General features: G+C 45.7%; 4 protein-coding genes across 10 annotated transcripts in view; all 4 read right to left on the reverse strand.

The window, feature by feature from the left end:
• Positions 1–10,756: 10,756 nt before the first annotated feature.
• LOC100073952 (leukocyte elastase inhibitor-like) lies at positions 10,757–18,436 on the reverse strand. 2 transcript variants are annotated; one of them, XM_029053594.2, is made up of 7 exons: positions 18,334–18,436; positions 15,910–16,086; positions 14,087–14,224; positions 13,440–13,557; positions 12,753–12,895; positions 12,460–12,627; positions 10,876–11,280 (listed from the first exon to the last, which is right to left on the reverse strand). In XM_029053594.2, exons 2-7 carry the CDS (start codon positions 16,075–16,077, stop codon positions 10,876–10,878), a joined length of 1,140 nt encoding a protein of 379 aa, XP_028909427.1. In that variant the 5' UTR covers positions 16,078–16,086; positions 18,334–18,436. The 2 variants fall into 2 exon arrangements, with proteins under 2 accessions (XP_001505473.1, XP_028909427.1); XM_001505423.5 differs by lacking the exon at positions 18,334–18,436 and having other exon boundaries at positions 10,757–11,280; positions 15,910–16,077.
• Positions 18,437–21,142: 2,706 nt separating this feature from the next.
• Positions 21,143–28,396, reverse strand: LOC100073994 (leukocyte elastase inhibitor-like). Of its 2 annotated transcripts, XM_029053647.2 has the most exons (7): positions 28,309–28,396; positions 26,579–26,755; positions 25,616–25,753; positions 24,951–25,068; positions 23,747–23,889; positions 23,469–23,636; positions 21,421–21,819 (listed from the first exon to the last, which is right to left on the reverse strand). In XM_029053647.2, exons 2-7 carry the CDS (start codon positions 26,744–26,746, stop codon positions 21,421–21,423), a joined length of 1,134 nt encoding a protein of 377 aa, XP_028909480.1. In that variant the 5' UTR covers positions 26,747–26,755; positions 28,309–28,396. The 2 variants fall into 2 exon arrangements, with proteins under 2 accessions (XP_039766605.1, XP_028909480.1); XM_039910671.1 differs by lacking the exon at positions 28,309–28,396 and having other exon boundaries at positions 21,143–21,819; positions 26,579–26,746.
• Positions 28,397–33,252: 4,856 nt separating this feature from the next.
• LOC100074025 (serpin B6-like) lies at positions 33,253–45,395 on the reverse strand. 3 transcript variants are annotated; one of them, XM_003429637.5, is made up of 7 exons: positions 45,293–45,395; positions 37,551–37,731; positions 36,594–36,731; positions 36,161–36,278; positions 35,463–35,605; positions 35,068–35,223; positions 33,253–34,250 (listed from the first exon to the last, which is right to left on the reverse strand). In XM_003429637.5, exons 2-7 carry the CDS (start codon positions 37,716–37,718, stop codon positions 33,846–33,848), a joined length of 1,128 nt encoding a protein of 375 aa, XP_003429685.2. In that variant the 5' UTR covers positions 37,719–37,731; positions 45,293–45,395; the 3' UTR covers positions 33,253–33,845. The 3 variants fall into 3 exon arrangements, with proteins under 3 accessions (XP_003429685.2, XP_007659849.2, XP_001505689.2); XM_007661659.3 differs by lacking the exon at positions 45,293–45,395 and adding an exon at positions 44,259–44,395; XM_001505639.5 differs by lacking the exon at positions 45,293–45,395 and adding an exon at positions 44,259–44,368 and having other exon boundaries at positions 37,551–37,728.
• An 8,151-nt stretch (positions 45,396–53,546) lies between these two features.
• MSANTD3 (Myb/SANT DNA binding domain containing 3) overlaps positions 53,547–66,513 on the reverse strand; it is a 13,671-nt gene continuing 704 nt past the window's right edge. The window contains exons 1-3 of one of the 3 annotated variants that reach the window (XM_029054106.2): positions 66,029–66,198; positions 57,821–58,271; positions 53,547–54,301 (exon numbers count right to left, since the gene is read on the reverse strand). In XM_029054106.2, coding sequence (XP_028909939.1) covers positions 53,892–54,301; positions 57,821–58,238 — 828 coding nt within the window. In that variant the 5' untranslated portion in view covers positions 58,239–58,271; positions 66,029–66,198 and the 3' untranslated portion in view covers positions 53,547–53,891. Of the gene's footprint in view, positions 54,302–57,820; positions 58,272–64,481; positions 64,670–66,028; positions 66,199–66,513 lie in introns of those variants that run through there. The other 2 variants (XM_001505718.5, XM_039910643.1) reach the window with 2 other exon arrangements.

Genomic DNA, 66,513 nt, shown 5'->3' on the forward strand with positions numbered 1-66,513 from the left:
AAAATGGTCGGTCACCATACTTGAAAAACTATTGGCCAAAGCAAATAGATTCAGAGCAGGACCCTCATTTGGCCTTATCAAATTACCAAATTCCTCCCTGGGTAGTGGCATGGCATAGTATTTTGGAGAAGACCCAATAACTAGATTCCCAGTAAATTAGTAAAAAAATCAGTGAAGGAAAGGACAGTTCATGGAGTCAGAAGGCCAAGGCAGAGGAAAGAGATGTGATCAATCGAAGGTTTTTATTCATTCATTCAGTCGTATTTATTGAGCGCTTACTGTGTGCAGAGCACTGTACTAAGTACTTGGAAAGTACAATTCGGCAACAGATAGTGACAATCCCTACCTTAATAAGCACTTACTGTGTGGAGAGCACTGTATTAGAGAAGCAGTGTGGGCTCAGTGGAAAGAGCCTGGGCTTGGGAGTCAGAGGTCGTGGGTTCGAATCCTGGCCCTGCCACTTGTCAACTGTGTGACTGTGGGCAAGTCACTTCACTTCTCTGTGCCTCAGTTACCTCATCTGTAAAATGGGGATTAACTGTGAGCCTCACGTGGGACAACCTGATGACCCTGTATCTACCCCAGTGCTTAGAACAGTGCTATGCACATAGTAAGCGCTTAACAAATACCAACATTATTATTATTATTATTATTAAGCACTTTGGCGAGTACAACAGAGTTGAGAGACATCTTCCCTGCCCAAAAGGAGCTTACAGTCTAGACAGGGAGACCAATATTACTTTGGATAAATAACTGTGGTACTTGTTAAGCACCACTATGTATCAGGCACTGTACTAAGCTCTGGAGTGGATAGAAGCAAAGCAGGTTGGACACATCGGGCTCGTAGTCTCAATCCTCATTTTACGGATGAGGTAACTGAGGCCCAGATAAATGAAGTGACTTGTCCAAGGTGACACAGCAGACAAGTGGCAGAGGAGGGATTAGAACCCATGACCTTCTGACTCCCAGGCCTGGGCTGTAGTCAATATGCCACACTGCTTTTCATAAGTCATGGCCGGATAGGGTTCTCATGTTTGCCTGAATTAAAGAAAGATGATAAGATGCATTTGGATCTGTGACCTTTGGACATTTGATATTTGCCCCACCCCAGCGCCACAGCACTTATGTACCTATCTTTATATGTGATAAACTACTTATTTATTCATATTAATGTCTGTCTACCCCTCTAGACTGTAAGCTCATTATGAGCAGAGAATGCTTCTGCTAACTCTGTTGTATCATATTCTCCTGAGCATTTAGTATAGTGCTCTGCACATAGTAAGTGTTCAATAAATACCACTGATTGATTGATTGAAGATGTGGGTTGGTCACTGGAAATGACTGAAAGGGTAACAAACAGTCATCCCAGTTGTTAACTTTGATTCTTTATGCACCCGTCACCTTGGATGATTTTTAATCTTGACTCTTTTCACCCTTTCTATTGCAGCGAACCTTGCCTTTTTCACTAATCATCCACCCTCCCAGAATGAATCCTCCCTAGGGTTCTAGTTCAATTCAGAACAAAGGGTTCAGGGTGTGTGGAGCAGGAAATGGGAAGAGTTAGGGTGAATGTTGCTTACCTCCCCAAATTAGCAAGTTATAAACTGTTCCACCAAACCCTTTTCTATTCTTTCGGGAGACCATTTGCAGACACATTAATCCCTCAACAACAGTGATACATTTGGGATTGTCATTACCAAGAAATGCCATGATTTCTTTAAAAAAGAAATGACTCCTCAGCTGAACTGAAGTTAAATCATCCAGGAAGAATCAAACTCTCCATTGAAATTTTTGTGTCCTTCCTCCCCCAATAGATTACAAACTCCTCTAGGGCAGGGCATGTGTGTTCTGCTCCTATTGTGCTTTACCAAGCACTTAATACAGGGGTTTCCTGCCTACCAACTCTGTTGTATTATATTCTCCCAAGCACTTAGTACAGTCCTCGGCCCCCAGGAGATGTTCAATAAATACCACTGAATGGAGTTGTAATACTTATTCAGGCAAGAAAAGGGTTTTTGTATCAGAGAAAAAGAGAGCTTCTAGGCATTTGGCTTGATGTATACTACACTCTCACAGTCAGGGTAGAGAAGTCATCTTTATGATAGAAATATGTCAGAGAAGCAGCATGCCCTAGTGGATAGAGCATGGTCCTGGGAGTCAGAAGGACCTGGATTCTAGTCCCAGCTCTGCCACTTGTCTGCTGTGTGACCTTGGGCAATTCTATTCATTCTCTGTGACCCAATTACCTCATCTGTAATAGTAATAATAATAATGTTGGTATTTGTTAAGCCCTTACAATGTGCAGAGCACTGTTCTAAGCACTGGGATAGATTCAGGGTAATGAGGTTGTCCCACGTGAGGCTCACAGTCTTCATCCCCATTTTACAGATGAGGGAACTGAAGCACAGAGAAGTTTAAGTGACTTGACCACTGTCACACAGCTGACAAGTGGCAGAGCTGGGATCCAGTGACAATGTATGGATCCGAAAGCTGGACAGTGAAAAAACATGATAGAAAGAACGTTGATTCTTTTGAAATGTGGTGTTGGAAAGGGCTCTGGCGAATACCATGGACAGCTTGAAAAGCAAACAAACAGGTTTTGGAGCAAATTAATCCAAAGTGGTCTCTGGAAGGCCAAATGACTCGGATTAGATTAGCATATTTTGGACACATAATCAGGAGAACTAATTCTCAGGAAAAGACACTAATGCTATGAAAAGTCCAGGACATACATAGAAGAGGCAAACCAGCAAAGCAGAGATCATGGTAATAATGGAAGAACCATTAGAAAGGTTACGGATTACAGCAGAAGACAGGACATTCTGGAGAAAATATATCTATAGAGTTGCTGTGAATTGGAAACGACTCGACGGCACTTGAAAATAATCATAATAAAATGAGGATTAAGCCTGTGAGACCCATGTGGGACAGGCACTGTGTCCAGTCTGATTACCTTGTATCTACTCCAGTGCTTAGAACAGTGTCTGAACATAATAAGTGCTTAAAATAAATACATAAACAAATGTCTCTGTAAATCAAATTGCCTTTGTTTATCATCTTGAAGGTAAACCAAGAAAATGATGACTTCTATCAATTTTCCTTTCATCACTTTGAAGAGGTAAAGGTCATAATTACATCTCTGACCTGAGCACTTAGGCATTTCAGGACTGAGTATATAAGATGCAGGATACAAAGGGGTGTGGACAGGGCAAACACGGAAATATTAATCACCGCAGTTAGCTAACAGGACTGGTTTAGATAGGAATAGACTAATTTCATGAGTTGGAGGCAGCATCCCTTTACTCTCCCACCCTCCTGGGAGGTCACAGTGTGTGTAACCAGGAGAAGCAGATAGCGAAGAGACCAGTGTTTTCAAATTTCAATCCAGTTTATGATTCCAGTTGCCTGGAGATTAACCCAGCAGCCTTTACCTGCTTTATCCCCACCCATTTTGCTCCTTGACCTTCCCTTACATCCTTTTTGCCCCATTCCCTGACGCTCCTTTCTGTCCCCTCCCTTTTTCCTTTTAATATAATCAAGGGCACTCTGTCTTTCTGAGGAAATGTAACCTTTTGGAAAGAGCTTGAGTCTGGCAGTTAGGAGACCAGAGAGGCCTGCAAATCTAGTCTTATCTTTGTTACTGGCCTCCTATGGACCTTAGATAAGTCACTTAACCTCTCTGTGTCTACATTTCTCCTGTAAAATTAAGATAATATACTTATTCTCCATCTTTCTTGGATTGTGAGCTCCATGTGGGACAGAGGTTGTCTGATCTGATTTTCTCATATCTACTCCAGCATCTAGTATATAGTGGCATGCTATTTCTTGGATTAATCCTAGAAGGACATAGCAGTTCCCTAGTTTCTTCACCACTCTCTCACCTTCTCCCCACCCTTCTCCTTTCTAATGTAATCATTCAGTCACAGGAGTCCCTCCCTCCTGCCTCCAAGCTCCCAGGGCATAATTCCCAGCCCCAGTACTGCCTTCTTGCCCAAGACCAGCCCTTTGGCATTCATGCACTGAGCTTTAAACAAACATTGCTTGACATTTATGATCTCAGTTGGTGGATTTGTGGCTGAGGTGTCCATGGCAACACCTACAACAACAGGAAGAGGAAGAACCCATTGTAGCTTGAAGGTGGCAGTTTCACTCAGAAAAAAATATAAGGAAACACTTAGTAGGGCTTAAACCAGCACTTAGTACAGTATGTGGTGCATAGTAAGTGCTTAACAAATGCCATAATTATTATATGGATTTTCTTCCCCCAGCAAATTGTGGAGGGAAGAGGCATCAGGACATTCGAGAGAGTTTAGATAAATTCATGGGTGAGCTTGCCAAAATGGGAGAAAAGATGGAAAGTTGAGAATGTGGGAAAAAGTTGAAACTTCGGGGTATTAGTTTTTCCAACCTTGCACACGAGCTGGAGTGGGTGGCTATCCTAGGTTCTCCAAACATCCTGTTGGATGCAGAATAAAAGCAGGAGGGTCTGACCCGTAAGCGGGTTTTTATGTTCCTATGGGTTTTTTTAGGTTTTAAGATTCTTCTAATATTAACTCAAGTGTGCGTGCACAAACACACACACACACACACACGTAAACACAGAGCGGCCACCATCATAGTAGCAGCTACTGTTCTTCCTCTGCCTCCCACCTCCTAACTGTGGGAGTCCCTCAAGGTTCAGTTCTGGGACCCCTTCTATTCTCCATCTGGATAGTGACTATGTCCAATCTGATTGGCTTGTAACCACCCCAGAGCTTAGTACAGTGCCTGGCACATAGTAAGCCCTTAACAAATGCCATAATAATAATTATTATTATTCTCTACACCCACTCCCCTGGAGAACCCGTTCACTCTCATGGCGTCAGCTACCACCTCTATGCCAGTGATATCCAAAACCATGTCTCTAGCCCTGTTGTCTGCATGGCGCAGTGGAAAGAGCACGGGCTTTGGAGTCAGGGCTCATGAGTTCGAATCCCAGCTCTGCCACTTGTCAGCTGTGTGACTGTGGGCAAGTCACTTAACTTCTCTGGGCCTCAGTTCCCTCATCTGTAAAATGGGGATTAAGACTGTGAGCCCCACGTGGGACAACCTGATTCCCCTGTGTCTACCCCAGCGCTTAGAACAGTGCTCTGCACATAGTAAGCGCTTAACAAATACCAACATTATTATTGTCTCTCCCTCTCTGCAGTCTCGGATTTCCTCCTGCCTTCAAGAATCTCTACTTGGGTGTCCTCCTGTCACCTCAAACTTAACACGTCTAGACCTGAACTTCTTATCTTCCCAACCAAACCCTGTCCTCCCCCGACTTTCCCATCACCGTAGATGGCACCACCATCCTTCCTACCTCATAAATCTGTAACCTTGGCGTTACCCTCAAATAATTTCTCCAACTCAAGACACATATTCAATCTGTCACTAAATCCTTTCAGCTCGACCTTCACAACCTTGCTAAAATCTACCCTTTCCTCTCCAGTCAAACTGCTACCACGTTAATCCACTTATCCTATCCTGTCTTGATTACTCTATCAGCTTCCTGTCTCTCCGCACTCCAGTTCATACTTGGTGGCCCAGATCATTTTTCTACAAAACGTTCAGGCCTTGTTTCTCCATTTCTCAAGAACCTCCAGTGGTTGCCCATCCACCTCCACATCAAACAGAAATTCCTCACCATTAACTTTAAAGCACTCATTCATCTTGCCCCCTCCTACCTCACCACCCTACTCCCCTACTACCATTCAGCCCGCACACTTCACTCCTCTAACACTAACCTTCACCCTGAACCTCCATCTTGTGTATCTCTCTGCTGACCTCTTGGCCACAACCTGTCTCTGACCTGGAACACCCTCCCTCCAAATGTCCAACAGACAATTACTTTCCCAACCTTCGAAGCCTAACTGAGGGCACATCTCCTCAAAGAAGCTTTCCCTGACTAAGCCCTCTTTTCATTTTCTTCCACTCCCTTCTGCATCACCCTGACTTGTTCCCTTTATTCATCCTCCCTCCCAGCCTCACAGCACTTACGTACATATCTGAATGCCCTCCCTCCTCACCTCCGACAATCTAATTCTCTTCCCCTCTTCAAATCCCTACTTAAAGCTCACCTCCTCCAAGAGGCCTTCCCAGACTGAGCTCCCCCCTTTTCCCCTCTGCTCCCTCTACCCCCCCTTCACCTCTCCGCAGCTAAACTCTCTTCTCCCCCCTTTCCCTCTCCTCCTCCCCCCCCGTCCCACCCCCTCAGCACTGTACTTGTCCGCTCATCTTTATATATCTTCATCACCCTATTTATTTTATTTAATGAGGGTGTTGTTTAATAACATCACCCTGATTCTATTTATTGGCCATTGTTTTTATGAGATGTTCTTCCCCTTGACTCTATTTATTGCCATTTTTCTTGTCTGCCTGTCTCCCCCGATTAGACCGTGAGCCCGTCAAAGGGCAGGGACTGTCTCTATCTGTTGCCGATTTGTACATTCCAAGTGCTTAGTACAGTGCTCTACACATAGTAAGCGCTCATAAATACTACTGAATGAATGAATGAATAATTTATTTATTTATATTAATGTCCGTTCCCCCCCCCCCAGACTGTAAGCTCACTGTGGGCAGGGAATGTGTCTGTCATATTGTTACACTGTACTCTCCCAAAAGCTTAGTACAGTGCTCTGCACACATTAAGTGCTCAATAAATATGATTCACTGACTGAGAGTTGATTGGCTAGCAAAAAAGAGGTCACCTACAACTTCAGTTTCACTATCTATCACTGTTCTCCCTACCCCTTAAACTGTGAGCCCCATGTGGGGATGTGACTGTGTCCAACCTGATTATCTTGTATCTACCCCAGTGCTTACTAACTACTGTGTTTACCACAAAGTAAACACCTAAAAAATACCATCATTACTATCACATATATGGTTTCAGAGCTAAAACAAGAAGATAAACCAAGAAACTGAGCACATAAACACTCTTTAGTACTGTCTGAAATCCATTCCTTCTAACTGGAGGTACAGAGAATTTCTTCTCTCTGCTTCTTCCCCTTTCTTGGAAGAGCAAAACTTCCGCACAAGAATGCAGTGTTGCCTAACTGAATAACCAACACTAGACTTCAAACTGGGTGGTCCTGCTACTGGAGTTTCAGCTGGTTTCAACCAACACTAGACTTCAAACTGGGTGGTCCTGCTACTGGAGTTTCAGCTGGTTTCAGCTAGGGTCCTTCAGGCTTGCTGAATTCAGCCACGGTTGACAAAGAGAGTTGGGGCTATTTCCTGGCAGGTGCTCTGGACGTAGAGGCCCTTTCATTGTAATAACAGTGGGGACCTGGAGACTGTTACATGGCAGTGGACACTCAATTAGGTTAAATAAAATGATGTCTGTTTTGCAACATCCTGACTTGCTCTAGAGGGGGAATGTCTAAGAGAAAGTGGGAGAGGCATGCTGGAAGAGATTTGAAATAGTCACTTCCTCTGCTTATTTCAACTTTAGTGTTCTCCAATTCTGATCCTGCAAAGGTTTCCAACGCCCTTAGCTTGGAGCCTATCTGCAGGAATGGAGCCCTGAAACTCCATGTGATGACGGCACTCTGGGAGCAATAATACACTGCTAATTTCAAAACTTGACAGTGATTATTTGCCTTCCCTATTCAAACTCTGAGTCCTTCTAACTTTCACACCCTTTCAGTGTGTGACTATTGTAAAGAGAACCAGAGAACCCTGGTCTTTATGAATTAATCAGTGGGATTTATTGAGTGCTTACTGTGTGCAGAGCCCTGTACTAAGCTCTTGGAAGAGTACGATATAACATGTTTCCTGCCCACAAGGAGCTTACAGTCTAGAAGCAGAGAGAGACATTAAAATAAATTCCAGCTATGTATGTCAGTGTGGTGAAGCTGAGGGCTAGGTGAATAAAGGTACAAAAAACCACTGCTAATTTCTTTCTTCATGTCAAAGTACCTTGAATGCCTCTGTTGCAAAGGTTTTGCTCCACAACATCTTCCACAAAAAGTTATGGTTAATTATTCATTTATATTAATGTCTGTCTCCCCCTCTAAATTGTAAGCTCATTGTGAGCTGGGAATGTGTCTATCAACTCTGTTGTGTTGTACTCTCCCAAAGCCTTAGTACAGTGCTCTGCACAGAGTGAGTGCTTAATAAATACCATTGTTGATGTTGATAGAGAGCACAATATAGTGCTGAATTTAGTCTCTCAAAGTTCTGGCAGGTCAGTGGGAACTGGGGAGGGATATTAGTAGGAATGCATTGATCTTAGTCTCATTAATAACAGGCAATAATGAAAAAGAAATATCAACTTTAAAATAGAGACCTACATATCATGCATTCTCCACACAGGATAAGATAGCTAAATTACTACTGCTCATTAGGGAACTTCCCTCCTGCTCCCACCCCCAGTTCACAGTCTAGAAGGTCTGCCTCTAAATATTAACTATTTACTCTACTATTTCCCATATGCATAATCTACTTAATTGCTTGCCTCCCCCTGTAGACTGTAAGCTGCCTGTGGACAGGAATCAAGTCTACCAAATCTGTTGTATAGTGCTTAATACACTTTGTACACACTAAGTGCTCAATAAAAACCATTGATTGATTGATTACTATATCCTCCCTTTTAATGTTGAAACTACTCTTACTACCAATTTTAATTCATAAATATCAATCGCTTTACTAAAAGTGAGTTAAGTCAAAGAATTGCTAATTATGTACACAGCACAACCCTCAGTATCACTCAGGAGGGAATATCCAAGTTATTTTTTGTGCTCCCAAATTTATCTAATTGAAGTTATTGCAAAATTTTCTCCTTTTCTTTGCTGGGCAGTAACTTCAACTCCTGCAGTCATTTTTTATAACCATTAATGTCCTGACTTAATCTCTGTGGGACTTCAGCAAGTCACCTAACTTCTCTGTGACTCAATTTCCTCATTTGTAAAATGGGGATTTTACAAATCAGTCAATCAATAGTATTTAATGAAGGCCTACTGAGTGCAGAGTACTTGAGAGAGTACAGGAGAATTAGTAAATATGATCTCTGCCTTCAAGGAGCTCTAAAATCTAGCTAGGGAGACAGAACGTAAAATTACTAATAGGGTGAGGACAGAAAAATACAAGAGTGAGTGCTTAAGTAATGTAAGTGTTATTAGTTGTCTTTAAGTAGTGTAAGTTATATATAAAAGTGTCCCAATATTTCCAGGATCTGCCTCTTCCTCTCTTTCCAGTTTGACTCCTGCATGTATTTTTTTCCACTGGTCTCCCAGCCTCCTGTCTCTCCCTGCTCCAGTCTATAAACCATTCTGTTGCCCAGATTATTTTCCTTTATTGATTGTGGTTCTACAGAATAATAATTATTACTGTGGTATTTGTTAAGCACTTACTCTGTGCCAAACACTGTTCTAAGCATTGAGGTAGATACAAGGTAATCCGGTTGGACACAGTCTTTGTCCCTTGTCACATAGCAGTCATGTGGCAGAGCTGGGATTAGAACCCATGATCTCTGACTACCAGGCCCATGCTCTTGCCACTAGGTCATGACACTTCTCAAAAGCCACCTATTACTAGCCATTCCTCTTGCCATCTAGCAGAAACTCCTTAATTAGTACTTTTTCTCCTCTTTTTACATTCTCTTCTCTCATTACACCCCAACTGACAAGTTTGTCAAGTTTACCTAGTCAGTGAGTTTAGTTCTCATCTCTCCTGCCTCCTTCCACTTGCTCAAGGCCATCCTCCTGCCACCTCCTTCAAATCTGCCAAACCACAGTTCTCCCCATCAATCAGTGGTACTTTTTTCATCCTCAGAGATCTTATGAAATTTCACCTCCTCCATGAAGTCTTTCCCAGTTTATTTCCAATAACTCTAGATTATATTCTCCCATTGTCACTTCCACTTTTCGGCACTTTTGTACTCACAACTTCCTATAGCACTTCAGTCCCTAAAATTTAAGCACTGACTTTTCCATCTTCCTCCTAACTGTAAATTATCTTAATGTCCCATCTCCCCAGCTGGATAAACTCCTTGAGGGCAGAGATCATGTCTACTAACTCTATTTTAAGTACATAGTACGGTGCACTGCACCAAATAAATAGGTGCTCGAGAAGTACGATCTATTGATAAATCTATGTGAAATTAACCAGAGTGCAAAGGGTACCATGGGATTGATTTCATCATTTCTCCTGCACATCACGTGCTCCCTCAGCATACACGCAGGCCCTTTAGATAAAGCTATCTTTCTTTTTCACATTCTGACTCACACTAATTGTTGGCCCTTCCCAGTGTGGTCTAGACTGAGGGCCAGCACCTGTGCCTACCTCAATTTTCACGTATCTCTCCCCAGTGCTCGGAACAGGGCTTTGTAAGTCTTGGAAACACTTGATCGATGCCATATTTGGTTGTGCGGTGCCCTACCCTGCTACAAAACTTGATATTCTGTAATCAAAACCCCTGTACTTCAGGCAGTTTGCCCTTGTGGCATTCACCTGATCAGATTAAGTTTCCCATTCTCTGCCAGGCCTAAAATTAGAGTCACCGCCCAGTGTCCATGTGATGTTTTTGTCCTGATATCGTTCCTTTCCTTTAGGCACTTTTGTTTCTGAGAAGCTCGTTATTTCTGTATTAGTTGGACTCAGTTTTGGTTTCGGTTTTAGTCTTTCAAAACCCGCTCCAAGAAAACACTATCCTGCTGTTAGGAATGGAAATTAATGCCAAGCTTCAGAGTTAGGACTGTAAAAGAACAGGAAGTAGGAAGGAAATTAAAAATCTGTTTTCAGGATCAATTTTATTAAAGGAAAAATGCACAAAACAGCATTCTGTGAACATTACTGGACTCATGGAAAGAGCTCTGGGATTTCATTGGAAATATTTTTCTCCACTACTTCCTATGGGGAAGAATATCGACCAAAGAACAGAATGCTTCCAGTAGGGTTGTGCCGAATGAAGAATAGGAATGGATGGTCGGCAGTGAACTTCGGCTCGTGCATTATCATGCAAAACATAGAGATGCCTGCAGTGGCAGCGGCTGCTTCTGTGCCTTCTTCATTCACTTCCACAAAGGATTTATGGATAATTTTGGATATAAAGAGATCCCGAGCTCCTGACATACCGGACAGATCAGCCCTGCCACTGACAAAGAGATCCTTCAACCCCAAGCGAGACAAATGAGAGTTAAGGTTGTAGCTGTCTTCCAACTTAAACTTGGGCAGACGCACGTGAACATCCAAGGACTCCAGGTTTTCGGATCGAGTCCATTCCCTTAGCTTTTCCAAGGTGAGCTGCTTCTCAATCTGGAATTAGACATTCAGAGAAGAGGAAAGCCATGACTGTACTGTCAAAAAGAGGGAGGGGTATCATAAATAGAAACCTATTTTGCTAAAGTACATTTTCAACAGCAACTTATATAAACAAATCCACCAAATTCTCTATATCGAAATTTCACCTCTAAATTTCTGAGATCTACTCAAACAAGCAGGAGATTGGAGAATAATAATAAAATAAAATAATGATGGTATTTGTTAAGCGCTGACTATGTGTGAAGCACTGTTCTAAGCATTGGGTGACATCACCATAGTAATAACAATAATTGTTATATGGCAATGATTAAGCCCTTACTATGTGTCAAGCACCCATTCTAAGTGCTGGGATAAATACAAGTTAATCAGACCGGACATAGCCCCTGGCCCACACGGGGCTCACAGTCTAAGAAGGGAGAACAGGTATTAAATCCCCATTCTACAGTTGAGGAAACTGAGGCCCAGAGAAGTGACTTGCCCAAGGTCACACTGCCGGCAAGTGGCAGGCTAGGGATTAGAACCTGGGATGAGAACTCCTAGGCCCAGATTTTTTCCAATAGGCCACAGATACTTTACTAAAACATAAAGTCCCAGTGTTATACTGCAAGAGACTATGTCTCTGCCCTTCCAGAGCTTAGTGGTGGAGTGCAATTTTTTTCTAAGTTTGAGAACTTCAGCAAATGTTTATTGGATCTCTGCGTTTAAGTATACAAGTCTCCGTTTTTCACAGTTTAAGTGTACAACTCTAATTTAATCATGGAGATTAAATTTAACATACTGAAGGGAAGAGGAGGTGAATAAAATTTCAGAATAAAACCCAAATCTTTGCTTTACAGTGGCGTTTCCCCCTCTCTATAGCAGCCCTTGCCTGACTGCACTTACACAAAGCCAGTTCAAGTATGGATTATCAAGGAAGGGCTATCTAAAGTGAGAGACATGAGATCTGGAGAAGGGGCCCATGTCCGCTCTGAAAAGGGAATCAGCCACTGGATATTTACAGATCATTGCTCAATTTCTTCCAAACCAAAGATTCACCATGGCGGGGGAGAACAGACAGGCATGGGAGAGGAGAGAGGGTGAGAGACAGAAGAGACCCAACCCAAGAGGGAAGGGAAAAGTGAGAAGTTCAAAGGAAGATTTTTTTGAAAAATGTAAAAGCAGTCTAGGGCTTACGTTTTTGAGGCCAGTAGAGTCATCCTCAATATCATCTGGTAACAGGATGATCATGCTAAGTTCTTTGTCTACGTAAGGAAGTTCTAACACGTGACACTTCATTTCTTCCACATAGCCATAAGGTAGTTTCTTCTTCTGGTACATCATTCTCACTGTTTTTTGTTCCTTCTGGAATTTTGGAAAAAAAAAATAACGAAATGAAGAAACAATCACAACACATCTTCTCGCATCCCCCTAAAATGAGGAACACATCCTAGAGAGCTTGTCTTAACAGTCATTAATAATTTTGTTACCTTATTTAGCCTAAATGGCTTATCAGAGGTGGCCTTTTCATCAAATTTCTCGGCCCAGTTTCCTTTGAAATAGATAGCGTTCACCAGGACAAGTTTTGTCAGGCTGTCAACAATTCCCTCAGCCAAAAGTTCTGGGATTTTACCTTCAGGAGAAAAAAAGTTGCATTGGATTTTTAACTTACTTGTTTAAATAAAAATGACAGTTTCATGAATACTGAATTACAATTCAATTAGTCCTGAATTTATGAACTCGTAACCTCTATCCTGCTCACACATTTTGATGGCCATCCAAGGTTAAGGAGCTCTGAGAGGGTGTTTACTCCCTACCTCAGGCCCTCACAGCACCGGGAAAAGAAAAGTCACTGGGCTTGGTCCTGCAGAAGAGAGAGAGAACTTTTGCTAAAAATAAAACCCACTGAATTAATTTTGGGCCTCAAGTAAAAGGCTTCTTTACACGTATGCACTAACCAGTGACATTAAGGCTTTAAAGGAATAGGCCTGTTGAACATGGACTCTGAGCCCATACAGTATTTCTTGGTTGATCTTCAAGAATAAGTTTGACCTGATGGATCTGATCTTCTTGAGTGAAGCTGGCTGAATTTTGAGAGTACATAAAAGTGGGAAAGAAATATACTTGCTGCATACAGTGACTGGATGCTGTTTCTTTTTCAACCAGGATGGCCTTACCTTCCGTCTGCCCCTCTACCCATTGGTTGATCTCCTTTCGGGCCTCTTCCGAAGCTTTAACGAAGTCCGTAGTGGTCAAACTGGCACCATACAATTTCTCAGTGGAAGCCAAGAAGTCCTATAAAAGGGAAAGATAAGAAACGGTTGGTTCCACTCTGATCGTAGAAACAACAGGAGACAAAAAATTTTAAATGCTTCAGTTCCGGCACATCAATGCCATTTTAAAATAAAAACTTTCAGGCTAATGTATTCATTATCACACACACTTCATCTACAGTAGACGTGAAAGCTGTGAGAAAATACTGTCAATGTTCTCTTTCAGTAGAAGATGAAAATATGGAACTAGACAATGGCTTTGCTAATAAATCTAATGGCAAACTTTTCAGTAAAGATATTTAGGATTAGCGACCAGATCAATAAATTGTCAATGGGAGTACTGCCACTGGAATGGTTTTGCCTTCATTTTTTGGGCTGGTAAAATTTATCTGTAGATTCTCAAAGTTGTTAAATGGTAAGATTTCAAAATGGTATTGGGGTAAACTAGAAAAGCTCCAAAACAACTAACACCCTTCTGAAGATAACTGGTGTCTCTATGGTGTTTAGCCGCTCGCTCGAGTTTTAAAATTGGAACTACCGACAGAACTTACTGGAAGGAAGCTGTAGGTCTTCTCTCCATATAGTCGATTGGCAAGTTTCAACACATAGGAAGCTCCTCGTTTGTTAATGTCAGCATTCAGGCTCTGAAACCTTGAATGAACCTCATCAACGGCATCAAAATGAAATGTCTGAATTGTTTGGAAAAGAAGTACAGAGTTAGCATATCTTTATGTATTTTGGCTAATATCAGGAGTTACAATTGATTTTCCTCGCTAAAGACACCTTTTGAAAACCTAGGAAATACTCTCATTACTAAGCAGGGACCTAAATCTTGTAGTCAAGAGTAGAAATACACTCTAAACCTGAGGAAACTACATTTAGCATATGGTGGAGCTACCAGTCAGGAAAGACAGATGAGGCTCGGTCCTTTAACTTTGTGCAGAGGGACAGATGTTAGTAAAGCAACATCTGCAGCGGTAACTGCACGGTACCGCTCACATGCTTTCATCCCTTGCCAGCTGTGTTTCCGCCGGGGCCCTGAGCACTTGAGTTAGTAAGATGGGCAGAGGAGGAGCACGGTACATAGAGTATGTGCGGTTTTCACCCAGGTTAGCCAGCAACAGGCAGAACCCAGATGTTCAGGTTCCCAGACCAGTGGTCTTTCTTTTGGTCCAACAGCAGGGCTACATACAGCAAATAAAGAGAGGGTTCCATGAGAGGCTAGGTGGTTTCTTCCTTTATCTGATCCATTGCATTTCAATCATGCAATGTCCACATTGCTCATGACAAGGTGGAAAGGAGAGGTCTCACCACCCACCTACCTCTGGCCTGAAACACCCTCCCTCTTCATATCTGACAGACACTTGCCTCACCTTCAAAACCCTATTGAAGGGACAACTCCTCCAGGAGGCCTTCCCTGACTAAGCTCTCCTTTCCTCTTCTCCCATCCTCTTCTGTGCCACCTTGACTTGCTCCCTTTTTTCATCCCCCCTCCTGCCTCCACAGCATGTACGTACATATCTGTAATTTTATTTATTTATATAAATGTCTGTCTCCCCCTCTAGACTATATGCTTGTTGTAGGCAGGGAATGTGACTGTTACATTGTTATATTATACTCTTCCCATCTCTTAGTACAGTGCTCTCCACACAGTAAGAGCTCAATAAGTACGATTGGCTGACTGACTGATAATACTTACTTAAAAAAATATAAAAGAAAACCTAACTTTTTTACAAACGTATTTGACCATGTGGAAATCCTTCAAATACAGTCATGCTAATAAAAAATGAAACAATTTTCCCCAAAGGATTAGAATAGATTATTGATTATATTCTCATTTCACTGCCTGGGAACTTCTGGGAAATGGGCATTTGTAAAGACCATTAAATCTATTTGAAAAATCTCGCCTCCTACAGGCTCCTTTCCCTTAAAGTCCAAGCAAATCCTAGAAATCATTACTTTTAATTTTTAATAAAATCTATATTGGCCACTGACATAGAATGACCACATCATCATCTTCTTTCTCTTTACCTTTCCTTTCGCTTCCTCTATCCCCTTGCTCCTTTGATCATCTCTTTAATGACACGCTCTTCGGTTAATAGTATCTGTTGGGTCCCTACTGTATGTTGAGCACTGTTCTAAGCACTAGGGAGGCACAAGAGAAGTCGAAGGTACATCCCTGTCCTGATCCCAGTCATTACGATTGCCGCACTAAGAACAGTCTTGCGTCCGTGGGTCTTTCCGACTCTCACGGCTGACAGTTTGAAAGAGGAAAAGAATGCTATTTCATAACTTTGATTTGCAATAACTGGAAGCAAAATTTCTTTCTTCAGTGACAAGAGGGAAGGAGAAGGGGACCGAATGTTTTCCTGACCTTTGACACCTGGGCTGCAGTGTCTCCTCGGGCCCCTAGATAGATCATGGCCAGAGCGGAGGAAATGCTGATTGGAGAGACGAAGATGTTTCCAGTTGGGTTGGCTTCGTTCAGCGCACCGAACAGATCGATGGTAAAGCGGGTATTTGCGGTGCTCAGTTGCTCCATGGCTAAAGGCTAAGACACAGAACGAGCTTATTTTGACAGAGTTCGTCTCTTCTGGGCCGTGGACTCCCCAGGGAAACCTCTGAGGACCGTCCATCAGTCAGTGGCATTTATGGAGCGCTTACTCTGTGCAGAGCACTGCATTAAGCACCGGGGAAAGGGTGATAAATCAGAGCCGGTAGACGCAAACCTTGCCCACAAGGAGCTTATGGTCTACGGAGGGAAATCGGGGTTTGCAGCTGCCGGGGATGGCACCCGGAGCCTCGCGCTCATTTAACGGCAGAGCATCGGCTTAGGAGTGGCACCGTGGCACAGTGGATACCGTCATTATTATTACAGAGCACGGGCTTGGGCGTCAGAAGGTCATAGGTTCTAATCCCGGATCTGCCGCTTGTCTGCTGTGTGACCCTGGGCAAGCCGCTTTGCTTCTCTGGGCCTCAGTTCCCTCATAATAATAATAATGTTGGTATTTGTTAAGCACTTACTATGTGCAGAGCACTGTTCTAAGCGCTGGGGTAGACACAGGGGAATCAGGTTGTCCCACGTGGGGCTCACAGTCTTAATCCCCATTTTACAGATGAGGTAACTGAGGCACAGAGAAGTTAAGTGACTTGCCCACAGTCACACAGCTGACAAGTGGCAGAGCTGGGATTTGAACTCATGACCCCTGACTCCAAAGCCCATGTTCTTTCCACTGAGCCACGCTGCTTCTCATCTGTAAAATGGGGATTGAGACTGTGAGCCCCACGTGGGACAAGGGCTGTTCATTCATTCATTCATTCATTCAATAGTATTTATTGAGCGCTTACTCTGTGCAGAGCATTGTACTAAGCACTGGGAACGCACAATTCGGCAACAGATAGAGACCATCCCTGCCCAGTGACGGTCTAAACGGGGGAGACGGACGGCAAATCAAAACAGAACAAAACAAAAACAAGGCAACATCATCAAGATAACTAGAATCAAGGGGATATACACCTTATTGACAAAAGAAACAGGGTAATGAATAATATATACAAATGAGCACAGTGCTGAGGGGAGGGGAAGCGGGGAGAGAAGAGGGGGAGGGGCCGTGACCAACCCAACGCTTAGTACATTGCCTGGGACATAGTGAGCGCTTAACACAGTGATTATTGGGGGGCAGGGAGGTGTGGGCACTGGAGTGTTGGGAGGGCTCTCTGCCCGGAGTCGCTCCGTGTTCCGCCACCGGGTGGCGCTGCGCTGGGCTTTCTCTTCCCTCTGGTCACCCCAACCCCCCCCCCCCCCAGCCCCCCATCGCCTTGCCCCTTAACGCGGGTTTGTGCGGGCTCCCCCCTGCTCCCCCCGCACCCCCTCTGCTCCCCCTTCCTCCTCCTCTTCTCTGCTCCCCCTCCCACCCCCTCTGTTCCTCCCCACCCTTCCCTGCTCCCCCTCCCACCCTTCTCTGCTCCCCTTCCCCCTCCTCTCTGCTCCCCCTACCCCTCTGCTCCCCCTCCCACCCCCCCGATCCCTCTCCCCCCCGCTCTCTCCTCCCCCTCCCTGATCCCCCTTTCTCCCCCTTCCCCCTCCCTGCTCCCCCCACCCCTCCCTGCTCTCTCTCCTCCCTCCCTGCTCCCCCCCACTACTCCTTGCTCCCCCTTCCCTGCTCCCCTTCCCCCATCCCTGCTCCCCCTCCCACCCCCTCTGCTCCCTTCCTCCACCCCTGTTCCCCTTCCCCCATCCCTGCTCCCCCTCCTACCCCTCTCAGCTCCCCCTCTCCCTCCTCTCTGCTCCCCTCCCACCCCTCCCTGCTCCCCCTCTCCCTCCTCCCTGCTCCCCCTCCTCCTCCCTGCTCCCCCTCCTTTCTGCCCCCCTCCTCCTCTCTCCTCCCCCTCCCACCCCTCTCTGCTCCTCCTCCCTGCTCCCCCTCCTCTCTGCTCCCCTCCCACCCCTCCCTGCTCCCCCTCTCCCTCCTCCCTGCTCCCCCTCTCCCTCCTCCCTGCTCCCCCTCCTCCTCCCTGCTCCCCCTCCTCTCTGCCCCCCCTCCTCCTCTCTCCTCCCCCTCCCACCCCTCCCTGCTCCCCCTCCTCCTCCCCCTCCTCTCTTCTCCCCCCCACCCCTCTCTGCTCCCCCTCCTCCTCCCCCTCGCTGCTCCCCCTCCTCCTCCCCCTCGCTGCTCCCCCTCCTCCAGCTCCCCCTCCCTGCTCCCCCGTGCTCCCCCCCCATCCTCCTCTCTGCTCCCCCGTCCCAGTCTCCCCCAGCTCGCCCTCCTCCCCCCTGCCATCAGCGCCGGGTCCTTACCGGGCTCGGGAGGACGAGGAGGGGAGTCGCGCCTTGCGTCCAGTACGCTCCCAGCCCAGCCCAGTCTCCTTGTAGAGGGCGGAGGCGGGGCGAGGAGGAGGCGGGCCCGGAGGCCCCGGGCTATGACCTGGACGCTCCCCGCCCCGAGTCCTTCCTTCCGCGGGGCAGTAATCATGTTGGCATTTGTTCAGCTCCTACAATGTGCCGAGCACTGCTCTAAGCGCTGGGGGGAGATACAAGGCGATCAGGTTGTCCCACGTAGGGCTCACAGACCTCATTCCCGTTTTACAGATGAGGGAACTGAGGCCCAGAGGAAGTGAAGTGACTTGCCCAAGGTCACCCAGCTGACAAGTGGCAGAGGCGGGATTCGAACCCATGACCTCTGACTCCCAAGCCCGTGCCCTTTCCACGGAGCCACGGTGCAGAACTAAGCACCTCGGGTGACTAAATTCATCCAATCGTGTCTACTGGGTGCAGAGCACTGCACGAAGCGCTAGGGAGAAGACGATTCATCCAGCCGTACTTACTGAGCACTTACTATGTGCAGAACGCTGTACTAAGCGCTAAATTCATCCAATCGTATCTACTGAGCGGTCACTGGGTGCAGAGCACTGTACGAAGCACTTGGGAGAATACAATTCAATGGTATTGAGCACTTACTATGTGCACAGCACTTTACTAAGCGCTTGAGAGAGTTCAATGTGTGACTGTGGGCAAGTCACTTCATTTCTCTGTGCCTCAGTTCCCTCATCTGTAAAATGGGGATGAAGACTGTGAGCCTCACGTGGGACAACCTCATTCCCCTGTATCTCCCCCAGCGCTTAGAACAGTGCTCTGCTCATAGTAAGCGCTTAACAAATACCAACATTATTATTACTATTATTACAATTCAACCAATCGTATTTATTGAGCGCTTACTGAGTTCAGAGCTCTGTACTAAGCGCTTGAGAGAGTTCAATTCACCCATTTGTATTTATTGAGGCCTTACTGGGTGCGGAGCACTGTACTAAGCACTTGGGAGAGTACAATTCATCCACTCATATTTAATGAGTGCTTACTTGTGTGCAAAGCACTGTATTAAGGGCTTAGGAGAGGACAATATAGCAACAGACACATTCCAGCCCAGAGCAAGTTCACAGTCTAGATGGGGAGACAGAATTTAATATATATAAATGCTCTGCACATAGTAAGCGCTCAATAAATGCGATTGAATGAATAGATAAATAAGTAAATAAAATTCATGTATATATATACATATGTGCGGGGTGGGGGGGGACAGGAGGGAGGATGAATGAAGGATCAAGTCGGAGCAGCGCAGACGGGAGTGCGAAAAGAGGAGAGGAGGGCTCAGTCAGGGAAGGCTTCTTGGAGGAGATGAGCCTTCACTAAGGTTTTGAAGGGGGAGAGCAGGTATGTGTCTGATACAATAATAATGGTATTTGTGAAGCGCTTACTATGTGCCGAGCACTGTTTTAAGCGCTGGCATAGATACAAGGTAATCAGGTTTTCCCATGTGGGGCTCACACTTTTAATCCCCATTTTATAGATGAGGTCACTGAGGCCCAGAGAAGTTAAGCGGCTTGCCCAAGGTCACACAGCAGACAAGTAGCAGAGCCAGAATTAGAACCCGTGTCCTCTGACTCCCAAGCCTGGGCTCTTGCCACTAAGCTATGCTGCTTCTGATATGAGGAGGGAGGGTGTTCCAGGCCAGGGGCGAGATGTGGGCCAGGGTCGGCAGACAGACAGATGGGGTCGATACAGTAAAAGGTTTGGGAGTCAGGGGTCAGGGGTTCGAATCCCAGCTTTGCCCCTTGGCAGCTGTGTGACTGTGGGCAAGTCACTTCACTTCTCTGCCTCAGTTACCTCATCTGTAAAAAGGGGATGAAAACTGTGAGCCTCACGTGGGACAATCTGATTACCCTGTATCTACCCCAGCGCTTAGAAAAGTGCTCTGCACATAGTAAGCACTTTAACAAATACCAACATTATTATTATTATTATTAAAAAAAACTAGGAGATAGATGAGATCGATACAGTAAAAAAGAACCAGCAGGCACTTTCCCTGTTCACAAAGAGCTTCAGGCAAGAGCCCCTCACTACCTTCTTGGAACAATTAGGTATCGATGTCTGCATTCATTCAGTAGTATTTATTGAGCGCTTACTGTGTGCAGAGCACTGTACTAAGAGCTTGGGAGAGGACAAGACAATAATAGACACATTCCCTGCCCACAATAAGTTTACAGTCTAGAGAGGGGGAGACAGACATTCATATAAATAAATAGACAGATATGGACATAAAAACAGTGCTCAGCACACAGTAAGCACTTAAATATAATTATTATTATAAGCGCTGTGGGGCTGGGAGGGGGAGAAAAACAAAGGGAGCAAGGCAGGTATCAGGCAGATTTTGTTTCAAAGACCCGGGAGAAAACCCCATTTTAGCCTGTTCCCGATTAGTACAGTAATATGCACACAATAAGCTCACAATAAATGCGAACTGATTGATTGGGAGTCACTTCATTTGAAATGTACATCCGCTATGGGGTATAATGTCTGCTCTGTGGTCTTGGGCAAGTCACTTTACTTCTCTGTGCCTCAGTTACCTCATCTGTAAAGTGGGGATTGAGACTGTGAGCCCCATGAGGGACGGAGACTGTGTAAAGTGACTTCTTCAAGACTCATAATATCAGTCACCTCTATAACACGGCCTACGATCTGAAAGGGGGGCAAGGGACAGTCGTGCATGGAACACGGGCAGCAGGTTAATGTGGATAAAATGGAGGGGAAGAGAAGCTACAAGACCGAAACATATGATTCAAATATTCATTTTATTGGAGGAAAAGTTCATAAGATAATATTCAAGCATTAGTGTCAGACACAGAAAGGCCTCTAACATTTTGCTCTATGCATTAATGCCAAGCTTCAGAGTGAGGATTAAAAGAGCAGGAAGTAGGAAGGAAATTAAAAATCTGTTTTCAGTATCCATTTTATTAAAGGAAAAATGCGTTAAAAAGTATTCTGCAAATATCACTAGACTCAGAGAAAGGGCTCTAGAATTTTGCTGAAAACTCTTTTGTCCACTACTCTTTATGGGGAAGAATACCGGCCAAGAAACAGAATGCTTTCAGTAGCGTTGTGCCGAATGAAGAATAGGAATGGATGGTCGGCAGTGAATTCTGGTTCTGGTCTTAAACTGCAAAGCATGATCATGACCGCAGTGGCAGCGGCTGCTTCTGTGCCTTCTTCATTCACTTCCACAAAGGATTTGTGGATAATTTGGGATACAAAGAGATCCCGAGCTCCTGACATGCCGGACAGGTCGGCCCTGCCGCTGTCAAACAGATCCTGCAACCCCAAGCGAGACAAATGAGAGTTAAGGTTGTAGCTGTCTTCCAATTTGAACCTGGGTAGACGCACGTGAACATCCAGGGACCTCAGGTTTTTGGTCCATTCCTTGAGCTTTTCCACGGTGAGCTGCTTCTCAATCTGAAATGAGACATTTAGAGAAGAGGAAATCCATGACTGTGCTGTTATACACTCAAGAAATAATAATAATAGTTATGGTATTTGTGAAGCGCTTACTACGTGCCAAGCACTGTTCTAAGCAATGGGGGAGATACAAGGTAAGCAGGTCATCCCATGCGGGGCTCACAGTCTTCATCCCCATTTTACAGATGAGGTCACTGAGGCCCAGAGAAGTGACTTGCCCAAACCCACACAGCAGACAAGTGGGGGAGTTGGGATTAGAACTCACTACCTCTGACTCCCAAGAGAAGCTTATTTTGCAAAAATACATTTTAAGTCAACAGTGGCTTAAACAAATCCACCCAACTATTAGCCCCACTCTCTCTATAAACTTCACATCTAAATTTCTGAGACCCACTTATAAGCCGGCAGGCAGAAGACTAGAGGAGAGCATGATCAAAAGCTACACTGCTGAATCATAATGCCTCAGTGGTGTCCTCCAAAGATGAAGGTAACAAGGGTAATTTTCATCAGAAAATCATTAATTCTGAAATAGTGAGAGCTGCAGAAGAAGTGGAAAACAGTGTCTGAGGACTCTATTAAGAGGTTGCAGCAAACTCTTCAACCTAGATCTGCAGCAGATAGAGCATGGGCCTGGGAGCAGAAGGACCTGGGTTCTAATTCCGGCTCTGCCACTTTTCTGCTGTGTGACCTTGGGTAAGTGTATTCTCTGAACTTCAGTTTCCTCATCTGTAAGAAGGGGGTTAAGACTGTGAGTCCCATGTGTCCAACCTGATTAACTTGTATTACTACAGTGCCTGATGCATAATAAACGCTTAACAAATATCATAAAAAAAAAGGTTTAATGGTGCCATCATCCTGAGGTGAACTGCTTTCCTATGACAGGGTCTAATATTTAACAGTGACACTTCACTGTCTTCATTTAGTGCTTTCCCTTATTAATGTTAATTTGAATGATATGATTAATCTACTACTTCTGACTTCTTCCCTAAATGAGTCAATCATTCAGAGGCATTTATTGAGCATCTATGGGTGTGCACAGCCCTGTATTATGTGCTTCGGAGAGTACAATAGAAGAAAAACAAAAGGCCCCGCCCTTATGGAGCTTAATGGTGGAGGGTATTTTTTTTTTAAACTTTGGTGACTGGTAAATGTTTATTGGACTTCATGTGTTTAAGAGGATAAGTCTAAGTTTTTCACTGCTCATAAAGACTAAATTTAATGTGCTGAAGGGAAAGGGAGGTGTATAAAGCTTCAGAACAAAATGCAAATTCCTGCTTTACCGTGGCATTTTTTCTATATCAGTCCTTACCTTGCTGCACTTACAGAAAGCTGATTCGAATATGGATCGTCATGAAAGAATTATCCAAAATGGAAGGCACGATAAGCTAGATAAAGGGCCCATGCCCACTCTAAAAAGGGCATCAAACACTGGGTACTTAGAGATAATTGCTCATTTTCTTCCAAATGTGGAGATTCACCATAGCTGTGCAGTAGTGGGGAGAGCACAGACAGGAATGGGAGAGGAGAGAAGATGAGAAAGGCAAGAGATCCAACCCGGGATGGGGAGGGAGAAGTGAGACACTCATTTGAAGATATTTTGGAAAATGTAACTAAAGCAAAAACTGACCAAGCAGTCTAGGACTTACGTTTTGGAGACCAGTAGAGTCGTCCTCAATATCATGTGGTAAAAGGATGAACATGCTAAGTTCTTTGTCCTCATACGGAAGTTCTAACACGTGGCATTTCAAGTCTGTTACATAGCCATATGGTAGTTTCTTCTGCTGGTACATCATTCTCACTGTTTTTTGTTGCTTCTGGAATTTTGGAAAAAAAATTGAAAACACAAACAAATCTTCTTGTGAGAAGCACATGAGGAACACAACTTAGAGAATTCGCCTTAACGGTCATTCGAGGAGTCCCTTACCTTATTCAGCCTAAATGGCATGTCGGAGGTGTCTTTTTCATCAAATTTCTCGGCCCAGTTTCCTTTGAAATAGACAGCATTCACCAAGACAAGTTTTGTCAGGCTGTCAACAGCTCCTGCAGCCAAAAGGTCTGGGATTTTACCTTCAGAAAAAAAATAGTTGCATTGGATTTTCAACTTACTTGTTTGAATGAAAATGACAATTTCATGAATATTGAATTGCAATCCAACTAGTCCTGAATTTATGAACTTGTATCCTCTGTCCTGTTCACATTTATGCTGATGGCCATCCAAGGTAAAGGAGCTCTGAAAGGGTGTTACAGCAGACCCCCACATCGCTGGGAAAGGAAAAGCCACTGGGCTTGGTAATGGCAGAAGGGAGAGAGAACTCTTGCCAAAAATAAAACCCACTGAACTAACTTTAGGCCCGAGTAAAAGGCTTCTTTACACATAAGCACAAACCAATAACTTTAGGATTTGACGGAAATATGCCTGTTCAACCTGGACTCAGAATCCATATAGTATTTCTTGGTAGATCTGCAAGAATAAATTTGATCTAATAATAATAACAATATTTGTAAAGCGCTTACTATGTGCCAAGCACTGTTCTAAGTGCTGGGGTAGATACAAGGTAATCAGGTTGTCCCACATGGGGCTCGCAGTTCTTAATCCCTATTTTAAAGATGAGGAAACTGAGGCACAGAGAAGTTAAGTGACTTGCCCAAAGTCACACAGCTGACAAGTGGTGGAGTCGTCATTAGAACCCACATCCTCCGACTGCCAAGCCTATGCTCTTGCCGCTAGGCCACACTGCTTCTCTAATGGGTCTGATCCTCTTAGCGGGAAACAGACTGACCGAAGGGAAAGAACACAGGCCTGGGAATCAAAGAACCTGGGTTCTAATCCTGACTCTGCCTCTTGCCTACTGTGTGAATTTAGCCAAGTCCCTTAATTTCTCTGCGCCTCATTTTCCTTGTCTGTAAATGGGGAGTAATATCTGTTTTCCCAACTAGTTTGACTGTGAGCCCCATATGGGACATGGGCTGTGTCCAACTTGGATTATCTTATATCCACTTCAGTGTTTAGTACAGAGGTTAGCACTTGGTAAAAGTTTAACAAATTCCACAAATGTTATTATTAGGAAAATATACTTGCTGTTTACAGTGACAGGATGTTGCTTATTATTCAGCCAGGATGCCCTTACCTTCCGTCTGCCCTGCTACCCACTGGTTGATCTCCTTTCGGGCCTCTTCTGAAGCTTGGATGAAGTCCACGGCGGTCAAACCGGCACCATACAATTTCTCAGTGGAAGCCAAGAAGTCCTATAAAAGGGAAAGATAAGAAACGGTTGGTTCCACTCTGATCATAGAAGCAAAACCAGGAGATAAATTTTTTAAAAATGCTTTAGCTCTGGCAGATCATTGCCATTTTAAACAATGGCTTTTAGGCTAATGCTCATCTCCGATAAACGAAACGCTTTTAGGCTAATGCGCATCTCCGATAAACACGAAACCAGTGACAAAATACTAACAGTTCTTTCTTTCAGTAAAAGACGAAAATATGGAATCAGACACTGGCCTTGCTAATAAATCTAGTGCCAGACTTTTCAGTAAAGAGAGTTTAGATGAGTGAACAGGTCAATTAATTGCTAATGGGAGTAATGGCACTGGAATGGTTTTGCCTTTTTTGGGGCTGCTAAAACTTACCTGTGGATTCTCAAAATTGTTAAATAATAAGATTTCAAAATGATATTGGAGTGAACTACATACGTTTTAAACCAACTAATGACCTTTTGAAGATAACTGGTGTCTCTACGGTGTTTAGCCACCTTGCTCGAGTTTCAAAATTGGAACCATCGACAGAACTTACTGGAAGGAAACTGTAGGTCTTCTCTCCATATAACCGATTGGCAAGTTTCAACATATAGGAAGTTCCTCGTTTGTTAATGTCAGCATTCAGGCTCTGAAATCTTGAATGAACTTCATCAACAGCATCAAAGTGAAAAGTCTGAATTGGTAAAAAAAATAACACACTTAGCAAATCTTTATGTATTTTTGCTAGAATCAGGAGTAACATTTTTTTTTCTTTCAGCCTAATAAATCAAACAATTTTCCCCAGAAGAATAGGAGAAATTACTGATTTTATTCTTATTTTACTACCTGGGAAATTCTGAAAACGATGCGCCAGAGGAAAAAAAGAATTTATGCATAGAGCAGTGGTTGTTCTTGTATATAACGCTGAACTAAATCTTTTTGATGATTAAATCTTTGTGAAAAATCTCTACCTCTCCCCTTGGCTTCTTCCCCTCGAAATCCGAACAAATTCTACAAATCATTGCATTTCACTTTTAATAAAATATATTTTGGCCACCAACATACAATACTGCAACCTCCTTTCTCTTTTTCCTATTATTTTGCTTCCTCTCTCACCTTGCTCTCTTGATTACCTCTTCAATGACGCACTCTCCAGTTATAATTTACTGAGAATTTGCTGGATGAAGAGCAATGTGCTAAGCACTTTGGAGAAGACAGTATGTGGGATGTGGACTGAATTCAATCTGATTAACCTGTAGGTATCCCAGTACTTAGTACAGTGGTTGGCACAGAGTAAGTGCTTAACAAATACCATAAAAAAAAAAGACTGAAGACATATCCCCTGTCTTGCCATAGTCACTACTGACTCAACTTTAAGTATGCCCACCCAGTTCTTGCCAGCACAGGCCTTACTGACTTTCCTCATTTGCATTTTAAAGGAGGAAAAGAATGCTGTTTTATAAATTGTTTTAATTTTTTAAAAAGAGGGTAGGACAAGGGGGAACATACGTTTTCTAACCTTTGACAACTGGGCTGCGGTGTTCCCTCGGGCTCCGAGAGACACCATGGCCAGAGCGGTGGAAATGCTGATGGGAGAGACGAAGATGTTTCCAGTTGGGTTGGCTTCATTCAGCGCACCGAAAAGATCGATGGTAAAATGGGTATTTGCGATGCTCAGTTGCTCCATGGCTGAAGGCTAAAAAACAAAATAAGCCCAATGAGGTCTGTCGTGGTGAGAATATAAATCTTTCCAACCTGGCATTTCTAATGAGCAGAATTCATGGCACCTGGATGCCGGGAAAATTTTCCCATCACGTAGCTTCTTCCTTGTGGAAAGCGAAAGCCCAGAGGCAACTTTGGAAAAATGCCCATGCATACCATTTTCTTTCTTGTATTGTTTCCTCCTAGCTGAGTCTGGAGTGAGATAATCTCACCCTGGGCCATCCCAGAAACCGAGAAACAGAGGGGCACCTGGCTGCCAGTTGTCTACTGGGAGAAGCAGCGTGTCTTAGTGGAAAGAGCCCGGGCTTGGGAGTCAGAGGACATGGGTTCTAATCCAGGCTCTGCCACCTGTCTGCTGTGTGACCTTGGGCAAGCCGCTTAACTTCTCTGGGCCTCAGTGACCTCATCTGTCAAATGGGGATTAAAACTGTGAGCCCCATGTGGGACAACCTGATGACCTTGTATCCACCCCAGTGCTTAGAACAGTGCTCGGCACATAGTAAGCGCTTAACCAATACCAACATTATTATTATTATTATTAAAATGGGGATTAAAACTGTGAGCCCTACGTGGGACAACCTGATGACCTTGTAATCACCCCAGCACTTAGAATAGTGCTCGGCACACAGTAAGCACTTAAAAAATACCATCAGCATTATTATTAGGTTATTATTATTATTAGAGAAGCACCATGGCTCAGTGGAAAGAACACGGGCTTGGGAGCCAGAAGTCATGGGTTCGAATCCTGGCTCTGCCAATTCTCAACTGTGTGACTGTGGGCAAGCACTTAACTTCTCTGTGCCTCAGTGACCTCATCTGTAAAATGGGGATTAAGACTGTGAGCCTCACGTGGGACCTGATTACCCTGTATCTATCCCAGCCCTTAGAACAGTGCTTTGCACATAGTAAGCGCTTCACAAATACCAAAATGTATTTATTTATTTTGTAACCACCCCAGCGCTTAGAACAGTGCTCGACACATAGTAAGCGCTTAACAAATACCAACATTATTATCATCATTATTAAAATGGGGATTAAAACTGTGAGCCCCCCGTGGGACAATCTGATGACCTTGTAATAAGAATAATAATAATGTTGGTATTTATTAAGCGCTTACTATGTGCAGAGCACTGTTCTAAGCGCTGGGGTAGATACAGGATAATTAGGTTGTCCCACTTGGGGCTCACAGTCTTCATCTCCATTTGACAGATGAGGCAACTGAGGCCCAGAGAAGTGAAGTGACTTGCCCACAGTCCCACAGCTGACAAGTGTCAGAGCCGGGATTCGAACCCATGACCTCTGACTCCCAAGCCCGGGCTCTTTCCACTGAGCCACGCTGCTTCTCTAACCCCCCCCCCCAGCGCTTAGAACAGTGGTGGGCACATAGTAAGCGCTTAACCAATACCATCATCGTTATTATTATCTACCCCGGGCGCTTAGGACATTGCCTGGCACGTAGTAAACGCCTAATAAATGTCATTGAAAAGGTCTCGGGGCGGCCTTTGGCGGGGCCCTGCGGGGCCTTACCGGGCTCGGGAGGACGAGGACGAGGAGGGGACTCAGGTCCTGGCGGCCACTACGCTCCCAAACGAGCCTCACCTCCTTCTAAAGGGCGGTGGCGGGGAGGAGCAAAGAGGAGGCGGGGTTTGGCCGGAGCCCAAAGTGTCCGGGGCTATGGACTGGACGCTCCCCGCCCCCAAGTTAATCATGTTGGTATTTGTTAAGCGCTTCCTATGTGCAGAGCACTGTTCTAAGCGCTGGGGGAGACACAGGGGAATCAGCTTGTCCCACGTGGGGCTCACAGTCTTCATATATTTTCATTACCTTATTTATTTTGTTAATGAAATGGACATCGCCTCGATTCTATTTAGTTGCCATGGTTTTTACGAGATGTTCTTCCCCTCGACTCTATTTATTGCCATCGTTCTCGTCCGTCCGTCTCCCCCGATTAGACCGTAAGCCCGTCAAACGGCAGGGACCGTCTCTATCTGTTGCCGACTTGTTCATTCCAAGCGTTTAGTACAGTGCTCTGCACATAGTAAGCGCTCAATAAATACTATTGAATGAATGAATCCCCATTTTACAGATGAGGTCACTGAGGCCCAGAGAAGTGAAGTAATAATAATGTTGGTATTTGTTAAGCCCTTACTATGTGCAGAGCACTGTTCTAAGCGCTGGGGTAGATACAGTGTAATCAGGTTGCCCCACGTGAGGCTCACAGTCTTCTTCCCCATTTTACAGATGAGGGAACTGAGGTACAGAGAAGTGAAGTGACTTGCCCACAGTCACACAGCTGACAAGTGGCAGAGCTGGGATTCGAACTCATGACCCCTGACTCCAAAGCCCGGGCTCTTTCCACTGAGCCACGAAATTCTTCTCCCAGAGCGGCCTAGTGGCTACAAGCCGGGCCTGGACCTCCGAAGGACCTGGGTTCTAATTCCCCCTCCTCCATGTGTCAGCTGGGTGACCTTGGGTAAATCACTTCACTGAATAATGATGGTATTCAATCATTCATTCAATCGTATTGATTGAGCGCTTACTATGTGCAGAGCACTGGGCTAAGCGCTGGGAACGGACAATTGGGCAGCAGAGAGAGACCATCCCTGCCCAGTGACGGGCTCGCGGTCTAATCGGGGGAGACGGACGGCAGAGCAAAAGAGAACAAAACAAAAACAAGATAACATCATCAAGATCGATAGAATCAAGGAGATGTACACCTCATTGACAATATAAATAGGGTAATAAATAATATATACAAATGAGCACAGTGCTGAGGGGAGGAGAAAAGAGAAAGGGGGAGGAGCAGAGGTTGGGGGGAGGGGATAATAATAATAATAATGTTGGTATTAGTTAAGCGCTTACTATGTGCAGAGCACTGTTCTCAGCGCTGGGGGAGACATGGGGGAATGAGGTTGTCCCACCTGGGGCTCACGGTCTTCATCCCCATTTTACAGATGAGGTCACTGAGGCACAGAGAAGTGAAGGGACTTGCCCACAGTCACACAGCTGACGAATGGCAGAGCCGGAATTCGAACCCATGACCACTGACTCCCAAGCCCGGGCTCTTTCCCAGCGCTTAGAACAGTGCTGGGCTCATAGTAAGCGCTTAACAAATGCTATTATTGCTATTATTATTGCTAGTAATAATGGTGGTATTTGTTAAGCACTTACTATGTGTAAAGCACTGTTCTAAGTGCTGGGGTAATACAAGGTGATCAGGTTGTCCCACGTGGGGCTCACAGTCTTCATTCCCGTTTTATAGATGAGGTAACTGAGGCCCAGAGAAGTTAAGTGACTTGACCAAAGTCACACAGCTGATTAGTGGCGGAGCAGGGATTAGAACCCATGACCTCGGACTTCCAAGCCCAGGCTCTTTCCACTCACTACGCAGATACAAGGTAATCCGGTTGTCCCACATGGGGTTCACAGTTCTTACCCATTTTACAAATTAGGTAACTGAGGCACAGAGAAGTTAAGTGATTTGCCCAAGATCAGACAGCAGACAAGGGGCAGAACTGGGATTTGAACCCTCTTCCTCTGACTCTGTAGCCTGGGCTCTTGCCACTAGGCCACGCTGCTTCTCTGGGCCTCAGTTCCCTCATCTGTAAAATGGGGATTCAATATTATTATTATTATGGTATTTGTTAAGCGCTTGCTATCTGCCAAGCACTGTTTTAAGCTCTCTCTCCCACTTGGACTGTGAGCTGGTTGTGGACAGGGGTTGTCACTCTTTACTGCTGGTATTGTACTTTTCCAAGCGCATAGTACAGTGATCTGCACGCAGTAAGGGCTTAATAAATACGATTGAATGAATTGAATGAATGAATATGGGACAAGGACTGTTTAACAGACCTGATTAATTTGTATTTAATGCCAGCACTTATAACAGTGTTTGGCACATAGTAAGCACTTTACAAATACTATAATTCATTTAATAGTATTTATTGAGCGCTTACTATGTGCAGAGCACTGTACTAATCGCCTGGAATGTACAAATCGGCAACAGATAGAGATAGAGACAGTCCCTGCCCATTGACGGGCTTACAGTCTAATCGATAATAATATAATGATAAGTACTATTATTATTAATAGAGAGGCCACCATTATAGCCAGGATTTCCCAAACTGGAAGGAGCTGAGAGCTAAGGCAGCTAACAATAATAATTATTATTATGGCATTTGTTAAGCACTTACTATGTGCCAGGCACTGTACAAAGTACTGGGGTGGGTACATGTAGATAGGATAGGACACAATCCCTGTCCCACATGGGGCTCACAGTCTCATTGCCCATTTTTCAGAGGGAAATGAGGCCCAGAGAAGTGAAGCAACTTGCCCAAGTTCCCACAACAGACAAGTGGCAGAGCTGGGATTAGAACTCATAACCTTCTTAGGACGATGTGGGGAGATTAATCAGGAAATGACCTCAGAAGGACCAACAGGAGAGAATTTTTGCATTTCCCTTGATAACCCATTACAATTTCTTTTCTGTAACCCTAAATCCCTCTTGCTTGATTAAAGACTGCTGCTCCTCCATCTTCTCCTCCATCTTTAGTGGACCTCACTTCATAGCAACTGGTCCTTCTGTCTGTCTTCAGCAAGCCCAAGCCCCAACGAGGTTGGGACATCATTCATTCATTCAGTCGTATTCATTGAGTGCTTACTGTGTGCAGAACACTGTACTAAGCCCTTAGGAGAGTACAGTAAAACAATGAATAGACACATTCACTTCTCTATCTATGGCTTATGGTCTTAAACTCTCTTAATGGCTTGTGCTAGAGCAAGAGAGTTTAGCCCATCTTGGATTTCTTTCCTGTTCGATGAGCTATCAGATCTTTTTTCACGATGATCAATCTGTGGGCAGGGAATGCATTTATTATTATTTTGTACTCTCCCAAGTGCTTACTACAGTGTTCTGCACACAGTAAGTGCTAAATAAATACGACTGAATGAACAACTTTCCATGTCTCTGGTGGAAATGTTTTTCATTCATTTTCTCCATTGTAGCACTACTGTAATAGCTCTTTTTTTTAGTTTGACCCGGTTCTTCCCACAAACACAAGCCAGAGTGGGGAGAGAGTTTGGGATAAGATTATACATAACACACATTCTGCTGGAAATTCACAGGGAAGTTGTATGGCCTAGTGAAAAAGGGCACAGGTTCAAGGGGAACTGTATTCTAATCCCAGCCCTCTCTGCTGTGTGAGCTTGGGTAAGTCACTTACTTTCTCTGAGCCTCAGTTTCCTCATCTGGAAAATGGAATTCAAAATTTGCCCTTCCTGCTACTAGACTGTGAGCCCCAGGTGGAACGGGGATTGTGTCCAGCCTGATTACCTTATTTCTACCCCAGTGCTTAGTATAGCACTTGGCACATTAAGTGCCTAACAAATGTTACAATTATCATCATGGTCTCTATACCAGTTTATACAGCAGCCCCCTATTATCATCAAATTCTGCTTATCACAGGCTCACCTGCACTGAGTACTGTGTTCAACATGTTAAACATGTTACTGGCCTTTGTGAGCTCAGAATGTTAAACAGGCATTATTTTCATAAAGTATACAGGTTAGAGATTGTGCCTTTTGCATCGCTGGGATGGGTCAGGAAGAAGCAGCATTGGTAAGAAATGAGGAGTAGAGCTGTTACATATTATAGAAGTAGAATGGTCCATTCTGCAACTGGACTACAGAGAAAATTTCTCCACCCTCCCTATCAGTGTGGCCTAATTAGACTGGGGCTAATTCCAGGGGCTGGGAGTCAGAAGGAACTGGGTTCTAATTCTGGCTCCTCCCCTTATCTGCTGGGTGATCTTGGGGGAGTCACTAACTTCTCTGGGCCTCCTACCTTATCTGTAAAATGGATATCAAGACTATGAACTCCATGTGGGACAGGGATTGTGTCCAACCCAATTTGCTTGTATCCACAGCAGGGCTTAGTACTCTCCTGGCACATAGGCCCATGCTCTATCCACTAGGCCATGCAGCTCTGGTTGGCAGATGAGCTGTCACTGTGGAAAGGATCTGGGGGTTGTGCTACTGACCCAAAAATCTAGTCCTAAAATCCGAGACAACTCCTCCCCATATTGCGGTTTCCAGGGAGGTGGCCAGGCAGAAGGGAATTCTCATGGGAAAGGAGGGCTTCTGGCTTCAAGCACGGTCCGGCCTCTCTTTCTGGATGTCCTATGAGATAGAACTCTATGAAAGAAGATTAAAGCAGGAAGAAAAAGCCAGCCCTATTTACCACACTGCCCTGGTACCGAGGAAGGATCCTGAAATGACTCCGGTCTCAGTTTGTCAGTGAAATGGGCTCATAGCTTGTCAGTTGTGAAGGAAAAGCTGGTGTGGGGAAAGAGGCTGGATGAGTAGGAGGAGGGAAGGAAAAAAAAGAGTCAGCTCGGAGGGGAGGAAGTAGGAAAGAAGGGAAAAGGAGACAAGAAACACATGGGAGAGGCAGAAAAATCATGGGACCATTGCTTTCTCTTGAGGGTTTATAGAATTTATTTAGTTCTTAATAAAAATAATACAGATCCTTATGTAAACCAGTATTCAAATCAAAATCTGAGTTTCAAAAAATTTCTTCCCATGTCTTAAGAAATGGATGCTTGGGATAGAGATGTAAGCGCGTGTTCTGAACATTCAAGGACCTTGTTAAATTCCACATTGCACTTCTGTTCAAATAAAATTTAAGAGTCCTTTGCTTTATAAGCTCATCCCAGGCATTTATTGCAGACAGCAGATCTCAGGTTGCACTATGGTAAAGATGTTCCTGTCTCTAGGTGAAGAAATATGTGGGAACTAATAGACTGCAAATGAAACAGCCTTGGGCAGTGAGCAGATGCGTACTAATGAACTCTGGATCTACATTTGGGTGAATTTTGACCCTCACACCTCCACCCCACACAACACGACTCACATTTTCATTTATTCAACACTTTACCAATCGTTCTATTTCTGGATTATTTCCATTTAGGTAAGGCAATTTGTGATTGCAGATATATCGGGGTACGGCTTTCTGAGAGCTGGAAGCTGATCGGGGAGAAGGATTTTATAGCGGTGCCTGCATCTCTCTATGGGGAACAGACCCTGCCACAGAATAGGATGCTCTTTGTTTGATTGTGCCTGATAAAGAAAAGGAAAGGATGGTCAGCGAAGAATCTGGGTGACCTCATTGCACATCGCACCATCATGATGGCTCCAGTGGCAGCTGCTGCCTCTGTGCCTTCCTCATTGACCTCCACAAAGGACTGGTGCACGACTGTGGACAGGGCCAGATCTCCTCTGCTGGACATGCCGGTGAAATCGGCCCTGCCTTCTTCAAAGGCATCACTCATGCCCAAACGGATAAGGACAGACTTCAAGTCGTAGTTCTCTTGCAGTTTGAACCTGGGAAGGAAAACCTCCACCTCGGTACTGTCCATCATGTCCGGGTTGGTCCAATCCGCAAATTTCTCATAGGAAAGTTCCTTTTCCACCTGGGAACAAGAGTTGCTCAGCATTAGGTCTGGGAGATAGCTCAGCTGGGCACAGTTACCCTAGCTCCTCCATGCCCTCCATCCCCTCCCCTGATGGTTGACTGGCAGGAGCAGAACAAGAGAAGTTCAGCTTGGACACTGGGTCCATACTTCTCCACTCCTCCAGATTTATCCTCCTTTATCTGCTTGGACAGAGAATAATGATGATGGTGGTATTTGTTAAGCACTTACTATTAAGCACTTACTATGTGTCAAGCGCTGTTCTAAGCGCTGGAGTAGATACAAACTAATCAGGCTGGACACAGTCCCTGTCCCACATGGGATTCACCGTCTCAATCCCCATTTTACAAATGAGGTAACTGAGGCTCAGAAAAGTGAAATGACCTGCCCAAGGTACAGAGCAGACAAGGGGCAGAGCCGGGATTAGAACCCAGGTCCTTCTGACTCCCAGGCCTGTGCTCTATCCACTAGACCACGCTGCTTCTCCGCTGTTTAAGACAGTGAGTGCCATGTGGGACACGGGCTGTGTCCAACCTGATTGGCTTGTATCTACCCCAGTGCTTAGTACAGTGCCTGGCACATAGTAAGTGCCTAAATACTGTAAATAAAAGTAAATAAAAATAACAATAGTAATTATTAGAGTGCTCTGGACAGCAGGTGCTCGAATGATTGCTTGATCAAGTTCTCGATGAATAATAATAATAATAATGTATTTGTTAAGCGCTTACTATGTGCCAAGCACTGTTCTAAGCACTAGTCATTTAGGGATGTTCATCTTGTCCAGGATCATCGCATCCCATTCCCTGCCCAATCTCACCGTGCTGAGGTCCGTGTTCTCATTTGGAAGCATAATAAGCATACTGAGCTCCTCACCAACATATGGGAGTTCCAGGATTTGGGTGGACACCTTTCCAATGTAGGTAAATTTAAAGGTAGCTTTCTTGTACATCATTTGAACTGGTTTTTCCTTACTCTAAAAAGAAAATAAAATCACAGAGTCAAAAACAGATTATTTAAAGAGGCAGACAGGAGTTCATTGTAACTTCCTAAAAATGATTATGTATGGGACCCAAATTCCGAAAGGGTCAGATGGGGAAAATATGAATTTCTGTGCTATGAAGTATTGGTACACATTTTAGCAACCACAGTCAATATTTTTCTCCACCTCATTTCTAAATCACAGCTGCATGAACATACAGAGGTTTCCCCTACCTTACTAATTTTAAAGGCCCTTTCACGGGTATTGTCTTTCTTAAACTCTTTGTCCCACTTTCCTTTGAAGTAGAGAGCGTTCACAAGAACCAGTTTGGTGAGTGGGTCAATGGATCCTGCAGATAACAGCTCTGAAATTTTTCCTTGAAAAGAAGAAAACAGATTTGTTGCTCAGACATATGCCCTTTGCAGGAAAACAGCAAGATATTTGCAGGACTAGGATTTAAATTGTACTAAATGTAAGGATTACAACCGGAATCAAATATTGGAAGACAAATTCTTCATCATTTCTTGAGCATTCCTGGGGAGGGGCGGTTCTATTTCAGGGTGCTTAGGTGGCTTTGGTTAGATGCACTCCACCCCCCTCAGAGGTGTCCCCTTGGAGTGGGGAGATAAGTCATAAAGGAAGCAGAGATTTGGTTTTTACATTGTGGAGCAGACTGCATGTAGAGCACGCTTAAACCAAACAAATATATGCCAATGGCAAGGGAAGTGTGAAATAACAGACAGTTCTGAACTAATCAGGGAAGTCTTCCAGGAGGAAAGGCAGGTGTTCTTGTCATTGGAGGCCGATTTCAAAGCTCTCCGATGGCAGGATATAGGTTGGATGGGGGTCTACAGGTCTACAAGTCTGCAGATCTACAAAGGTTGCTTACTTGTCAAAAAGGTTCAGGAAATGGACTGAAGGAATTTCTTACCTTCAGTTTTGCCTTCTACCCAAGCATTTATGTGTTCTCTGGATTTCTCAGATTCTTGAGCAAAGTTAACCTGTTCAAGCTCTGCATTATAAAACTTGAGACAGTCTTCTTTGAAAGACTAAGACAAACAAAATACACAAACAAAAATCATAAACCCAGATGGTTTTTAATTATGATTGTGAAAGTAAAATTTCATCCCGTTACTGAGAAAACTCACATTTTCTACATGTGCAAAACTACATGCACAAATAATATTTTCACTGTATGATTTGCTCTGTTATGCAATCCTCCTCTTGGAGAGATTAACTCATAAAATGAAAGTTCACAAAATGTTTTATTATTGTAATTGAGCCAATTTTTCTGGAAATGTTTATGTCATCCAGCAATATTACCCTCCACACTTCACCATACGGCTATTATCACTCCAACTTACAGAAAGGAAATCATAGCTCTTTTCTCCAAAGAGTCTGTTGGCAGTTTTAAGCACGTACTGTGTGCCCGATTTGTTAATTTCAGTGAGAAGGGCCTGCAAACCCTGGCGAAACTCTCCATCTTGGTTTAATGCAAGCACCTGTTGAAAAAAAGAAAATTAAAACCTTCAGCTCTGTCCTAATTTAAAAAACCACATACCTTTCTGCTGAAATTAACAGTCTTTTTCCTATCTTAATGCTGAAATAAAATGGTTTAAGGATAGGTTGGATTCTTGGATTCCAACAGGAAAGGGACACCACACGATGAACTATTTATCTCCATAAATAAATGGCAGTCGTCGTAACTATTGAGGCCTCGCAGTGAGCAAAGCACTGTGCCAAACACTGAGAAAGGGATTTAGGAGCTCTCTAGGGTCCTAACATCCTCTGAAGGAGGATGCTGAAGTTGTTTCCATGGTAGCCGTGGTAGTCTCAGGGGCTGGGTGAGAGCAGTTGCCCAGCCTCACGAAGAGAGGCACGTGCCCGTCTTGCCCCATCTGTGTGGCTCAGGGATCCCGCAGGGGTCCAGTTCTTGACCTAAAACCTGCCCAGTGCCCAAGTACCCCGGCTACTCCCACTGTCCCCTCAGACAGGCAGAGGGGTCCCTTCCTTTGGAAACCGGGGGCAAGAGGGTGAGAACTGGCTTCGATCCTCAGCTCCTCCTTCCCCGTGCCATCCACCCCCAGCTCTGTGCCCGGCAGAGATCCAGAAGTGGCAGTTGTTGAAGAACTTGTGAATAGCTTTCCCTCCCTCTTCTTCTCCTCCCAATCCCTCTTTCTCTCCTCTTCCTTCTCCCCAGGCCCTGCCCCACCACACCTAAAATGAAAAGTGGGAATTCTCCCCAGGCCCTGCCCCACCACACCTAAAATGAAAAGTGGGAACTCTACCAGGAATCCTTGATTCCAAACCGACACACCTACCTGTGCCATCTGAGCGGAGGTATTTTTTCTTGCTCCCTGGTAGACCATGGCCAGGGCAGAAAAGATACTCAGGGGAGAATAAAACACATTTTCCTGGGGGTCTTTTTCCCCTAGAATTTTCAAAAGGTTTAAGGCGAAGGTGCTGCTGGCTGCGGTGAGAGTACTCATAGTTTGAAGTCTACTATAAAAAAACAACAAAAAGGCGCTCTGTAAAATGCAAGGCTTAATCCGGCTTTAACCACCTATTCGTCTAGGTACCAGGGAGTAGGCTTTTTTGGACATCCCAAGAAGCAGTGTGGCCTAATGTTAATAATAATCATGGTATTTAAGTGCTTACTATGTGCCAGACACTGTACTAAGTACTGTGGTAGATACAAGCAAATTGTGCTGGACACAATCTCTGTCCTGCATGGGGCTCACAGACTTAATCCCCACTTTACAGATGAGGTAACTGAGACACAGAGAAATGAAGTGACTTGCCCAAGGCCACAGAGCAGACAAGTCATGGGGCTGGGATTAGAACCCATGACCTTCTGACTCCCAGGCTCTATCCACTATGCTATGCCATTTCCCTAGTGGAAAGAGCACGGGCCTGGGAGTCAGAGGACTTGGGTTCTAAACCTGGCTCTGCCAATTCCTCAACTGTAAGTATGGATTCAATATCTGTTCTCCCTCTTACTTAAGACTGTGAGCCCCCGCCACCCCGCCACCCCCGCCCCGTGGGACAGGGACTATGTCTGACCTAATTAACTTAATTACCCCAGCATGTAGAACAGTGTTTGACACATAGTAAGTGCTTAACAAGAACCATAAAACCAACAAAGAAATCTTTAATCTAGCATCATCATCATCCGTCCTTCTGGAGTATCCACTTTTCTGGGTGCAGAAAACTACTGGCAGTTTGGAAGCAGGAAGCAGTGTAGCCTAGTGGAAAGAGCACGGGCCTGAGAATCAGAGGATGTGGGTTCTAATCCCAGCTCTGATACATGTCTACTGTGTGACCTTGGGCCAGTCATTTCACCTCTCTGTGCCTCAGTTATCTCATCTGTAAAATGGAGATTAAGACAGTGAGCCCCATGTGGGACAGGGACAGTGACTATGTCCAACCTGACTACCTCCTATCTACCCTCATATCTAAGTGCTTATAACACATAAAAAAAAAATCTTTTTTTGCTGCGATTTTATATGGATTTTGCTGTTCCAATAATCAGGTCTCCACCAAGCATTCATTGGCTATGAATTCAGTTGAAGAAAATACAGACTGGATTTAATCCATAATTTAAACCTTTCTGCCTTATAGAGAGTTGATTTTTCTTTTGCCTTCCCAGCTTCCTATTTAGAAGCAAACCGGGTGGTACTGTGGCTAATGATTTACCGTCATTATAAAAAGTCCAGCTCAATCCTCTCCCTTGCTCAGATAGCAATAAATCAAACTATCAATATATCTGTACATACGGAGCCTGATAACACTGAGTCAGATAGAATGACGCACACCTCTTAATTATTCACTTGAATGAGCTGGAAGCCCAGTTTGGACTGGGGTAGTGCTCATGCCAGGGGAAAAGGTTTACACGGGAAAGGATAAAAGCAGCATTATCCCACCGGCTCCACTTCCCATATTTCCAAAAAATATGTCAGTAATTTCATCTTGACACTCTCCCCATGCCCTTCTTCCATGGGTTGGCTGCTTTAAAAGCTTCTCCATAGAGCTGTTGTAAAAGTGAAACTCCAACTAAACACATGATATGACAGGGACAACCATTTGCTGGGTATTAGAGAAAAAAATGGCTTGTAAAAATAAATGACACTTTAGGAAAATCAACGACCCACCCCCATCCCTGTAGCACCTCTGCACATATGTTTTAACTATATTGCTTCCCCGCATTTGTAATTTATTCTAGTGTCTGTCTCCCCTACTAGGCTGTAAACTCATTGAGCACAGGGATCATGTCTACCAACTGTACAATACTCTCCCAAGCACTTAGTACAGTGCTCTGCACATAATGAAGTACCCAATAAATACAGCTGATTTCAGAGTAAAGCGCTTAGTACAGTGTTTTACGCATAATACGTGCTCAATAAATACCACTGATTGATTAAAGCAGAGGCCTAGGGGAAAGAGCAAGGGCCTGGGAGTCAGAGGACCTGGGTTCTAATCCCAGTTTTGCCACTTGCCTGTTGTATAACCTTGGACAAGCTACTTAACCTCTCTGTGCCTTAATTTTCTCTTCTGTAAAATGGGGATTCAATACTCGCTCTCCCTCCTACTTAGACAGTGGGCCCACTGAGGGAAACGGGCTGTTTCTGACATGAATATCTTGGATCTACTCCAACACTAAGGACATTCCTCAGTAGGGCTTAAATACTGCAATTATTGTAATTATTATTAGTACTGTTATTTTAAACCAAATTAGGATTTGGGCCTTCAAGCCTGCAAAAATAAACTAGTACTGGGTTAAAGGCATCTTTCCACAACAGCTGCAGTAAGAGTAGCTTGACGATAAAAGATGCAATAATTTCCAAGGGGCAAGTGATAGACTTAAGCTCAATTCTCTAAGGAACCGAGAGTAAAATCGAGAGCTTTTATATTAATCTGGGAGAGGGGAGGGGAAGAAGGGAGGTAGTTTTGCTAAAGAACTCTGCACACAGTAAGTACTCAATAAATACCACTGATGATAATGAAAGCTAGTACATTTTAAATCTTGCTCGACTTAAAGTCCACTGTATGAATTTCTATTTGCATTAAGGCTTTCAAAAGTCATATAATTCTCATAAATCTGTGACTTATACTTTGTTGCTATAACTAAGAATTCCGGGCCTACCACGTATTCATGATTCACTTCCCTGGTTACAAAGGAGAAAAAGGAAGGAGGAGCATGAGGGAGTGGGCTTTGGGGGAAGAGAGTTGGCAGAGCTACAGATGGCAACTTCCCCATGTAAAACAAGGCTTCATCACCATCAGGTAGTTTCCACTCCCCAGACACAGAGGAAGAAAAATCAAAAGCAACTGGGAAGAGAAATGGCAAGTCCTGAAACCATTAAGGACAAACTGCAGAGGGCAAAAACTGATTACCACGTTTATACATTATTTTTCAAATGAAGCTCTTTGACTTCATATCCACAGACTCTCTGGAAGATTTAAAAACAAAGATCAACAATCTGCAAAACAATCCTTTCAGATCAGTAGTCCCCAAGGGAAATTAAAGAAAAAAGAAACCGGTGCTATGGTACCAGAACAAAGAGCAGTTGTTTACTGGAAAGTCTCCGCTCAGTTGTTGCTGCTAGGATTTTGGGGTGGGGACTTTATATTAAGGATTGGTGGTAATCTGCCATGGAATAAACAGCACATTCAGATCCTGAAACCTCTCTCAATCTAGAGAGGGTGTTGAGAAACTACAAATCATTTCTTCCTAGCATGGCTAATTTACTTTACTTTTAAAGGGGTGCATTTCAGTAAAGTGCATTGCTCTCTGATCTTTACTAACTTTGATACCAACTGCAAAATCTTGATCTACAGGCTAGTCACTGAAGATCACACCCAACTAGTATATGCGCTGATAAGTGATCCAGTGACATGTTAATATTATTGTGACAGATCAAGGGTGCAATATACCCTTAACCAAAGGTTACTGGCCATATTTCTTTTCAGGGTGAATCCAGGAACCAACCTGAGCTCCCTAAACGGCCCCGACCAGGGAAGACCAGGATTCAATTAGTGATCGAAAGCCTGAATTTGCACTTGCCCTGATGCACTCTGGGAGTTGATGACCATCTACACACTATGGGGAAAAAAATTCCATAATTCTCCAATAATAATTATGGTATTTAAGCGTTTACTATGTGCAAAGCACAGTGCTAAGCACTGGGGTTGATACGAGGTAATCAGGTTGTCCCACATGGGGCTCACAGCCTTAATCCCCATTTTACAGGTGAGGGAACTGAGGCACAGAGAAGTGACTTGCCCAAAGTCACACAGCAAATAAGTGGCAGAACTGGGATTCAAACCCATGACCTCTGACTCCCAAGGCCGGGCTCTTTCCACTATGCCACACTGCTCCAAGAGTGTTCAGCCTCTGACCCAATGCATTCATCTCCCCTTTAAGGAACCATGACAGCAGAGCTGACCTTCTTGAGCAGTAGGCCTTATGCAAAACTCAGCCTTATTGCAAAATACATTTAGGATTTTGACAACAAACTGATTTGAAAGGGCGTAATTTAATTTAGTTTGCAAGTAACTGTCTGTGGGCTTCCAACATGGGGCTACGGGAAGTTTCCTGTTGTAGATTCACACCCAGCTGTGAACATTTAAACAGTTATTACCAAACTTCTCACAAAACAACATCAAAAATAAACCAAATTCTAAATAACTCAATTTTAATATAACCAATGAGGTTCCAGCCTAGGGGAGGAGAGGGGGGCAGCAGATAGACCCAGATTTTCCTGTTCTTTTTTTTTTTTACTTTTAACTTTCATTACCCAGGTGATGACACCAAATAGAGAAGGGCCAAAAATGTCCCCTTCTCCTTCCTGCGGGGTCATCGGAGGGGTAAATGGCTCAATCCAGCCTTCGGCCATCTCTCAGGCCCAGCCGATGCAGAGCCTGAAATGAACTTTTAAACTTACGGGAAGCCAAATGCCAGTTATGAACTCCCTTATGTTTGGGAAAAGAGCAACTGGAAACATTTGGATAATTCCATTTCGTCATATTTTGGAATGTTCCTCACAATTAGTGCTGCTCTAACTGCTAAGCCATGCTGCCTTAGATTGTAAATTTGTTGTGGGCAGGGAAGGTGCCTGTTTATTGTTGCATTGTACTCCCCCAAGTGCTTAGTACAGTGCTTTTCACACAGTAAGTCTCAATAAATGACTGAATGAACTGAATGAGTGAATAATAATAATTATTGTACCTGTTAAACACTTACTACGTGCCAAGCACTGGGGTAAATACAAGGTAATGAGTGTGTCTCTCGTGGGGCTCACAGTCTTAATCTCCATTTTCGGATGAGGTAACTGAGGCACAGAGAAGTTAATAGGCTTGCCCAAAGTCACACAGCTGACAAGAGGCAGAGCCAGGATTAGAAACCTGGTCCTTCTGACTCCCAAACCCATGCTCTATCCATTAGACCACGCTGCTTCTCTATCACAAATGTTATTGCAAACCTCAAAACTAGGCTCTGAATGGAAGGTGTCTATCAACTCTGTTATAGTGTCCTCTCCCAATAACAATAAATAATAATTCTGGTATTTAAGCGCTTACTATGTGCCAGGCACTGTACTAAGTGCTGGGGTGGATCCAAGCAAATCGGGTTGGACACAGGCCTTGTCTAAAAGGGGGCTCACATTCCCAATCCCTATTTTACAGATGAGGTTACTGAGGCCCAGAGAAGTTCATTCATTCATTCAATCGCATTTATTGAGAGCTTAACTGTGTGCAGAGCACTGTTCTAAACGCTCGGGAAGTACAATACAGCAAATAAAGAGAGACAATCGGGCTTTGCCCAAGATCACACAGCGGAGCCGGAATCAGAACCCGAGTTCTTCTGACTCCCAGTTCTGTGCTATATAATAATAATAACAATAATGACGATGGTATTTATTAAGCATTTGCTATGTGCCAAGCACTGTTCTAAGCGCTAGGGTAGTTACAAGGTAATTAGGTTATCCAACGTGGGGCTCACAGTCTTCATCTGCATTTTACAGATGAGGTCCCTGAGGCCCAGAGAAGTTTAGTGACCGGCCCAAAGTCACCCAGCAGACTTCATTCATTCATTCGTTCATTCAATCGTATTTAGTGTGCGCTTACTCTGTGCAGAGCACTGTGCTAAGCGCTTGGAATGTAAAATTCGGCAACAGATAGAGACCATCCCTGCCCCAAAACGGTCTCACAGTCTAAACGGGGGAGAGAGACAGCAAAGCAAAACAAAACAAACCAAGTAGTCTGGCGAAAGTCACTTAACTTCTCTGGGCCTCAGTTCCCTCATCTGTAAAATGGGGATTAAGCCTGTGAGCCTCATGTGGGGCGACCTGATTACCCTGTATCTACATCAGCGATTAGATCAGTGCTCTGCACAGAGTAAGCGCTTCACAAATACCAACATTATTATATCGTCGAGATAAATAGAATCATAAATTCATTCATTCAGTATGCATTCATTCAGGCATTCATTCTGTAGTATTTATTGAGCGCTTACTGTGTGCAGAGCACTGTACTAAGCGCTTGGAATGGACAATTGGGCAGCAGATAGAGACCATCCCTGCCCAGTGACGACGGGCTCACGGTCTAAAGGGGGGGGCCAGACAGCCGAGCAAAACAAAACAAAAACTAAGACAACATCATCAAGATAAATAGAATCAAGGAGATAGAGATATACACATCATTAACAAAATAGAGTAATAAATAATATATGCAAATACGCAGAGTGCTGGGGGGAGGGGAAAGAGGAAGTGCAGGGGGCAGGAGAAGGAGGAGCAGAGAGAAAGGGGGGCTCAGTCTGGGGGAGGTGACAAGGGGGGGGAGTCGGGATTAGAACCCACGTCCTTCTGCCCCCCCCCCGAGCCCGTGCTCTGGCCCCTAGGCCACGGCGCTTCGCACAGTGCTCTGCACCCAGGAAATAGGGGGGCAGGACTGTGCGCCACGGCCCCCGAGGCCCACGTTGTGCGAAGCGCTCCGCGCAGGCCGGCTCCCCACCACCCCGCGCCTTCACCCACCGGCTGGTCCTTTGCAGGTCCTGGGATCGGGAAGAGGCTGGAAGAGGGCCGGGAGCGGGAAGAGGCTGGAAGAGGGCCGAGCTCGGGAGTGGCCGAGGCGGCGGAGTCACAGCTTTTAAAGGGACCCACCAACAGTGGGAAGAGCTCCGGGTTGGGGAGTCAGAGGGCGTGGGTTCGAATTCCGACCCGACGCATTCCTGCCCACCGCTGACCCCTCGCCCATTGCCTCCGGCCTGGTACCCCCTCCCTTCCTCAAATCCTACAATTACTCACCACCCCCTTAAAGCCTTATTGAAGACCCACCTCCTCCAAGAGGCCTTCCCAGGCTAAGCCCCACTTTTCCTCATCTCCTCCTCCCTTCTCTGCCTCGCTCCCTTTGTTCTTTCCCCCTCCCAGCCCCACAGCACTTATATCTGTATTTTTATTCATTTGTATTGATGTCTTTCCCCCCACTGCTAGCCTGTAAGCTCATTGTGGGCAGGGAATGTGACTAATGTTGCATTTCATTTATATTAATGTCTGTCTCTCCCCTTCTAGACTCATTGGGGGCAGGAAATGTGTCCGTTTATGGTTGTATTGTATTCTCCCAGGCGCTTAATAGAGTGCTCTGCACACAAGTGCTCAATAAGTAGAATCGAATGAACTGTAATGATAATAAAATAATAACAACAACAATAAGCACTACGTCTCAATCACTATCTACTAAGCGCTGGGGTAGATAGGAGATAGTCATCGGGTCCCATAAGGAGCTCACAGTTTAAATGGGAGGGAGAAAGGATGGCTCAACCTACTTCCTAGGCTAGGTCCCACTGAGGAGCTAACAGTTAATATTAGTGATGGGATTTGTTCAGCGTCTACTTTGTGCCAGGCACTGTACTAAGCCCCGGGATAATAATTCCTTTATTTCTAGGTGGCGCTTTTATTACCAAAGAGCCCTACACTATTTATTTACTCCTTGGAAGGTAGGGTTCAGGTATTATTGCCCCCAATTTACAGCTGGGGAAGGTGAGGCATGGGGAGGTTAAGGGACTTACCCAAGGCCACACAGAGAATGGGTGGCAGAGCTTTCAGGCCTGCCGCTCTTCCATTGTGCCACAAAAACTGGCTGGGGGAGGACATTTCTTCCTTTTCCTCAGTCCCCCCGCTCCAGAAAATCCAGCGGGTCAAAGGAGGGAGGATGTGGGGCCACCTTAACAGCTTGGGAGAGCTACATCGGATTGTAATTATTATCCTGGCCCTGGGCCTCGAAAACAATCCGGCCAGAAATGGGATTTTCCGCCCAGCGTTGCCTTTTTGGACAGTCCTCTGCCTCCACCCCCTGGCACAACTCGTTCCTGCACTTTTTTCGGTTGTCTTTCGGATGTCCAACTTGGTTCCCTGGTCTATCTGGGAAACTATCCAAGCTTGTCGCGTAAACAGAGACCACCACCCCATAGACTGTGGCAGAGGATGAGCCTTCTTCTCACACTAGGGCTCCTGGGGGCCGTAAATTTTCATCTTAATCTTTAATGATCTTTAAAGCAGTCCACCACCTTGTCCCCTCCTTCCTCACCTCGCTTCCCTCCTTCTACACCCCAGGCGGCACACTTCGCTCCTCTGGTGGCCCTAACTTTCTCACTGGGCCCCCATCTCTACTATCTGGTCGCCAACCTCTCGCCCATATCCCGCCTCTGGCCTGGAACTCCCTCCCTCCTCAAATCCCGACAGGCAATGACTCTCTCCCTGCTTCACAGTCTTATTGAAGGCCCATCTCCTCCAAGAGGCCTTCCCAGACTAAGCCCCACTTTTCCTCATCTCCCACTCCCTTCTGTGTCACCCTGACTTGCTCCTTTTGCTGTCCCCCCTCCCAGCCCCACAATACTTCTGTACCTATCTGTATTTTTATTTGTATTGACATCTGTCCCCCCACTGCCAGACTGTAAGCTCATTGTGGGCAGGGAATGTGACTAATGTTGCATTTGTACTCTCTCAAGCACTTGGTACAGTGCTCTGCCCAAAGTAAGTGCTCAATAAATATGATTGAATAATTATAATAATGATCTATGTTAAGGGCTTATTACTACCATATTTGTTACATGCCTTACTATGTGACAGGCACCGTTGAGTACTTGGAAAGCAGTACGGTGTAGTAGAGAAGCAGCGTGGCTCAGTGGAAAGAGCATGGGCTTTGGAGTCAGGGCTCATGAGTTTGAATCCCAGCTCTGCCACTTGTCAGCTATGTGACTGTGGGCAAGTTACTTAACTTCTCTGTGCCTCAGTTCCCTCATCTGTCAAATGGGGATGAAGACTGTGAGCCCCACGTGGGACAACCTGATTCCCCTATGTCTACCCCAGCGCTTAGAACAGTGCTCGGCACATAGTAAGCGCTTAACAAATACCAACATTATTATTATTATTATTAGAGCCCGGACCTGGGAGTTCGAAGGTCACGGGTTTCCCAGCTCCTCCACTTATCTGCTGTGTGACCTTGGGCAAGTCCCTTCACTTTTCTGTGCCTCAGGCACCTCATCTGTAAAATGGGGATCGAGACTGTGAGCCACATGTGGCATAGGGACTGTGTTCAACCCCATTTGCTTGTATCCTCCCCAGCACTCAGTACAGTGCCTGGCACATAAGCGCCTAATAAATACTATTATTATTATATTTAGCTGCTGAACAGCACACTGGGATGGATAAGAAACAGCAGACCGTTGACTCAGATTGTCAGCAATAGCCCAGTCTTCTGGTCATCTTAGCTGGGAGGGATGAGAATTTTTTGCTTGGTAAGTTCTCACTGATCACCCTTGGTGGCTAGCAGGGAGAACAGAGGCTGCAAAAAATAAGCGCTATATAAAGCCTACTGATTGAAAAGCTCCCACAAAGAGAAATAAGCCTAGGAAAGATGAAATTGGTTTCCTAGACAGTAATATTAGTGTAGGGTATGGACTTTTGGCATTTTAAAAAAAAATCATTTGGGGGTAATTACCATGTTTCACTTCTTTAATTCAGATTTAAAAATTCAATTTAAATTTCAAAATTTTCAGGTTTTCTTTTAGTTTTTATTTATGATTCACATACAACATCTCCATGGCACGAATTTCTTCTGTAATAATACTCCTTTCCAACATTTGAAAATGATGCAAATGGATAAATGGACACAATTTCACAGCTACCTGCTAGCACACAGAGCAATATTAAGGCAAACCTGTTTAATTTAGGTACTGGATAGACTTGAGCTCCATCCAAAATGTAACAATATCCAAATCTTGGTTTTGAGGTGAGGGCTCTTTATTTGCACAAGAATAATGATGACAGACAAAAGAGAAGAAAAAAGTGACCATAGGTGCCAGTTATCCAAGGAAACTCCAGACATTTTATGGTGTGCAAAGAGGAGAAATTCTTCCAGAAAAAAAAATATTTATGACGTATTTAAAAATGACCAAATCTTCCAGATTCCATACCAGTCAACCCTACCGACAACAGTGGAGAGAGCGACAATTCACACCCAAATGCGCTAAGATCGACAAGGTCAACTGTAGCAGAATTAGGATGAATTCATAAATAGGTAAGTCCATTTGTTAAGAAAACAAACCTAACTTTTGCAAAATTACATTTTTTCAGGTTTAACACAAATTTTTAAAAGTGACTCTAGGGGTCAAAATTGGGTAAAACCCTAAAACCCAACCCCTAGTCATCATGAGTACTCCCTGAAAGACACGGGCTGGGTGGGAAGGGGGGGGAATTAACACCTATAAAAACACAGTCTACAAAAAGAACAGGACACGTGGGCCTATTCTGTAGCACATTTGGCTACCATAGCAGCACAAACCCTCACTTGGAATATTGGAGACTTCCACCGGCAACCAACTAGAGCCACATGGAAGCCAGCTCTCAGACAGCCACGCGGCAGGACTCCCGGCTGGAGCGAAGAGCACAACCGAATCCCCCCGAGGCCCGGCCCAGCTAGAGGCTGTGATGGAGACTCCCTCCTCGGCCTTCCGGCCCTTGACAGTCACCGTGTTTTTGGCCTCTCTGTAGACCGTCCCCTAAATCTGACCCACAGCCTAAGTCTCTGGGCAGTGAACAGAACTTGCTCCATGAACGCATGAAACCACTCTAGGCCACTTACACTGTAGCTGCCCCAAGAGGGAGGAAGAAATGTCTTTTCAGAGAGACAGACCAAGAGACAAGGAAAAGGATGCCTTTTTGCTTCCTCCATGCCTTCCGGGCCTTCCAGGTTCCTGGGCAGGGAGTGAGGCAGCACTGAGCCAATACCTCCCCTCCCAAAATGCCCTGGAAATACGTGGAGGATGAGCACCCTAGATTAGCCCCACCCTTGTTTTAGTCAAAAGTTTCACTTTGCTCCAGGGCCCAGTGGGATAAGCCATCTGTGGCCCAGGGAGTCCCCTCGATGCCACTTGACAGAACCAAAAGCAAAACAGAGGGGAGGTGGCACAGGGTTCTGCCCTCAGACCACACCCCCTCCCACCCTGACTCCTCCATGTTAAACCTACGATCCCAGATGCCAAGAAGGCCCAAACCTGGCTGATTTTCCCTTCCCTGCCCACCCAGCAAAGGAGCCCAAAGGTGGGGGAAAGGCGGAAGCAGGAAGTGTAAGTACGACCCTCTCTGCTAATTCTTTTTCTATCACAGAGATGGACAAGTCTGATTTCTGTCCCTCAGAAGGGAAGGTAGCTGGGGTAAACCCAGAGCACCTCCAGATGAACCACCGTATAAAAAGTAGCAACGGCAAGTGAATGGTTTCACTGCCCTCTCCCCAGCACACCCGGCATAAAAGCCGGCTTTGATGAGCAAATAGTTGATGAAAGTGATGGAGGATTTTCTCCCTGCAGCCCCCAACAAGACCCTATATTTTTTTACCTTGCTAGTTGCATAGGAGGAAAACTAAACGGGGTCAATACTGTATGAAACATCCCCTCACTCCCCGCAACCCTTCAGAAACCGGGTCAATTCCTACCAGAAAGATTACCCCCACCTACTACAGAAGGCTGGTTTCTGGGGATTATTCATTCCCTGAAAAGGTTAATCAACTGCTTCCGGACAGATCCAGGAGGGTCCTGTTGGCCAGAAGTCACACATTAATTATACAGAGTTGTCACAAAAAAAGCCAAGTTGATAGGCCCAGGGGAAGGATATGTCCATCCAGACATTCTCTAAGTCTCCTTTCCCAGGAAACTGGCTTAGAAAGGAGCTAGTATTCTGCTGTCAGAGGGAAGAACTCTGATCTCATCTTGGAAAAGGTTACCTTCCCCTTGGCCTCCTGTCTGGCCCTTGATGACTAAAACTTCCCACTACTGGCCTAGTAGGAAAATTATGACATTATTTATGTGCCTAAACCAGACATTCCCTGATCAGCAGGAAAGGTTTTCAGCATGGTTTTTTTTTCACCTTCCCTTTCTTATCTGTCACCAAATGCCTCCCCACCTTATTCTTAGATTGTGAGCCCCTGGAGTGCTAGAGACCATCCCTAGATATCTCCCTTGGCTTTTCTCCCAGCACTTAGTATAGAGCTTTGCACAGAGTAGGTGTTTAATAAATACCATTTCCTCATCTACTTCTATTACTACAACATGAATGAATGCCCAGCTAGACTGAGAGTGAGCCTCAAAGCAGCCTCCTATCCCAATAAAGCCACGACAGAAACCAGACCATGACAGAAATTCCAACTGAGAGATGAGATTTTGGAACATGACCTTAGAACTTGCCCAAGACGGGTCAACAGGCATTTCCCCAGTCCACCCAAAGGCACTACTAACTGATGGCCTGGCTTCTGCTCCAATCCTCACCTCCATCGGGCCCAGCAGACATACTTAAGTGCCCACGGTGGGAGCCAAAATGCTGAAGATAGCCTGGTTGCTCTTTAGAGTGATTTATTCTTTAGGATCAGCTCCCCTAACCTTTGGACAGCCCAGTCACTTCAGAAAGCCCGAGCACCCATAGATCATATGGAAAATTCTCATGTGCTTCTAAACCTGCCGGGTTTCCCGTGTCTGTTATTTGTTCTCATGGGAGGCTGGGTCCTTCCTTGCTGCCCTGTTAGTGAGGTCCTAGAGGCCAGGGAACAGAGTCTTGTCATTCCTTTCCAACCGCCCAAGGAGCCCGGGCCCCGGCTCGGTGCCCGGGGCACTCTGGGCAGACCACCGCTGGTCCCTGCAGAACCTGACCAACTACGGTGACAAGTGATGAAACCTGCACAAAACTCTCTGCAACCTTTTCGTAACACTGTTCTGCCCCATTTCAAACCCTTTTGGCCACTCGAACTTTTTTCACACCACCCCAGGAGGAAGACACGTGACGGCCCCAGTGAGGCTAGAGGGCAGGTCTCACTTCAGGTCCGGAGGCTGGCAGAGCCAACCAGACTTTGTGAAGTGTTTGCCATCACCTACCGACCCCAAAGGAACTGGAGGTCTGGTTCACTAGTTGCCCGGTCTGGCGTTAGCCCTACCTTGAGAGCCGAATGGGATGGCCAAGGGGCTCCACTCCCTCAAAATGGAGACAAGAGCGAGAACAACATAGCTCTGGGGAATTCTGGTTAGGAAGCAATAGGAGCCAAAGGGATCTGAAGAGAAAAGACTGATGTGTGACCTTGGGCAAGTCACTTAACTTTTCTGGTGACTCAGTTCCCCTCCTCTGTAAAATGGGGGTTAATACCGTGAGCCCCATTCATTCGATAGTATTTATTTAGTGCTTTTGTGTGCAGAATACTGTACTAAGTGCTCAGAAGAGTAAATTACAACCATAAACAGACATGTGGGACATGAACTGTGTCCAACCTGACTAGCTTGTATCTACCCCTGCGCTTACTACAATGCCTGGCACATGGTAAGGGCTTAACAAATACCAGAAAATAAAAAAAGGTGAGATGAGACATCGAGCAGGTCTAGAGACAAAGGAGGCAGAAAGGAGTCAAGTAGAGACAGCAGGCCCGGAGACAGCTGAAAGAGAGGGTTTAGCAGGAGAGAGATAATTGAGTGCAGCCTGACATTATTTTCCAAACTAGAATTTCACCGTCCTCTTTCCTCTGCTGCCAGGCCCAGCCCTAATGATGCAAGGAACTCTTTTTGCAAATGCTTTGAGACATCAAGTTGGAAGAGGGAGAAACACAACCACTCTCGTATTGGTTGATATACTGGAATGAAGGGTGGAAAGGAGGGCTTGGAACCAGGATTTGAACCCAGGGGATCCCAGCTCCTGATCCTGGACCACTTCCACCAACCCTCCCTTCCCTCCTTCCCTGCCTTTGCATTTGGTTCACAATTAACCAGTCACTTGATGTTCTCCTTGCAAAACTCCCATAGCTTCCTCCCCCTGCTGTCCCCACCAGATGAAAGATGACTACAATGAAAGCATTTTCTCCCTCTGCTGCTTCTCCAACACTGTCATCCTCAGTCATACTGGACTTTTGCTCTGACCCACTTGAGAAGCCTAATAATAATAATTATGATGATGGTATTTAAGCGTTTACTAGTCTCCCCTCTCAGGTCTACCACCTGCCCAGCCTCAAATTCCTCCAAGATATTTCTCAGGAAGGATGGACTCACTCCAGAGAGCACATCTGCTCCTTTTCAGCCTATCACCCGTAGGAGGTGATGAGAAGCGGGATGTATGACACCCTTGTGGAATGCTCCCACATGGCACAAACCACTGGGGCAGCAATCTGTCCATGTCTCTCTGCACCTCAGTTACCTCATCTGTAAAATGGGGATTAAGATGGGGAGCAGGGAAACCTTTTCCCCAATACATGCGGGACAAGGGACGGTGCCAACCTGATTAACTTGTATCCACCCCAGCGCTTAGTACAGTGCCTGACGTACAGTAAGCGCTTAACAAAAACCACAATTATTATTATTCTCCTCTATAATTCCCTGTCATCAGGTAGGTAGGTAGGCAGGATGGAGGCTCTGGAGCTCCAAGCCGTACGCCTGGCTCTAACAAATTTCAGGGGAAGACCTTTTTGAAATAGCTACCGATTCAAACCCCAGAATGAGTGACGAACATGAGGTGGAAGAGACCAGAACAGAAGGCAAGACAACAGAAGCTCATCGGTTCATGGCCTGCAATTTCAGGGAGGAACGGGGGAATCTCTGCAGCGCCCCTGGGAAAGTGGAAAACCAGAGAGGCTGCCCTCCAAAGCAGGCCTGAGGTCTAGATAACCCTGCTCTGGAAAAGAATGAACTGGAGCCAAGTCGAGAAGAGTTAAGATGGGCCTGCTGGGCTAGAGGAAAGAGCAAGGGATGAGCTTGTCCATCCTAGAAAGGGATGATTAATTAGGATCTGCATTCTGGTGGCTTTCTTTGGAGGGCTCACCCCTGCCCAGGCAAACAATGGGTAGCCTCACCCACGTAGGCTGTCGCATCACAGCTTCCGAGGGCTTGTGCCGAGTCAAAAATTCTGGATTTTTCCCATTCTATCCCACTGACCGGGTCCTTCCTCCTGCCTCCGTGAAAGCATGTGGCATCATCAAGGTCCTAACATAAGGAGATCCATTCAGTCTGCCATCCACCTTTCCTTCTCAGTCTGTACGCTTCGTTTTCCTGTCTGGTTGGGATTGGACAGTATCTACCAGGACATTTCCCAGTGAAATGACCTCTTCGAAGGCCTCATCTACTTGGATATTCTCTTTTTGCGCTGAATTTACCCACAAGGCTCTAAACTCTACCTGCTAATCAAAACCTAGAGGTCAGCAAAACATTCACCTTAGATCATTCTTTTTTCCTTTATGACACAATAGCAAGAACACAGGTTTATGACAAACCCATCCTCCCACCTTGTAATTAACACTGTGGCCCCATCTGGGGAAGCAGCACGGCCTAGTGGATAGAGCACGGGTCTGGGAGTCAGAAGGATCTGGGTCTGCCACTTGTCTGCTCTGTGACTTTGGACAAGTCACTTAACTTCTCTGTGCCTCTGCTTCCTCATCTGTAAAATGGGGATTAAGACTGTGAGCCCTGTGCTGGACCACTACTGTGTCCAACCCGATTTGCCTGTACCCACCAAAGTGTTTAGTAAAATACCTGGCTTAAGAAATACCACAGTTATTATTATCTGAGCCAGCCAACGGTCAGTGTCATATTCTCCTTGCCAAGACCTCTTGCCACGGCCATGCTGACCCACTCTGGCCTGGACCACTATTACCAGCTTGCCAAGGAAGGCCAGTGAAAAGTGGGGACATGAACCGACCGTGATGAAGCGGGAGGCAATGGAGAGAAGAGGTGAGAATGGGTCTCTGGTGAGGGGGGAGAGGATAGCACCTTTTTGATGTTGGACTTGATTTTTTTTTAAAAAAACCCATTTCCTGAATGAATTTACTCATGAATCCAGATCCGAGATACATTACATTCAAAATTAAAGCACTCACAATCGTATGCTTTCACAAAACTAAGACAGTATCTTAACTCATTTCTTTGTCACGTACGTAAAGGATAGCATGTAGCTAGAGGTCATATTCAGAGCAGTTTACCCATGCTCACCCTCCAATGAGTTACTGCGTTTTTTTGACCCTGCCACAGGTGATTATACCAGTGGTTGCTCTGTAACAAGCCCACTGACTCACAGGTTGATTTATTACACGTTCCTGCTAATGCGTGTCGGATACGAGGGGTTTCTCTGTTTTCAGTCCTGCCACCCTGAGGGTTAGGGGGAACTGGGAAAAGGCCTGTTAAACGACGATACCGGCCACTCTTTGGTGATGGTTTGCAGTTTTCTCTCCCAATACATTTTCTTTTTATTGAGCACTTCCATTTTGATCCTGTGTTCCTCTTCGGCCATCTCACACTCCCTCTCTATCTGCTGGATTTTCGCCACGTGCACCTCATTCATCTGGAGCAGCTGGAGCTGTAAAATGGACATTTGCTGATGATGTTCTTCCTCGTGCATCTTTTTCAAAGCAGTTTCCTGAGCAGTTTTGTTCCTGTAGTTCTTACTGGCCGTGGTTCGGATAGCGGAGCACGACGGTTCCGACTGGGAGGGGCCTTCGCACACCGGGAAGTGGATTAATTCTCTGTCTTCGTCACACAGGTCTTTGTTAGAGATGGCAAATGAGTCTGAAAAATGAGAGCAGAAAAACTCCGCTTAGAGGTTGCTTTTTCAATCAAAGGGTTGCCGGGGGCCCTTGGAACGGCAATCGAGAATAGCAATCGAAAAGGTCAACCTAGAAGACGTGGGCTAGGGTTAGTGAGAAACGGCCTGAAGGAAACTTGCAACATTTTAGATCTCTGGCTGCCTGACAGGAGACGTTCTGGAAGAGGGCAGGGGAGAGGGACTAGATTATACACCTTATCCACTCTAGGTGTAGAAAATGGAGATTCCTGGATTGAGCTCTCCTCATCGCTATGGATTGAACTTCCTTCTAAGGAACAAATGGGCTGTCGTGGCTCTTTCTGGCCTCCGCAGCCATACGATCAAATCCTGTGATCATCTCCATCACAGGAGATGGTCCAGTGGGTAGAGCGTGGGCCGGGGAGTTAGAGGACATGGCTCTGTTACTTGGCTGCGTGACCTTGGGCAAGTCACTTCTCTAGGCCTCAATTACCTCATGTGTAAAACGGGGATTAAGGCCGTGAGCCCCGTGTGGGACAGGGATTGTGCCCAACCTGATTTCCTTGTACGCACCCCAGCCGTCATTTGTGTCACCCCTACTGTCGTCCCTCTCGACTGAAAGCTTGTGGGCTCAGAACACGTCTACCAACTCTGTCATATGATGCTCTCCCAAGCTCTTAGTATGCCACGCTGCACACAATAAGTGCTCAATAAATACGAATGATTGATCTTCAGCATTTAGGCAGATACTGATTCGTGTACTCCACTTATTCATCCATTTTCCCATTCTCTCGCTAGCTTCTACAGATAAGGCTCAGCATTCTGCCCACCAAATCAGAGCCTCACCCTTCTACTCTTCTTCTTTCAGTTGAATATTAAAGAGATCAAGGGCTCTATGCTCGCGGTGCCCAAAGACCAATCTGCCACTGATCGTTCTGGCTGTTCATTTACACAGCTCTTGGAGAAGCAGTGTGGCTCAGTGGAAAGAGCACGGGCTTGGGAGTCAGAGGTCACGGGTTCTAATCCCATCCTCACTGCTTGTCAACTGTATGACCTTGGGCAAGTCACTTAACTTCTCTGTGCCTCAGTGACCTCATCTGTAAAATGGGGATGAAGACTGTAAGCCCTAAGTGGGACAACCTGATTAACCTATGTCTACCCCAGCGCTTAGAACAGTGCGAGGCACATAGTAAGCGCTTAACAAATACCAACATTACTATTATTATTTCCCTGCAGTCTGACCCTCTCTCCGGCAGGCTGGACCCCTGGAACTTACCTTCATCCTCTTTCAATAATCTCTTAACTACTGACTCCAGATCCTCTTTAGGAGTTAGCCCTTGATCTCTAATATTCAATTGAAGGAAGATGTAAAGGAGAAGGTTGAGGGCCCTGATTTGGCTGGGTAGAATTCTGAGCCTTACTTGGAGAAGTTGTTCATTAGTAGGCCTAGGGGCATTCTGACTGTTCCTTAACCAGAGAGGAAGCTGAAAATCTACTATCTCGTTTGGAAACGCGCACACTTCCTCACAGTGAGGCCTCTACAATATACACAGCCCCACACTCCAAGTAGAGCAGGTCTTAGACTTGTGCTTTGCAGACACAAGAAATATTCAGTCCAGCGTAGCGCAGCCTCTCCCCGCCTGTCTCCTCTTCACTAACCTGCCCTCTTCTCCGGCTATGCTCCAGTTTGCTCTTTTCCAAGCTAACCTAATTGTACCCTACATGTGATTCACCCATTTATTTCCCTGAGTATGAAACTCTGTCCCTGCCAACCTTCAGCCCCCATTATGAGTCGCTTCCTCCAAGAACCTCTGCCAATTAATCCCCGCCACGACATCCCATCAGCCAGCTCTGGCCCTCTTGAGTCTGTCCCTGGTTATCTATTTACTAGCCTGTTTGTGCTCAACTATCCTCTTACTCTTCCACTGACTGTGAATGTCTATTACTCTCTTGTCCGTTCCCAAGCCCCTTAATGGAGTGCTCTGCACTCACCAGAACATTCCGCTCAGATCAGGCCAGATCCTGAGGGGGATGAATCCACCTCCCTCGCCAAGGGGTGCAGCTGCTGGGAAGTCCCCGTGGGCCATGCGAACAACTGGACTACCAGCGCATACCCAAACATTTCAAAAGAGTGGCAGTGCCACGGCCACCAAGCCATGGCACCCCTAGTCCTCAGATGCCTAATCCCAGACTGATGCCAGCCAGATTTTGCTTCGGCATGACCCTAAACCGACTCTGGGTTCGGAATCTAGCGGCTGCCATGAGCCCGCGCAGGGTTCCAATTTAACCTACGCTAATGCAACTCCCAGGTGAGAGTGAGACTACGGTGGTGGTCCGGGAAATTTAGTCACAGCCTCGGTCACCTCCCCCTACACACACCGCCCCCCTTGAGGGCAGCAGCTACCCGCTTCGAGGAACGAACCACCTAGCTAGGAGTATGGGAAAGGCTTGGGCTCCGGAGGAAAGAAAGGAAACATCCAATCCTGGGAGTACCTGGAGGATTTGTCTGAAGGGGGCAGGCAAGGATTCTCTTGGTCGGAGTTAAGAGTCACTAAATTCCAGTTGGTCCTGCTGTCCTGGCCCCCGTTTCTATGTGGGTCACCCAGGGCTTTGGAATGATATAGAAAGGGGGAGAGTAAGTTTGCACTGGAGAGAAGGGGAAGGGAGAGGAGACACTCTCTCTGGGCATACTCTGTGGGAAATCCCTCGATGAGGCTCTGAAATGGATTGAGGCAGCAGGGCTAGCCCACACGGCTATTTATTCACCCGTCCCTCAGCCTCACAGCATTTATGGATATATCCCAAACTTATTTATTTTAATGTTTTTCTCCTCTTCTAGACTGTAAGCTCACTGTGGGCAGGGAATGTGTCCACCAACTCTGTTGTACTGGACTCCCCCAGGCACTTACTACAGTGCTCTGCACACAGTAAGTGCTCAATAAACATGACTGATTGAAATGGAAATTTAAAAGGTTTCCACATATTTATGCCTGGGAAAATAAAATCTCAGTCAGAACTCCCTTAGTACAACGAATAGAAGTTCTCTAATAGGATTACAATTCGAAAAGATTTTTCTATTCAGGATATTTTTCCTGAAAGCATTTCTATCTGCTTCCGCAATGAGGCTTAAAAATATCATTCCCTTCCCTAGAGTAACCAACCACTCAAAAAGTAGTATTTATTTGAGGGCTTACTGTGTAATCAGCACTGCACTAAACGACTGGGAGAGTATAATAAAAGAGAGTTGCCGAATTGTACATTCCAAGCGCTTAGTACCGTGCTGTGCACATAGGAAGCGCTCAATAAATACTATTGAATGAAGTTGTTAGACGTATTCCCTGCCCACAACTGGCTTACAGTTTAGAGGGCTGTGCAGTCCATCGTACGTCTGACTATAGGGTAATCGGGACTCCATCAGACTCCTAAATCCACGAGAAAACAGTCAGGAGGTCAGGTTAGGTTTTCAAACAAAAAAATCTGGCACATTCCTCAGAACAAGTCAACTGGCCAAGTACTCTTCGTACCTTGGTTAGGAGCATCGGGGTGGAATTCAGAATCTTCTTCGGGAGGGTTCTGCAAAAAGTAAATCTGCTCAGGGATCATGCTGGAGATCTTCTCTTTCCCTATGATGTGGGTGTTAATGAGTGGACTCACGCTTCGTTTCACCTTCTCCCTCCTTTCATGTGCCATTATCTTTTTGGTCCTTGCCTTGATGTTTTCCCAGCACTTCTTCAGCTGTTTAAAATCTCGAAGGGACACACTCGGTTGGGAATTATACTCATGGGCCAGGGCCTGCCAAGTGCGCTGCTTGAGAGCAATAGTTCTCGCGTCACTTTTTTTACATTCGAGCACATATTTGTACTTCTCCACTAATGCCAGCAGGACGCTCTTTTCCAACTCCGAGAAGTACTTAGCAGGTTTTATTATTTCGTTGTTTTGCATTTTCTACTAAGTTCCTCCAGGCAGCCACGAGATCTGTGAAAGCAAACTTTTAACAGTAAATCTGCCATTCTAGCCGCAAACAATTTCAGCAAAATCAATTCTTCTGAAATGAGCAGAACGCGCCCCTGACTTCAGGGGATTTGTTTAGGGGAGCTTGGCTTTGGAAGAGAACTGGGTAGGGGTGGCCGACTGCAGTGATACGAATCAAATCATGGGAGGTGTGTGGACTGTGCCCAGCTCCTGGTAGGGAGGGGAAAGGAGAAAAGAGTAGCTGATTTTTGAGAGTTTTAAAATACAGCCATAAGGAGAAGCCAATACCAAAGATGGTTCAAAGATGAGATGGGTGTATGCACTAGGAAGGAATTAGAGACCTACATTGCTGACCTACAGCATAGCTGCGGGTCGGGTCTGACAATTAGTGTCTGGCTGAGGGTTTAGCGTGGGGTGCAGGTGCCTGATGATAAGTTTGGCCGTCCTGTCCCTTCCTTATTTTTTGTCTTTTATTTCTCCTCCCTTTATTCCCTGCTGCTCCTTCCATCCTTGGTGGGCCTGGCTGGCATCACTCTATCCTCTAGACCTTAAGGTCGTTGTGCCCAGAGAATCTGTTATACCGTACTCTCCCAAGCGCCTAGTACAATACTCTGCACAACAGGAAGGATGGCAGGGTGGGCACGCTTAGGTGGTCATCCTGAAGCAGAGGTGCACTTTATCTGGCCTGGCTTACAGGCCAGGCATGTAAGCAAATGTCAACAGTATTTATTTAGTGCTCACTCTCGTGGGTTCTAAACCTGGCTCCGCCACTTGACTGCTGTGTGACTTGGGCAAATCACTTCTCTTCTCTGTGCCTCTGTTACCTCATCATAAAATGGGGATTGAGACTGGGAGCCCCTTGCGAGACAGGGACTACTACTAACCTGATTTGCTTGTATCTACCCCAGCACTTAGAACAGGGCATGGCAGACAGTAAGCGCTTAACAAACACTACAATCATTATTATTATTAGTACTCTAGATGCAGTGGCTTCTCCATACCTGTGGTTTATTTTAGTGTTTGTCTTCCCCACTAGATTGAAAGGTCCGGGTGGCCGGGATTGTCTCTAACTCTACTGCATTCCACCAAGTGCTTAGAAAAATGTTCTGCAGCTTGAAAGTGGGAGGTTCAAAACAAACACTTTTTCACACAGTTCAGGGTAAGCGTATGGAATTTTGTTTCCTCAGGAAGCAATGCAAGCAGAAAATATCAAACAAGTCCAAAAAGAAACAGAATAACGGTCTAAAAAAGTTGCGGGGCCTCGTGGAGAGAGAATGGGGCTGGGAATGGGAGGACCTGTGTTTTAATCAGGGCTCTACCACTCGCCTGTTGTGTGACGATGGGCAAGTCACTCCACTGGGCCTCACTTTCCTCATCTGTAAATGGAGATTTAATCTGTTTTCCCTCCTACTTGCACTGTAAGCCCTATGCAGGGATGCTGTCTGGCTTATCTTGTAATTATCCCAGCGCTTCATACAGTATTTGGCACATACTAGAGCTTAGTAAATACCACTGTGATGTTGACATGATTGTTCTACAATCACTTCTATTTATTGAGCACTTGTGTGCAGAGTGTGCACTGTAGTAAACACTTGGGAGAGTAATAATAATAATGTTGGTATTTGTTAAGCGCTTACTATGTGCAGAGCACTGTTCTAAGCGCTGGGGTAGATACAGGGTCATCAGGTTGTCCCACATGAGGCTCACAGTTAATCCCCATTTTACAGATGAGTACAATATAATGGAGTTGGCAGAAACGTCCCTGCCCATAACGAGCTTAGTCTAGAGAAGGATAACGGGTTATTAGATACTGAAATTCACCTATGAATGTGAGGATGGATGACTATCACGATAACCATTATCCAAATTAATCAATTAATCAATGGCATTTATGGAGTGCTTATTATGTGCAGAGAACTATACTAAGCGCTTGGGAGAGCATACTATAACAGAATTAGCAGACATATTCCCTGCCCAAAATGAGTTTACAATCTAGATACTCCAAATACCCCAGTGTTCTGAGGTGGAGAGACTATGGGTTAGATCTAGTGATGGGGCTATGCTAAAGGACTTCCAAGCTAGATAATAATAATAATAATGGCATTTATTAAGTGCTTACTATGTGCCAGGAACTGTACTAAATGCTGGGATTAAATCTGGGTTTAGAGCTGAAAAGGGATTATAAAATAATAATGATGGTATTTGTTAAGTGCATACTGCGTGCCAAACACTGTTCTAAGCGCTGGATTAGATCCACCTTTCCTCTGTGAGGGGCATACCACAGTCAGTCAATTGTATTTATTGAGTGCTTCTTGTGTGCTGAGCACTGCCTTAGGCACTTGGGAGAGTATCCTTTAACAATGTAACAGATACATTCCCTGCCCACAGAGAGCCTACAATCTAGAGGGGGAGACAGATTTTACCCAGCCCAGTCAGTGTAAATGGCTCCAGGTACTGAGCTTCCTTAATTGTTGTTCTAGGAGAAGCCCATAATCAGAATTTTCAATGGATTCTTTTTCTATTCTCATTATTAAAGTGGCAAATTTATTAATCATTCCAGGATCTCATTCCCACTTAAAAGTCAGCAGAAAATAATGAAGTGTGATTTCAATTTCTAGTGCGGCTTGATGCCTTGGAAATATACATGATCACATTTCTGTAAATCAGAAGGATTGGGAATGTTTGGATTAAGATGGATTTTATTTAGTCTATTCGTGAGATAAACTGATGCTACTGGTTGCTAGGTGACCAAAGGTAAACAGTGAAAAGCCAACGGCAGCAAAAGGAAAAAGATTCCATTTCTTATGCACTGTAGTACTTCATGCTTTTCTTTCCTGAATTACATATACTCCGCAAAGCGTATATTCACATACACAGCGAAAACTGCTAAAGGAACATTTCTGGGGGCATGATTGGATTTTTCAAAGCCCTCCTTCTTATATACCCAAATTATATCCAAATCTACTGACCCTCTGCTTGGAAGGGGCCGTTGAGTAATCAATTGAGAAAAACATTTTATTATATTCTAGTTTCTGGACCTGGGGGGACTTCCTGAAAAGGCCAAACTTAAAAATACACGATAAAATCGCCAATCATTTAGAAGCCAGATTGAGTGCTTAGTTCAAGACAGAGTAAGAAAATGGGCAAAAAAAAAATTATGCAAATCCCTGGGAGGAAATGATCTTGAGGGGGATTAAACAATAACATTTCAACATAAAGCACAGGCACATTCAGAGAACAATCAAGGAGAAAGCTAAAGTGATGGGTTTTGATTATTAATCACTACTTATGGGGCACCAGATTTTCAGTGACTCAAGTCTGGGGTTGCAGAGGAGGCAGGTGGATGGATTGGACTATTAATGCTGTCCGCTTCTCACTGTCTTCTGCTCACTTTCAGTGGAAGTCCAATAACAGCAGCCTCTCCCTTTTCTTCCTCCATCCTAGAATCTGCCCATCCGCAGGCTCCCACTTCCATGACGCTCTCCAGGAAACAGAGAAGCTGCCATTTAAATGCCAGTGGAGAAAACCCTGTCTTTTTTTTTAAGTGATTACTTACTTACACCTTGAATTTGTAGGGTGTTTTTATTTTTCCAATACGTTTTCACACCAATTACCTCCTTTTATCCTCACAATACTACTTTTAGTTCTATCCAATTCTGTCCAATTCTATCCACTTTCTTGCACTTTCCCTTCATGTATATTTGGCAATTTGTGTCCACTTGTCACCCCCAATATTATTCTGTACATTCAGGAGAGGGAATCTCCTTCCCTTCTAGACTGTAAATCTGTTGTGGGCAGGGAATGTTGTTTTGTACTCTCCCAAGGGTTTAGTTCGATGAGGACCGGAGAAGCGGCATGGCCTCATGGAAAGAGCACAGACCTGGAGCTCTGCCACATGTCCGCTGTGTGACCCCGGGCAAGTCCGTTAACTTCTCTGTGCCTTGATTACCTCATTTGTAAAATGGGAATTAAAGCTGGAGCCCCATGTGGGAGATGGACTGTGTCCACCTTGATGATCTTGTATCTACTCTAGCACTTAGTACAGTGCCTGGCACGTAGTAAGTGCTTAACACATACTATTAAAAAGTTGCAACTCGCCCGAGGTCATATAGCAGGTAAGAGGCGGAGCCGAGATTAGAACCCAGGTCTGACTCCCAACCCCTTGTTCTTTCCACTAGGCCACACTGCTTTCCTACCCTAAGATAAATTAGGTACCGATTAGCCTGTGATTGAGCCAGGATTTTATCTAAAAACCCCACTGCCTAATTACTGTGGTTGATTTGTTTGCACCCTACCAGCTAAAGGAGATTTAAGATTCAGATCTGGACTGTTTGGTATATAAAGTAAATATTTTTATATCTCTTCCATGGAGAAATGCCTATGCCATCTGAGTGCATGGGAGAAAGGTTCAGGGAAAACCACGCTACTGAGGCTACTGCTTTGAGGAAGGAAATAAATAACAACAACAATGATGGTATTTGTTAAGCGCTTACTATGTGTAGCACAGTTTAGACTGGGAGCCCATTACTGGGCAGGGATTGTCTCTGCTACCGAACTGTCCATTCCAAGCGCTTAGTACAATGCTCTGCACATAGTAAGCGCTCAATAAATACTACTGAATGAATACAAGGTAATCAGGTGGTCCCACGCGGGGCTCCCAGTCTTCATCCCCATTTTACAGATGAGGGAACTGAGGCGCAGAGAAGTGAAGGGACTTGCCCAAAGTCACCCAGCAGACAAGTGGTGGAGCCGGGATTAGAACCCACGACCTCTGACTCCCAAGCCTGTGCTTTTCGCACTGAGCCACGCGGCTACTCCAGAAACTTTTAAGTCTCTTAGGGATTCCACTTAGCCAGGAACGGGATGGTGGCTGCAAATCACCCAGCTAGCTTTGGGTCACGCGAGCTGGATAATATCTGGGAGCAGATCATGAAGACGAAGCGATCCGAGCATCCTCTTTTTTCCCTGGGACGGTTCCGGATGGGGAAGCCCGTCATTGGGCAGGGATGGTCTCTATCTGTTGCCGAATTGTCCATTCCAAGCGCTTAGTACAGTGTTCTGCACATAGTAAGCGCGCGAGAAATACGGTTGAATGAACGGAAGGTTGGTGTGGCACATTTTCTGCACCCCGTAAGGCAGGTAGCAGTTTGGGATTCTGGGATTCAAACCTCCGACTACGTCCTGATCGGACCAGTTTGCCAATCAGTACACAGCTCTCTTTTTCTACTACGTGACAGTGGGTGCACTTATGTTTGTACATTTGGAGGGGAGAAGGCTGAAAGGGATGAAGGGTGGACAGGTGGGTGTGGGCACGTGTGAAAGTTTGTGGGGCTGGGCTTCGACTCCCTGCCCTTATTTTTGGAATTCTGGAAGACCTAAAGCGGCTTTCCAGCCACAGTTTACCCCCAATCACTATAATACCAAGAACAACTGGGAAAAGAGGGAAAAAGGATGGAGGGGGAAGAGGTAGGACTCCCACAAATTTATCTATGGAGTTAATATCCTCTTCAAGATTTGGACTTCTTCAGTTATTTCATCGTGATTATTCTTTCATCTACCCCAGGGCTTAGAACAGCGCTTGGCACATGGTAAATGCTTAACAAGTACCATCTAATTATTACGCTGCAGGAGTAGGAAAATTATTAGAATTTGCATTCATAAGCATAAATTCCATCCTCCTTTTCTGGTATCCTTTAAGGTATAAAAAAGTTTCTCACTGATCTAAGGACAGCACCAGTGTCAAAATCGGTTTCAAAAAATTATAAAAGAGCTTCAAAATGTCATAGTACCTTCCTAATTACAAGTACTCATACCCTTCATGACTATTTTATCATTATGAACCCCCTAAATGCCTTCAGGGGGTTCATAATGATAAGCAGGAGGGATAACAGATACTGACTCCCTGGATCAGGAAATCGAGGCCCGGAGAAGTTAAATGATTCGCGCAGAGTCACACAGCGGGCAAATGGGGCGCCCGGGATTAGAACCCAGGTCCTCCGACACCGGGGCCTATCCTCTTTCCAGTAGGCCACCCTGCTTCTCAATTACTATCCCTACTCCAGGATTGTTTCTGCCTGGTCCATCTCAGAGCTAAACCTAATAATAATGTTGGTATTTGTTAAGCGCTTACTATGTGCAGAGCACTGTTCTAAGCGCTGGGGGAGATACAGGGTCATCAGGTTGTCTCACGTGGGGCTCACAGTCTTAACTTACCTCATTTATTTCCATTTTGCTAAGCACGCTGTCTGTGGCGACATACACGAGAACACCCTCACGCTGTATCGGGCACAATTTGTCTCCATCTTCCTCCTCCTTATCTGTCCTGCCTCTCCCAGCACACTGCTTGGGTAAGCAGTGGCATTTCAAATACCATCTTTCTCCCGGTGCCAAGGCTCCCGCCATCCTACCCCCGCGATGTATTCTTTAGAGAGCCTCTGGGCAAAAGGGTTGGTGGGTCCACCAACTCCTGTCCTCTCCCAAGCGCTCAGGACCATGTTCTGCACCCAGTAGATAATCAATCAATGCTACTGATGGAACCAGGCCATGAGGCAAGGGGTGGGGGCAGAGAAAGAGGGCCTGAAAGAGCAGGGGTGGGGGGAGAGGTGGGTCGCATTGGCATTCCAAGAGAGGAGGAATGAGTCGGAGAGGGGATTGGGGGGAAAAGAGAGGGAGGAAGGGGGAGGGATCAAAGGGATTATGGTGGGGAGGGGGGCAGGGAAAGAAGGTTTGAGAGAGCTGAGGTGGGTTGTTTTGGCAATCTGAGAGAGGAGGCATGAGTTGGGAACAAAGGAAGGAAGGGGGAGGGATCCAGGGGATTATGGAGAGGGGCAGGGAAAGAGGGCCTGGGAGAGCAGGGGTGGGGGGAAAGGTGGGTCGTATTGGCATTCCAAGAGAGGAGGAATGAGTTGGGAAGGGGATAAGGGGGAAAAGGGAGGAAGAAAGGGGGAGGGATGGAGGTGATTATTGGGGGGGGCAGGTAAAGAAGGCCTGAGGGCACAGGGGTGGGAGGAAAGGTGGGTAGTATTGGCATTCCAAGAAATGAGTTGGGAAGAAGGGAAGAGAGATGAAGGAAGGGGAAGGGATTGAGGAGATTATGGGGGGGGGCAGAGAAAGAAGGTTTGAGGGAGCAGGGGTGGGTAGCATTGGCAATCCAAGAGAGGAGGGATGAGTTGGGAAGGGGGGAAAAGAGAGGGAGGAAGGAACGGGGAGAGATGGAGGGGATTATGGAGGGGGGCAGGGAAAGAAGGCCCGAGGGAGCAGGGGTGGGTGGCAGTGGCAAACCAAGAGAGGAGGAATAGATTGGTAAGGGGGGAAAAGAGAGGAAGGAAGGGGGAGGGATGCAGGAGATTATGGAGGGGAGGGGGGCAGGGAAAGGACGCCTGAGAGAGCAGAGGTGGGAGGAAAGGTGGGTCGCGTTGGCATTCCAAGAGAGGAGGGATGAGTTGGGAAGGGAGGAAGGAAAGGAGAGGGATGGAGGGGATTATGGAGGGGAGGGGGGCAGGGAAAGAAGGCCTGAGAGAGCAGGGGTGGGGAGCGTTGGCAATCCAAGAGAGGAGGGAGGAGTTGGGAAGGGGGGAAAAGAGAGGAAGGAAGGAAGGGGAGGATGAGGGGGATTAGTGGGGTGTGTGTGGGGGGGTCGCAGTTGGTGTGTGGCGGTGCAGAGGAGCACGCGGCCCGGGGGCCACGAGGCCGGGCTCGGGGTCCGCCCCTCCCTCCCCCCCCGGCCCCCCATCTTCGCCATTAGGGGGGCGCCCTCCTACCTGCGGGGGCGCGGGGGTTAATCCCGGCCGGGGGGCAGCGCCGAGGGCAGGGGCTCCGCCTCGGCCGCCGCCACCGACGCAGCAGGTCCGGACCCTCCGCTCATCCTTCTGCCCCGAACAAAGCCCGGACGACCGAAGGACCGACCCAACCGCCCGGCCCGGACGATGCAGGGGGGAGGGGAGGGGAGGGGAGGGGACGGGAGGGGGCGGGGCCACGGCGCCTGCGCACGCGGGAGGGGGCGGGGGCGGGCGGCGCGCGGGAGGGGGACGTCGCGCGCCCGGCCGTTGGGGCTGCGCGGGGCGCGCGCCGGGGGGCGGGGGGAGGGAGGGGGCGCCGCGTGCCGGGGCGAGGTCGCGCGCCGGGGGGGCGGGGTCAGCGGCCGCCTCTGAGTTCTCGCGAGAGCGGCCCGCGCAGACGCGGCCCCAGCCCTCCTTAACATCACCATCGTAATGGCGGTTGCTGTGTGGCGAGCACTGTTCTAAGC

This window comes from Ornithorhynchus anatinus, chromosome X3 (genome assembly GCF_004115215.2).
Source record: "Ornithorhynchus anatinus isolate Pmale09 chromosome X3, mOrnAna1.pri.v4, whole genome shotgun sequence".
In the NCBI taxonomy this organism is placed as follows: domain Eukaryota; kingdom Metazoa; phylum Chordata; class Mammalia; order Monotremata; family Ornithorhynchidae; genus Ornithorhynchus; species Ornithorhynchus anatinus.

Excerpts from the sequence above, each read along its gene's own strand:
- LOC100074025 (XM_003429637.5), bottom strand. The coding sequence starts at position 37,718 with ATGAGTACTCTCACCGCAGCCAGCAGCACCTTCGCCTTAAACCTTTTG. Across the intron at positions 36,279-36,593 it reads AGAGCTATGATTTCCTTTCT|TCTTTCAAAGAAGACTGTCT; the intron begins GTAAGTTGGAGT and ends TGTTTGTCTTAG. Across the intron at positions 34,251-35,067 it reads AGAACACGGACCTCAGCACG|GTGGAAAAGGAACTTTCCTA; the intron begins GTGAGATTGGGC and ends TCTTGTTCCCAG.
- LOC100073952 (XM_001505423.5), bottom strand. The coding sequence starts at position 16,077 with ATGGAGCAACTGAGCACCGCAAATACCCGCTTTACCATCGATCTGTTC. Across the intron at positions 14,225-15,909 it reads CTGCAGCCCAGGTGTCAAAG|ACATTTCATTTTGATGCCGT; the intron begins GTCAGGAAAACA and ends CAAACAATTCAG. Across the intron at positions 12,896-13,439 it reads GGTAGAGGGGCAGACGGAAG|GTAAAATCCCAGAACTTTTG; the intron begins GTAAGGCCATCC and ends TTTCTCCTGAAG.
- LOC100073994 (XM_039910671.1), bottom strand. The coding sequence starts at position 26,746 with ATGGAGCAACTGAGCATCGCAAATACCCATTTTACCATCGATCTTTTC. Across the intron at positions 25,754-26,578 it reads CCGCAGCCCAGTTGTCAAAG|ACTTTTCACTTTGATGCTGT; the intron begins GTTAGAAAACGT and ends TTACCAATTCAG. Across the intron at positions 21,820-23,468 it reads ACTCTACTGGTCTCCAAAAC|ATTGAGAAGCAGCTCACCGT; the intron begins GTAAGTCCTAGA and ends GTCTCATTTCAG.